Genomic DNA, 71,643 nt, shown 5'->3' on the forward strand with positions numbered 1-71,643 from the left:
CGGGAGCTCGCTTGTGGTTAAGTGGATTTTGATGATAACACATGTCCATAGTGTTAGCTCAGTGCGGGACATTCAAACACTGTAGTGCATTGAAGACCCCACCCAGCACCCCCAAAGTCATTAAATCATTTGAAAGTACTCGTCGATCTTCAGAACAGCAGTTCTCAATCCTGGCTGCACCTCGGAATGACCTAGGGAGCTTAAAATGCCAGTCCCCAGGCCACCCGCAGGTACTGATGCAATTGGTTTGGATGATGCCTGAGCAATAGGAATTGGGAAATGCTCCTCAGGTGATTCTGGAGTGAAACCGGGCCTGAGAAACCCTACTCAGATGGGATGCTCTCTTAATACCCAGCGGACTTTTAAGGATGCATTTCCCCATAGCTGTCCCTCTCTGAGCCCTGTGCCCCAAACTGTCTCTTCCCTACTCTCAACTCCCTGACTTAGAGCTGCGGTCCACATTTTTCTGTCCTCAGCCTCCTTTTCTTCCTTCCAGTTTTTATTGTCAGGCTCTGACTAGCAGCTTGGGATGCCTTTATTTTTTTCCTCCACCGTCCAGATTTTGCCCTTGCAAAGCTGAAAGTTCACCGGGGAAGTGGGATTCGGTTCCAGATTCTCTTTCTCCTCACTGGGGCATCATCACTGGACTTTCCGATGGGACTCATTCTTCTGGTGAGGAGCCCTGGCTAGAAAGAGACATGGCCCATTGTGCTCCTGTGCTTCCTGCCCCTGTCCACACCGGCACCCACCCTGGAATGTTCCCTGGGGGGAGGGAGATGGGGTCCTGGCGCCCCCACCCCACCCCTGCATTAAGAACCGGCATTATTACTCAGTCTGTGTCAGGAGGTTGTGTCCTTTAGCATTTCAATAGAGTAGCCGGTTTTATCTCTATTTTTAGCTTTTTATTATGTTTTTTTCTAAACCGTTCCCTGTGTTCCCATCTTTCCTGGAGATTGCACATGATTAAAATACATTTTCATTATAAACGGGAATAAGAGGGCAGAACGTGTTCTTGATTGCAATCACACATGAGGAAATGATTTCCTGACCCTGGGAACTAGCCAGATGACTCCTCTGGACTACTAATGTTTGCCAAGCTGACACCGTGGACAATCTAGAAATGGCCTGTTTGTCTGGCTTTTCCATTTGAATGCTACTGCAGAAATAGCAATAAAATAAAAAGACAAGGGAAGGAAAGTCAGGACTTTGGGTTCTCCATTTACCCCTTTTAAGCTTCCCAAGACCATAGAGTGGGTGTTACGGTCTCCATTTTACAGAGGAGAAAACTGAGGCTCAGAGAGGGGAGCTGGCTTTTCCCATATCATGAAAATAGTAAGTGGCAGAGCTAGGATTTGACTACTCTTCTTCCCCTGCACAAAAGCCTTCAGAAGGAGCCCGGGGTTTCAGGATGATGACCGCGCTCCTTCCCTGAGCACTGAAGGGCCGGCTCTCCCTACCTGCCCGCACCCTCCCCGGACCTGGCGGCATCTTCCTGAAAGCTCCCTCCCTTGCACGCACAATACTTAGTCACACTTTCTCTGGTCTCCAGATTTTCCCATTGACTGTTCCTTCTAACCAGAAGCCCTGGCTTTCTTCCTGCCCCCTCTTTGCTGCCATTCAGTAGTTCCTACTCATCTTGCTAACGTGCCACTCCCTAACGCCCTCCCTGATTCCCAGCTCCCCTCTCTGAGCCGGGTTCAGGGTTCATCCTCCTGGTGTCACTGGCCTTTGTCACAGTACTCATGGGCCTGAGGGTACGGACGGGGCCGGTCTACCATTGTTCTGTGTTCTGCTCCATCCCCGCCCGCCCAGGTCAAGTGCTTCACTGGCTAAATCCATTCCTGCCTGTCGCATGCCCAACCAGGCCATCTCTTCGTCTTTCCTAGCTTCCTCTGCCCTCTTCCTGAGGTGGCCTCGGAATTTCAGAGATGCACTCCGCCGGCCGCGGCCGGCCGCAGTCGGTTGCCTTGGGACACCTGCGCTCCGCCCGGGGCGGAGCGGGGCTCAGCCGTGCGATCTTGCGGGCAATGCTGCACCCTAGCGGCGCCTCTCAGCGCTGCGGCTCCCTCCCCGCCGGCGCTCGAAAACCGGGGAGCCTGCCTGGCGCTGGCGATGGTCCTGTGAGGCATCAAGCCATGGCATTACTCATCAGCCTACTTGACGTTTATCTGATTATAAAAGAATACAGATGCATTCCAGAAAATCTGAGCTACAGGAAATTGTAAAGAAAATACAGATTACCTGTAAACCCAGGGACAACAACGGTTAACCATTTTGGTATATAGCCTTCTGTTTTTTATACGTATCAGTGCATTTATTAGAAAACAGGGATTATCACACACAGAGGTTTTAAAAATACTATTTATTTTGTCCTGAATTCTGAAGAAGTCTGAAAAGTCAGAAAAGCATAAAGGAGAAAATATAAAAATCACTTAGAATCCCACCATCAGAGATAGCCTTGCTTCTCAACTTAGTTTATTTGTATTTGTGCCAATCAGCTGCTATTAATCCATTTATCTATCTTTCAAGAATCCAAATCAGAATTTTAAGAAGTTCCCAAAGGAAAATGTGTTCTTCTATTTTAGATTACCCCACAATAGAGTATACTTTTTTTTTCTTGCCTAGCAATTTCTCTGGAAACACCCTCCAACCTCCCCCTTCCTCCCCCTTCTGCCCAACACATTGCATCCATATGGCTCCCATGGGAGTAGCCAGGCCTTCCATGAACCCGACTGTGTTCATCTGTGGGATTAATTCTTAGCAGTGGAAATGTTTAAAAGAGGGCATGTGCTTTTGTAAGTTTTGATAGATACTGCCAAACTGTCTCGCAGAACAATCATAGCAACTTGCACACCCACCCGCAGTCATGCACTCACATGTTTCCCAGCAAGATCACCAGCGGAGTGTTGCCAAACTTTCAGCCCCGGGGATCACACATTTGAAGTTTAGCTACAATGTGCTGGGTGAGCGTGCACTGTGCCAGGCACCAGGCTAGATGCTGCCTATTTATTAATACTCCCCGAATCCTCACAAGTACCCAGTGTGGGGACGAGGGTTATTTTCATCCCACAGATGAGGAAGCTCAGGTTGAGATTACAGAGCTGAATTCAACTGAAGCAATCATCCGAACAATCAGCCAGGGCGCAACTTTGGATGGATCAGACTCACTCGGAGGGCTTGCTAAAAGTTGGCTGGGACTTAAGGAAAGGGCCTGAGAACATGCATTTCTAGTTCCCGTGATGCTGCTGCAGCTGGTGGTGGTCCAGGGACCACATTTTAAGAACCATTGCTCCTCACTCTTACTTTAATCCAGGACTCTTACCTGGAAATGACCTCGCTGACCCACAGGTCCCACAAACCTTGTGTGTGGGTACGTATGTGGGAATGTGAGTCATCTTCCATAGTCCTTCTAATGAACCAGGTTAGGTTTGTGGCAAGTGGTTCTACTTCTTCAAGTCTGTTTCCCCACCTTTAAATGGAGGGGTAACCCTTGGGGGAATGACAAGGAGTGAAGTATGCAAAAAAAATGAGGAAGAAGAAGGGGAGGAGGACAAGGAAGAGGAAGAAGAAATTGAAGGAGGAGGAGGAGGAGGGGGAGGAGGAGGAGGAAGGGGAGGAGGAGGAGGAGGAGGAGGAGGGGGAGGAGGAGGGAGAGGAGGGGGAGGGGGAGGAGGGGGAGGAGGGAAGAGGGGGAGGAGGAGGGGGAGGAGGAGGAGGGAGGAGGAGGAGGAGGGGGAGGAGGAGGAGGGAGGAGGAGGAGGAGGGGGAGGAGGAGGAGGGAGGAGGAGGAGGAGGAGGGAGGAGGGGAGGGGAGGAGGGAGGAGGAGGAGGAGGGGGAGGAGGAGGAGGGAGGAGGAGGAGGAGGGGGAGGAGGAGGAGGGAGGAGGGGAGGGGAGGAGGGAGGAGGGGAGGGGGGAGGAGGGAGGAGGGGGAGGAGGGAGGAGGGGGAGGAGGAGGAGGGGGAGGAAGGAGGAGGAGGGAGGAGGAGGAGGGAGGAGGGGAGGAGGGAGGAGGAGGGGGAGGGGGAGGAGGGAGGAGGGGGAGGAGGAGGAGGAGGAGGGAGGAGGAGAGGAAGAAGCTGCTGCCACCGCCCACTTTGGATCCATGAAATGCAGTGGGAAATAGTCGAGTCTGATAGGCCTGGATTGAGACGGTGGTTGGGCCACAGTGTGACACCAGACAAGCTAATGTACTTCCCTGAGCCTCAGATTCCTTCTCTTTTCAGAGGTGGGGATATGACAGGCTTCTTGAGGATTAAATGTGTATCGTTCCAAGTACTCTTTCTGCTCCAGAGACTTTAGGGGCAGTGGTGTCCCCTGTGACAAAGGGGTGCCTCATAACGATGCTTGCAGCTCACTTGCTGCCAGCCATTTCCCCTCTCACTTTCCAGGGACAGTGTTTGTTTCGGGCCCCGTTCCCAGAAAAGCGCACAGTCCCCGTTCTTTCCACATCCTGATGACCTCCTCTTTGTGACACAAAATGGGTTCTTTTCTGCAAGGAAACGGGAGGATGCTTTTTCAGACTCCTGGAAAGGGGCCAGCGTGAACCCAGTGATCACGTGGACCCTTGGCTGGTACCAACTGTTCTAGGTCAGTAGGCGAAACGGACATCCCTGCCCTGGTAAGCCTGATACCGTGTCCCTAAGTGTGTTGGCATCGAGCCTTGATACTTCCTTGGACTCTGGTGAGGGGCAAAACATGCGAATTCATAGAAAACTGGAAGTTGAGCCTGAAAGGGGCTCAATGACGCTCAGATCTCTGGGAACACCCGAGATATGGCTACAGGCAGAGCTCCTCACATTGTGATGAGTACGGGGCTCCTGCTATCCTGCAGGTTCTGGTTCGGTAGGTCTGGGGGTGGGGCCCCAGAACTTGCATTTCTAGCAAATTTGGATGTTCTGGTCTATGGACCATCTATGTTTGAAGTGACACCTTATATTCATCACGACCAAACATACGCTTATTTTTCTTCAGCTTTCAGTGAAATTCTGCATACACAAAGGAAAAACTAATTTCATTCGAGTATTCCAGTTGTTTACATTTTTGGAGAGGGCTGAAGGCCTGGGTGTCAGATCTTGGCTCCCACTGCAGTTTTCAAGTGACCAGGAGTGGCCTTAAGCTTGCACTTCACCACTGGAAGCCCCGGTTTTCTCATCTGCGAGCAGAGACTGTTCCTACCTCTGTCTCATTCAGGCAAAACCTTAGTTGTCGGACATTTTAACAGGATGGATTCAAGTGTCTCTGTCTGAGCATTTTAATCTGTATTTTTAGTTAGGTTGGGGGTTATCTCTGGGGGAGTTGCTGGGGTTCTAAAATCTTACCATGAACAACTGATAAACTGGTATTCTGAATGCACAAGCAGTGTCTCTAGAACAAATAAATACACGCTGGGCAACCATTCACTGAGTTTACCAGGTGCCAGGCAATATGCCAACTGCTGTACAGAGATTGTCTGGCTCATCTTTATAATGATTCTATGAGGTACATTCAGTTATTTTCTCCAAAACCAAAGCAAACAAACAAAGCTGAAAGTTATGGAGAATGTCAGTCGCCTAAACACATATATTTTAAAAGTGGGTACAACCAAGATTCTACCAGCTCTGTCTGACTTCTAGACCCAAGCTCTTGAATATAGTTAACTCATTTTTAAGTGACGAACAGAGTTACGGTAGTAAAACAGATGCAGAGACAGGAACAAGAAGGTTAAAATGCTCAACCCTTTATTAAGTCTGGTCATAAGGCACTCCCCAATCTTGGGTTAATTGAGATTCTTCTCTGTGAACTATGTCAAAGGCTAGTTCCACATTAGAATCTGACAGACAATCTGAGAGCGAATTTACCTCCCCACCATGTGTAATGGTGTTCGTTATCAGCATCTAAAGCAGAATCACACTTCCCCCTGTGCTCATAATAGACATTCCTGGAATTACACTGTGTGGGGCTGGGAGGGGGCGTGTGCTCTGTGCATATGGTATTCACGAAGGTGGCAGCCTGGGAGCCAAGAACAGGAAAGAATTCCCTGCTGAAGGCATAATACAAACTATCATTCATTGGGAGTTACTGATGGTACCCAGATGTCAAGTCGGAATGAAAGGTACCATCAACTGTGACATAAAAACTGCATTGCTTTTTACATACAAATAAAAGAGAGAATTTATTTTCATTCTGAGTTTATTTAACATTTCATCCAGTTGAACTGAAATAATACATTGATTCCAACACTGGCGAGACACTGTGCTAATACTGAAATAAAAACTGCCAGTCAGTAAATACGCACAATCATAATTCTTTATAATGTTAATAGAAATATGAATAACTATTTACCATTATAAGCTCATTGCACTTCATGTGGGCTTTTCTCCAGAAAAGGTATTTCTAAGAAATCAGCAAAATTGCCAATCTTGGTTCATTTGTTCCTTTTTATAAACCACGATTAAACGATACAGTTAATATTTCTATATAAAAGCATCAAGAGTTGGAAGCTTCAATAAATAATGTTTAAAAAGACACATCTCCATGTTCATTATCCCTTCCTGGTGTGTATAAAGTTTAGTTCATCAATCTTCAAGCCAGTTGCTGATTAATTTCTCAGTGAAGGTTAAGATTCTGAGAAGGAGCTACCAGTGAACGGGGGTGGGGAGTGGGGAGGGTGGGGGTCAGAATACTGAGATTAGCTGGGGCAGGTTGTGGGGGGCTTCGGTTTCTCCTTAAAAGCACCCTTAAAAGCACCTCGTGGAGATCTGCCTTGAATTTCAGGCTCTTACCACTTTTTAAAGAGAAGCATCTATGGCAATAAAATACATCCAAGGACAGAATGTAATGGGGAAGCTATTTTGCCTCAAATGGTTTAAGACAGAAAATCTAAATGAGAAAATTCTGGTGGCACAAAGGAAGGCTCAGAGTGGCCCCAAGCTTCAGATCCATTAATCCTTTCAGAGAAAAGAGAAACACGGACACAAGGAACACCATTTTTTCTTTATGAGGAAATTCAGTCTGGTCACATTGTCTGGAAAAATCTGTCAAAACTAGCTTCTACATTTTTTTTTCACTTATAAGTCTCTGAATTACAATTGAACTGAGTGGCCTCACTCAACAGAACAACCACCTAGCATATGCCTTGAACATCTTCAGACTTGAAACATAATCTGCTACATTAAATACATGTGAAGCTACTACAGAGGATGTAAACAGTGGTCCATGGATTCCTTATTGTCAAGCAGGGTGGAATGAAGTATAGAATATTCAAGTACAATTCATTCAGTCACTGATTCACATACACATTATTTCTGTATCTTTCTGAAAGCCAAAGAGGTCTATGAGAATGACAAGAAAAGACATGTAGCTGAGCTGGAACTGTGCTCTCACTTCTAAAAAAAAAATCAAACAAACCAGATTCAACCCAGTCATACAGCATTGGTATTGAATATACTTCCAAAATTTGACATTTGTACATTTCAGTTATTTGATTATTTGATGTAAATAATTGAATATAAAGTCAACAAGTGGAAGGTAAGATTAACTTCATAGGAATGTAAAACAGAATAAATTTAAGAGTCAACTAAAGAAATCCACCAGCAATATGAATGCATACAGTTGTTGACAGCAGGGATGGCTCATCACATGTGTCTATTACTGTGACTTTTGGGAAGTAGACAGAAGAGCTTTTATCCTATAAATCCAAAAGACTCATCATCTACTTTGGGTTGCCCATTGCCCAAAGTGGAAGCAAATGTCCTTAATATTTACGAGTCATTTTTTATAGCTTAGCCTCAGAGCTTTTGTGTTTTCCCCAATCAGTGCTGAGTGATTTGAAACAAGAATGGGATAAAAACTCAATATTTCCAATAGATTTCCTTTTCACTCACTGATAATCAATACATATGTATTGAGCATATACTGAACATCTACTCTATGCCTAGCAGTGCTTTTTAAAACTCTGGGTGAGGGCTGGTATATTGTCTTTGAAAAACAATTACTATAAAAGCTAGAGGAAGGGTATTTCTGTAAATCATATCGTGATTCAAATGTAAGGGAGCCAACAGGTGTCAGGCGCCTGGCCCATACGAGGCGCTGGCTGTAAGTAGCAGCTTGACTCTAAAAGGCTAATGTGGGTCTTTAAAAGGTTTCTGTAACTGGGAGAACCCGGGTCGAACCGGCTTTTCCTCACCGGGTCTGCAGTAGACGGGATAAGCTGTAGAGTTTCTTCTGCTACTTTACAATCCCTTATTAAAGTATACACGTCGTAATTCAGGATGGGTCTCTTGGATCTTGGCTTGCAACTCAGCCTCCAAGCTTGTCACAGACATGGAACTAGGATAAGGGAGAAACGACACGATTATTACATGGGCAGAGTAGGGAACTAGAATCTGGACACACAGCAGAGAAGGGCCGTCCCTTCTCTGGGATGGCTCCCCGAATCATGACTGGTATTGTAAGACAGAGTCCTGTTTGAAAAATGCTTCCTGTGCTTTGAAAATGAATGCCCAGTTCCTTTTGGAAAATTAATTGTTGCTAATAATCAAAGAAATGCACCTTAAGAGCTCAAAAATTATTAAAAGTTTAAGAACTGTTCATGGCTGGGAAGAAGGCAAGCAACAAGACTCTCAGTCCCTGCTGGTATTGGGAAACAGTGTATAATAATGCCACTTCCCGGGGCGCCTGGGTGGCTCAGTTGGTGAAGCGACTGCCTTCAGCTCAGGTCATGATCCTGGAGTCCCGGGATCGAGTCCCGCATCGGGCTCCCTGCTCGGCGGGGAGTCTGCTTCTCCCTCTCCCGCTCCCCCGTCTTGTGCTCTCTCTCTCTCTCAAATAAATAAAGAAAATCTTTAAAAAAAATAATAATAATAATGCCACTTCCCCAAGGAAAACAATATAAATGTTCACCATTAATAAAAAAGACATATGTACTTAGTGGAATTTTTAACATTAAAAACTCACTTGCATTAATATGCTTTTCTCCACTGTATTAAGAATACATGCTTCTTGCAAACGTTTTAGAAAACACTGAACTGTACAAGAAAAAAACCATCACTCACAGTCACACACCACTGAGCGATGACTTGTTAGTCTTTGCTTTATGCGTTTAAAAAAAGTACTTGAATGTATTAAAGCTTGTTTTTTTGTTACAAATGCATACTTACTATATAAAAGTATGAAGAAAAATTGTCCATAATGCTTACTACCAGAAAACCTGGTAATATTTCAATATGTAATCTTTTAAAAAAATTGTTCTATAATATAGTTGAGATATGGGAAAACATGAGATTAAAAAAAAGACAGGGGCGCCTGGGTGGCTCAGTTGGTTAAGCGACTGCCTTCGGCTCAGGTCATGATCCTGGAGTCCCTGGATCGAGTCCCGCATCGAGTCCCGCATCGGGCTCCCTGCTCGGCAGGGAGTCTGCTTCTCCCTCTGACCCTCCCCCCTCTCATGTGCTCTCTCTCATTCTCTCTCTCTCAAATAAATAAATAAAATCTTTAAAAAAAAAAAAGACAGGATATAGATACCTAAACATATGTAAGAAAATAAAAGAAATATTGTGAATATAGGAAAGAAAGTACCTACGTGGTTATGTTCTACACAGTGGGACGTAGGGTAGTCTTAAAATGACGCCATGATAATGATAATGGTTATGACTTATTGATCATTTGTTGGACCAGATATTCTGCTTTTTCATCCTTATAAGAACCCTGAAAGTCAGGTATTATCCTAATTTTACAGATAAGGAAACTGGAGGGATACTTGAGATTCAAAGCCACGCTCCTAACCAACACGCTATACGGTCTCTTGGTCTTGTTTTTCCATTGATCTAGAAGTACTCATAATTACTCTTAATATATTATAAAGGCCAACTCCGATTTTGGAATTAAAGTTATTCAAACCTTCCTGGATGGTGGGGAGACTCTTTTTTTTTAATCTTCTGGAAGAGTTTGTTTAAAACTGGAGTAATCTGTTTCTTGACAGTTGAGTAAACTCCACCTGTAAAACCACCTAGTTCTTGTGTTTATTTTGTATGAAGAAGTTTAAATAAAACTTCAACTTCCTTAATGACGATATGCCAATTCAGACTAATTTTTCAGCATTGTTAATATTTTTCCAGGAATTTGTCCATTTGCCTGTTTTCAAACCTACTGGCATAATGATGTTGATAATACTTGTAGCAATATTTGTAGTTACACCTTCTCTTCATTCATAGTATTATTTGTTCCTTTTGTTGTGATTGACATCATGATGATTTTGTTACTATTTGTTACCATTTTGTTACTATTTTCAAGAACCAACTTTTGACTTCCTGGATCCTCCTCTATTTCTTACATCCTTCCTTTCTCTTTCCTTGCAGTTTATTCTTTTTGTTCCTGTTGGACCTTTAGTGCTTGGTTTTCAGCCATTCTTCCTTTCTAATATATACATTTAAAGCTATAAATTTCTCTCAAAGCAACACTTTTGCTGCTTCCCACAAATTCTGATAAGGAGCATTTTCATTATTTCTCAGGTGTGCAGGAGAATGGATGATTGTGTCATATTTATACAATGGACTATTATACAGCAGTAAACAGTGAATGAATTTAGCTACATGCAATAATGTGGATGACTCTTAGCTACATGATATTGAATAAAAAAGAACGAGTAGCAGAAGACTATATATAGTATGACACCCTTGCCTAAAAAGTTCCCAAAGAGGCAAAACTAAACAACATCGGGAATATATATATATGCACTATATATATATATACACATATATATATAATAAAGATTTTTAAATGTAATTGTATTATAAATATGAAATGCAGCATAATGGTTAAATCTGCAGGAGGGAGGGGTATGGGCTGGGAAGAACCTATAAAAACATATAACTTATTGGTAATATTTTTATTTATGAGTGGGCAGTGGATTCATGGATGTTCATTATATCATTAAAGTAAACAAAATAGGGTCATGCTTGGATCAATGAGCGTAGTGTGTAATGAACCAAGGAATATCAGTAATCCTATTCTATCCAACTGATGAGTAAGAATCAAAAAGAAAAATAAACAAATGTATAAGCAAAAAAACCAGAAATAAGCTTCATTTAAACCAAGGCCTATGTAGGAAGCTCCTTTATGGGTTTTCAAATCCTTTAATCTCAAAATGATAACAGCTACCTTTATTAAGGGCTTATCTTGTTATTAGGTATTCTCCTCAGCATTTCACATACACTATTTCTAAGTCACTGAGTACAAGGTCAACTGCTGGACATTGGAATAAACTTTTCTTATGTTGAGTCCTGAGCTTCTGGGGTTTGAAAAGTAAATAGGTGTAATTACCCCTCTTTGGATTTGAGGAAATGCATCTGTAGTGGGCTTAGAGAATAAATTCTGAAGGTCCTGCCCCCTCCCAGGGGGCATGGCTCTAGGCATCAAGGTGATTTCGAGGCTCCTTTTCCTTGGGATTTAATGCCCGATTTAAGACCAGTAGGAGTCAAAGATGGATGTGAAAGAGCAGATAAAGGTGGAGTGCTTTATCAGGTGGCGTGGACCTGATAAAGTTAGTTCCAGTACCCCTCATTGTCCTTTGAAAGCCTCGGGCATGAAAGACCCTATGTCTGGGGCCTATTGGCGCATGGGGGTATTACAAAGGCAGGAGCCTGGTAACCCTTAGACAAAGGCCAAACAACAAAATGCTGCTCTCTGTGCTTTCACGTCAGATCAGCAAGAGGCTGAAGACCTAGATTTATCCCATGCTGATTTATGCCCATCAATCCAGTTCTTACATCAAAGGCGGGATTTAAGGGTAGCTTGTGATGAAAGTACACAATAAGGATTTTAAGGCAAGGAACTAAATAGGAAGAGGGGCAGCAAATAAACCAACCATCGAGGCAAAGTGCATATAACCGCTGTCCCTGGGGCGGACCTTAAATTCGAACATGTCTGTGTTGTAGCTGCATTGGCCAATGGATTGGATGAGAAGAAGCCGTATCTAAATTTTTTACAAAAGCAAATTTGTACCAGAGTTAACCTGACTCTTACAAACGAATAAAGCATTTTCAAATGTAATGGTAGAGCGGGATAAAGAGAGTTCTGAAATTAAACAGATGTGTGTTTGACTTCTGCCTCTATCTCTTCCTTTTAGAGACTCGGCTTCATTAATCTTTTTGAATCTCAACTTCCCTTCAAGTGAAACAGAATAACAGCACCTGTGTCTTCAACTGGTTTTTAGGATTAAAGCTCGTGATCATTCCGAAGAATAGCAAATACATACCTTTTCTGAGGAAATAGAGCACAACACAGAGGTGTAGCAAATACCAAACTAAAAAAAAAAAAAAAAAAAAAAGACAAATCAGAGCATTTTCAAATGGATGCCTTTCAGATTCTTCTTCTATTTTACTTTTATAACAATCCCCTTTCTTTCGAGCATCGTATTTCCTTATAAAGTATGTCCTGTTTGTATAATTTTATTACCAAGGACTGTCAAGATAATTTCAACAAAAAACATTAGAGAGATATCAGGAGTTTAAAAAAAGAATCATGCAAATAGTCCCAAACATTGTAGGTTTCTCTTTACTTCTATCTAATTTTGGGGACCATAAGTTCCAGATGTTCTGGGATGGTCTCACTTTCAAAACTTGTGTCCCATTCCTTCACCTTTCATATGCTGTGTATTTACCTTTAAAGAAGAAATTAATTATAAAAAATTAATTCCACTCACCAAAAGCCAACTAATCCAACTTGAATAGGTGCGCTCATCCATGGGAACCTCTGTATTGAGAGAGAAATTATTTTGAATACTTTTCATACAGAGACAATTTCTTCTGCTGATTAATAGGGAGGAAATTCTCCAGGTTACAAGATCCGGATTAGTGAAATTTGGGGTAACACTGCAACAAGCATGTTAGTCCTGACTTTCTGTAGCCTCCCTGATCGGTCAATGACTGCACATGCAAAGATCAAGTGGCTTCTCAGTTTTTTCTCTTGCACATATCGTCTGAGAGATGCCTGGCTCTGAACACGTGGAGGAATCATTACCTCCTACGGGGGCAGGTAGTACAGACTGGTGCGCAGGTTGGAAGACAGCCAAACCTGTACTCAACTCTCTGCCCTGCCGCCTGGTTCCCGACTGTGGGGACAGGGCAGGCAGAACCCAACCTCTCCAAGCTTTGGTTTCCTTCGCTGCAAAATGAGGATCGCCAACAGTTGCCTAAAAGTGTGTGGGAGATGTGGCAGGTAACATTCGTAAAGCACCCAGGACGGTGCCCAGAGCGTAGCAGAAACCCAGCAAACATTTCCCTCCTCCCCTGCAGCTTCCCTTTCTTGCTTTTAGTTGCTGTCAATATGGTTAAAACTACTGCTGGCACAGAAAATTTTTGCCTGTCACTTTTTTTTTTTTTTTCATGGAAGTGAATGAGTTGGTTGGTCTTGTGGAGAATAAGCACTGTTAGATTTTTAGTTTTCAAAAAGGAGTGGTACCAAAACATGTGATACAGAGAACGATGGGATAGATGGTTCTAGAAACAAGGCCCCTGAAACAGCGGCAGCTGAGTTGTGAACTGGTTGTTATGAAATCGGCCAACTTAGTGCAGAGTCAACACAGGCTGTTAAAAGATCATGATCCCAAAGAAGCTTGCATGAGAGGCGTACCCTGGTCCCCGAGAAGACTCCTCTGGCGAAAAGGTACGTCACGCAGGTTAACTTGAGGGGAGAGAGGCAAGTACTAGAGAGGAAGGGAGAAATGTCATCAAGAGGGGACAGGCCCACCCCTCAAAGGACAGCAGGAAAAGGACATATTGTATCTTGGGTAACTGGCCCTGTATGATGATATGGATTTTCATAAGGAGATGTACATCCTCGCCCCAGCATTTCCCAGGTGTGACATCTGCACTGGGTGATGGGAAGGCAGACTAAGTACTGAAGGAGATTTTGTGGAGGATGAACTTGAGCCCCTGAGAGTGGCCTTCTGATTTCAAGTGGGCTCTTGTCTGAAGCAAACGGGGCTAACCTGTTATCTCAGGGAACAGCTGCAGGTAATCTCAAAGAAGGCTCTGAGTAATGACAAGGATCCTGGAGAATTCTGACTTAACCCAACCTGGATGTCATCCCAGAGTCTCCCGACTCCTCTCCAGCACACCATTCACTTGATTCACCCCTACTTCTTAAATAGCACTCAGCCTGAGACTCAATTAGTGAGCGGTGGATGTCTGGTCTTCCCCTACATACTCACACATTAAAATCGTGCAAACAGAGGATACTGTAAATAAAAGTTTCAATGAATTAAAGAGAGTAATCGTAAGTGTAAAAAATATATATTTAAGAGGTAAAAGGTCAAAAAGTAATATGACCCTAAAGTCTTCCTTCCCCCAGGACCTTTTTTCTAATAGCTTTGCTGACATACAGTAAACTGCAAGTATTTGCAGTTTTTATACATGTATTCAGCCGTGAAGCCATCCCCATGATCAAGGTCATGAACATATCCGTCACCCGTAATGCTTTCCTTGTTCCTTGTGCCCTTGGCAATTCCTCTCTCTCTCCTAAACCCTGCACCCATTCCCTGGCAACCTCTGATCTCCTTTTTGCCACAATATATCAGTTTATATTTTCTAGAATTTTATGTATGGTATCTATTTTTTGTGTAATTGTTTTGAGATTAATTCGGGTGGTTGCATGTATCAGTAGTCCATTACTCTTCCTTGCTGAGTGAGGTATTCCACTGCATGGATACAGCACAATTTGGTAATCTATCCTCCTGCTGATGAACATTTGGGTTGTTGCCAGTTTTTGGCTATTGCAAATGAAGCTGCTGTGAACCATTCGTCTTTTATGGACATATGCTTTCATTTCTCCTAGGTAAATACCTAGGGGTGGAATGGCTAGATCAGATGGTAAGCATCTATTTCACTTTTTAAGAAACTACCAAACTATTTTCCAAAGTGGTTGTACCATTTTTCATTCCCACCAGCAAGACATGAGAGTTCCAGTTCCTCCGCATCCTCACCAACACATGCTATGGTCAGTCCTTTTGGTTTTAGCCATTCCTGTAGATGTTTAGTGGTGGCTCATGTAGTTTTAATGTGAATTTCCCCAGTAAATAAAGATACCGAGCATCTTTTCATGTGCTTATCTGATACAGATATGTGTTTAGTGAAACGTCCATTCAAACCTTCTGCCCATTTTTAAAATTGGGTTGTTTTCTTAAATGAGTATTGAGTGATTTAGATCTTCTGGATATAACTCTATTATCAGATACAAGCTTTGTATAGATTTTCTTCCAGTCTATTTATCTTTTCATCTTTTATAGTTTTCAAAAAACAGAATTTTACCATTTTGATGAAGTCCAATTTATCACTTTTTCTTTTATGGACTGCCTTTGGTGTTGTGTCTAAGAAATCTTGGCCTAACTCTTGATCTCAAAGATGATCTATTATATTTTTTGGCTAGAAGTTTTACAGTTGTTCATTTTTACATTTAGAGTCTACGAACCATGGGGATTAATTTTTACATATGATATAGTCAATTCCCTATACATGGTCCACATGCCAGGCAACCTGATCATCCACAAGTCTCCCAATAAGCCATGCTGTGTGACCTCTCTGAGCTTCTGCAAAGCATGTACCCTTGAGCTGTCCCTTTCAAGACTCTGCCACCCCCTGTAGTTGAGGGAGACACCTTCTCTATTCCCTCTGTGCTATAACCACCAAGTATTAGAACCACTGCCCTGTGCCTCTTCCCATCACTGTGCTATATGGTCCCTGCGAGCAGGGCTCAAGCCCTGTTTCTATGACTCGAGCACCTAGCACGTTGCTTGGCACGTAACAGGCACTCAGCAAAGGGCAGGTGAGTCAATAAATAAATGAGTGAATGGATAAATAAAGGCAACACTCACATTTAATTAACAGAAAGTCCTGAAAAATCTACAGAGTAGACAGAGCAGTCCACCTTTATTAAAGGGAATATGGAAGAAGTAGAACTTAAGGAATGAGGAACTATTATCTGACCCAAACCATATATTAACTTGACTTATTCCCAATGAAAGTGCCAGCAAGGTAAAGAGACCACAGGAGTTATTCTTCAAGAAAACATTCTTCAAAGGGCCAGATTTTCAGCAGTGAGCTTTCTGGTTTATTGCAAAGATTTCTGGGAGTCACATGCCCACTGCTGACGCTTTTTTTCCAGCACCCCACTTGGGGAAAGATAGGGGGAGGGACGAATCACACTGAATGCTCCCCAAGCTCATAAAAAGCCAAGAAGGTTCAATTTGTTTCATGCTTGCAGAGGAGTTTGGTCATGTCCAAGGCCCAGATAAGTACACCCTTACAGAGGGGCACAGCCAGCCACTGGGGCTGTGGGAACAAGCAGGGGGCCAAGTGAGGCAGACACCACCCATGTGGACGTCATGAGCTGCTGTAGAAATTATCTCAGGAGCCTCTGTAGAAGGGGCATGGTAAAGCCTGCCTTTCCTGATGCATGTGAAAGTGCTCTGAAGATGGAAATATATGGATAGTAATACAAGCCACCTCTGCCTATGTTTTAGCAATAGCTAGACTATCAGTTAAGTCCTACGGAACTCTCTACGTGGGCAAAATGCAGTATTGCAGGGTAAGGCCACGCTGCACTTGGGGAGTGGTATGTGTGTACGAATAGCTCAACAACAGTCCGCCATTCCTTTTTCAAAGCAACATCCTCCACTGAGGTCTGCAGCAGGACAGCTACAACCAGACCCCCTATGGGTGGCGGGACGCTGGGACTGAGTGTCAGCCACTCTGACCACCACTCCCGACCTTGCCATGGGGCTTCTGAGGCCAGTGGCTCTCCCAGCTCCCGGTGAGGCCCTTCACTGTTGGAGAGTGGGGCAGACAGAGGGCTGCTTCATCAAGGACAGGTGAGGTGGCACATCTCCAAGTTATCACTAACGTATACGGTATCAAGCAAAGCTAAAAACCGTATACTGAGGTGGGGGAGGAAAACACAATATGCCTTCATTCATTAATGTGAAAAGCCCACAACAGAGTGACAATGGGGAGCTAACTGCTTGTATCATTTGCTGGGTCCTTCACGTAGAAAATGTTATTAGGCTGTATCTGCAGCAATTTCCATCTGTCAGAGCAAGAAAATGATGCGAGATGCCCAACTGGGTCTTCTGTCCAGTGTCTGTCACTCGGAGATCAGAGTAACTCCGGCAACTTTTCCGACAATGCTGAGACCCCAGGAGCACCAATGGACACCTGCACTAGGAGAAGAATGTACCAACCTCATTTCGTGTTTTCCCCAGTAACCTAACTTTTCAGCATTAATGGAGCTTCAAATGCAGACTTTCTCATAGAATTTCTGGAATCCCCAGCCATGATCAGGACACATGTTAGCAGCCAGAGTATGCCCAATACCCGCAGGCCAGAGCCGGACTGCAGAATAAAGTACCACCCGCAGGGGCAGGTGGCAAGATTCAGAGCCTCCAATCCAGAAACAGGCTGCGGAGACCCTTCTGCTAAAGAGGTGTTGGGTGGCATTCGAGAGGCAGAGAGAAAAGACTGGGTAGGCCTCAGCAATGGGGATGCTGCCACCGAGAGTGGCCTCCCATCTGCTTTCACGGTTACCTGCAGATTCAGGACAATCATAAGCTTGTTGCACTGTTGGTGAATGAGTCACACTTAGTACTCCTCTCTTGCAAAGCTGTCACTTTTATGTCAGACAAACTCACATCAGATGACAATTTCCAAGCCTTGTAACTGACCTAGACATCTGGTCTTGCTTTAAAAGCCCGAATTTTGCTTCAATTCAACCCGGGGGGTGGGGGGTTAGGTTTATTTTGATCCTCCATTGCTCCTGAAGTTGGCATGCCATTACCTTAGGAGCTAACAACCAGGTAAGTCAACAGCTTGCCTGGGTCAATACATGCCCTCGCTGAACTACTAGAATCCTAATCCTAATGGCTTCCCAGATTAAGAGCTGGTAGAGAAGAACGCAGGGCATCAAGTCAATGTCTGCAAAGTTATGGATGTACTGGATGGGCCACTTCCTAGTAGTATCCTGGAGAGTGATACTGACAAACCCCATTTAAATTAACTTAATGCGTTTCTTCCTCCAAAGCCTGAATCACTTCCCATAAGTAAAGCAGGGATGGACAGAGGAAAGAGCACTAATTTTTTTCAGATTACCTGAAAATCACGGAGATGTCAAAGCTGATGAATTTCAAATGTGTATACAATTTGGTAGTTTTAGGATATAGTTAATGTTCCAGTACATAAACTAATCCATTAGCAGCTTTTAAGAGTTAATCCTTTTCTAAGTTTTGCACCAGAAAGAGATCTGGGCAAAACTTTGTCATTAATTCTCAAAAGAAGAGCTTAGTGAAGTAGGTAAAATGTCGGATGAGTCCACGATGACATTTTGGTCTATAGCAATAGCTTTACTGCTTCCATATATATAACTGTTTTGTATTTTGGGAATGTTCAGTAGCTACAGAGCCACGACAACATGACTGCACAAATCACACCGACGTGTAAGATTGCTAGAGGAGGATGCGCAGGGAATAGAATTCTTCCATGTGCCCAAAGCACCCAAGAAAGAATATGAGAGAAGGTGCTGCAGAGAGGGGCCCCTTTCCCTAACATGGGGTTGGGGCACTGACAGGTGACAACCTGGCTACATGGGTCAAACGAAGCACTCAACATTACTGTTTCCTCATAGCAGACTTTTCCGGCTTACTTCTCGAAGAACATTCTTATATTGAAAGTGTTTATGAGGTGTTCGCTTAGTGTTGACTACAGCTTTCCTTCTGGGGCACATGGGGAGTATACGGGTCAGTGAACACACCTGTCGCACATTTAGAATAGTCCTAAGCGATGAAATCATTCAGGAAGTGCTTGGCTTGTGAACTATGTCCTTTTTTAAAGCTTTATCTTGTTCCCTCGATGTTACAGTTCTGTTTCTAAGACCCAAAACAATTCAGCCAGGAGAGCTGTGGTCTTCCCCACAACATACCTGCTCCTCCAGCGAGGAGTGTGGCTCCTTTCTCTTGGCAGATCTAACAATGCCACTTTCCAAACCGCATGAGCCAAGTGAGTCACCCTATTCTACCATATCCCACTTGTGAAAGAACTGGAAAATGAGGGTGACGCATGAACACTATTGCTTTACAGCGGGAAGCTACAAAAAGCAATGTAGAAGCATTGAGAGTCCTTGGTCACAATGTGACCTTGAAGGGAGGTGGCTGATAAAATTAATGAATTACTAGACATGATCAGCAAAGAAAAATACACCGGGCACTATATTCAGGGTCCTACAAAGCTACTACTCCAAACTCTTTTCATTTCTGATAGTATGTGTAGTGACTTATGAACACATCATTCCAAATTCACACTATCTCTTCATTATCACCTAGCTAGGCATCCAAGTGATGACTAAGATAAGCTGTAACTGAGTATAACCTCTCAAGAGGAATGGGCAGCCACCTTCATTTACAACAGCTTTCTCAAATATCTGAGATCAGAAGTAAATCAGTAAGTAGATCAGAAACATCTTTTTATTTAACTTAAGTGCCCAAGTGCCAATGGCCTTCAAATTCTTTACTCACTGGGTAGGAAATATTCGGTATTGTTTGAAGTCTGAAAAGGAACTGAAAGGATTGAGACAAAGATTAACAGAACTGGGGCTTGCTTACCTTTAGGAAGGCTTTCTTCTCCAAAGTGTTCATGATAAATGGAGGGATAGCTACAAGTAAAGATACATCCATTTAAATCTTTCTTTAATATTTATTTTCAGCTCACATCTTTTTTAACGATTTTACAAAAGGCTTATGTCACTTTTAGGCTATTTTCACAATGGCAGAGCGAAATTACTTGCAATAATTCTTTGAAATACTTTAGCATTTAAAAAAATTAAAAACAATGTAATGCTCATTACCAGCCAGAAAATTTTATAATCTGGGAGAGAACTTTACATTTAACTTTAAATATGTAACAGTACAAATATCAGGAACTTTCCCCTTCTGTGCTAATTAAACAAATGCAATCTCCCCCAGGCATCCATCCCACGTGGAGTCCAGTAGAAAGATTCTGCCTCAAGAAAAAGATTCCTGCCTTGAGGAAGAAAAGTTACCTAACTTCTCTGAGCCTCAGTCTTCTGTTTTCCTCATCGATAAAATGGGGAGAATTCTATCAAACTGGCTGTGAGACGGTTGGAGACAATAATGGACATAACTCCTCGGGTAGTGGTAGTTCATTTATTATTTACTCACAGTTTCTATCAGACTGAACTGTCACATCAACCACTTCCATATGGCAATTACCTCTATAGATTCCACTGGGACAGAAAGGTTGTGTTTCTTCTCTGGGGACTAAATAATGTTTAAAATAACCAAGCCTCTAAAAGTAGATCCATTGGGCTGGCTGAGCTCCAAAGGGGAACCTCAGATTTCAAAATGAGAAAGAACAAAACCCAAATCAAAAGCAAATGCAGGGTAGAGGTTGGAGTTGCAAGCCTGCTGTCGGCAGATGTGGAAGTCGGGCGTGGTGGGCGTGTTGGCGCCAGACCCTGGGGACCCCCGTCTGTGTCTGATTGCCACAGTGCACCCACCCCCACAGCGTGCACCGCTGTCTCATGAGGACGCCAAGGGGTTTCTTTGTTCAATCAATTAACGGTGGTTAAATCGGATAATCCGAATAATCTGGGATTATAGCTGACACCACTATAATGTCCCTACTCCTACTTGTGCGCTGATGAGATTCACAATGACAAAAGGAACCTAAAGACAACAAAAGATACTAGCAGGACAACCTGACAACAACTGATTAAGTGTGCTCCTTTTGAGAGCTTGGTTAATAGTCAAGTGCTTTCTGCATTCAGCTTAGATGATGAAATTAATCCTACTAATTTCAAATTTTTTCTGTAATGAGCACTAGACTTCCCGGGCCCTCTGTTTCCTGAGTAAGTCTGAGAATCTTCTCTCGGCCTTTGGTCTGAGGGTGGCTCTAGGAAGCCCTAGGAGTGGGTTACATACAATGCAGATTTTTGACTGTGGGTCATGTCGACTCCAAGCCCTAAGGACAAAACTGAGTAGAAGCTTGGCATACATCCTAATAGCTGCTCTAACCAACCCAACCTGGTTTGTATTCCAAGGGTTTCTAATCGATACAAATAAATCTTCAGTAGAAATTATTCTGATTCAAGAACTTTGAGAAATTTCTTCTCCAGATGTACGAAAATCCAATTCTTTGCCTTCAAGTTCTCATCGCCCATACTGTGGCCGCCCTGGTCCAAACCAGCCCCATCACTGACCTGCTGTAGTGTGCCAGCCTCCTGGCCAGTCTCCAACCATCACTCTTGGCCCTCTTCACTCTGCTCCTGACACGGCCCCCGCTATCATGCTGCTAAAGCCCAAGGATTACACCACTCCCCTGCTTAAGTGGCGCTGTGGCTTCCCGCCCCTCAGACTACAGCCAGGGCTCGGTGACCAAGAGCTACTAACCCATGCCCGGGGCTGCCATGAGAATCCGAGAGACAACTACTTGTGTGATGGCTTGTTTTGCAGCATTGGCCGACTCGCCCAAGCGGTTCCCATTCTCATCTGTGACAGGAATGCCGACTTTGAGTTCCCTGCCGAGCAAAACACAGGCAAAGAAGTTCACAGATACCTTCATGAAACGGCTGGAAACAGCACTGTGCTACGGAAGACCAAGTCCCTACTGAATCCAAATACCCGCTTGAGTGTCAGTTTTGGCACTAACAGGTCTATTTTTATTTTTTAAAGATTTTATTTATTTATTTGAGAGAGAGAGAGAGCAAGCAGTGGGGAGGGGCAGAGGGCGAGAGAGGAGCAGGCTCCCCACTGAGCAGGGAGCCCGACATGGGACCCGATCCCAGGACCTTGGGATCATGACCTGAGCCGAAGGCAGATGGTTAACCGACTGAGCCACCCAGGCGCCCCTAACAGGTCTATTTTTAAATACCACGAACAAGTCTAATCCTTGTGTGGTAGGCACAAAAGTAAAGTAACACGGGGAGCCTCGGCTGAGCATCCGACTCTTGATTTCAGCTCAGGTGGTGATCTCAGGGTTGTGGGATCAAGTGCAGAGTCTGCTGGAGATTCTTTCTCCCTCTCCTTTTGCCCCTCCCCCTGCTCACTCTCAATCTTTCTCTCAAATAAATAAATAAAATCTTTTTTAAAAAAGGAAAATAACACTAGTAAACTCCATGAAAAAAAGTGCTGCATTTTTTAACAATAATATAATTCAAAGGGTGAATATGCTAACTTAAAGATAAGGCTAATTTCTATGCTCACATGCAAATCTGAGCAACTTCCCAAATGAAAGACACATATAATACATGGCATTACTAAGTAAATTAACTATACTGCCCCAGGAATCACTAGTATATGGCACCACTGGATAGTTAACGCCAGTTACTAACACTAAAATTTGATTAACACTTGATCTTAGCCAAAAGGCCGAGAAGCGATTACTAACACTAAAATTAAAGCTCCTATTGTTACCCTGTTTTTTGTTATCCATTCCAAAATGCTTTTTCTTGTTCTTTCTTCTCTTTTAATTTCTGTCAGTTCTATAAAATACTTCCAAAAATGTACATTAATATTTTAAACCCAGTAAGACAGTTCTGGGGTGGTGGGGGTACCTATTTTAGAGAATAAACTTTCTGTGCATAGACCTTCTTTGCCTAGTGCTACAACAACTAAATGTTAGTTTGAGATATATGTTTTAAACTTTTTATTACACAGAAGTAGAAAGAGTATTCTAACCCCCCACATACTCATCAGCCTACTTCAATAATTAGCAACTCATGGCTAAGCTTGTTTCATTAATGGACCCATCCCTGTGCCCACACCAGATTACTCTGAAGCAAACCCAGGTCCCATATAACTCCATCTGTAAATATTAAAATGAACTGTTAAAAGTTTCAATACCACTAATTATTATAAGACTCTACTGTCAAGCACCAGTCCTTTCTAAGACTGCGTATGAATCTTACCTTTGCCTCATTAATGGGATATTAATGCAATTAGCAGCAGCTACAGCAGCAAAGGGAACAAAACGTCCTATGAGTGGTGAGACATGCTGCAGGGAAAAAAAAAAACCCAAAAGCATTATTTTACTTTGCCCGGATGACTGAATGCAAATACTTATTTCTCCTTGAAAACTGCTAAAAACACAGTCTCTTTTGTATGGAAACTCAGGCCGAGGGTACTTTCAAAACTTGTTCCCTGGTGGTGGTTGTCGATTTCCAGCATGGGTGCACTGGGACAAGACATGCTTCCCAGACATCGGCCAGACTGGCCTGGCTGACGGACTGGGGGGCTTTGGAGTCGCGGGGTCTTGAGTTCAGGCGCTGGCGTCTCCACCTCTCGAGAGGTGTGGGCGCGGGCACACTCCTCGGCACACAGCCTCTAGTGGGCAGCCAGGGTCGGGGAGCACTGGCACGTAAGACGCAGTGCCAGGGACAGACCAGGGGCTTGGCAGAGGGTGCTGGTGACAGCCTTTCCGAAACTCACTGGAAGACCCAACTGAGATAGGCAGGCGAAGATAATGATGGTAATTCTTAAGAAAGTCCTAGGACTTGGGGCGCCTGGGTGGCTCAGTCGTTAAGCGTCTGCCTTCGGCTCAGGTCATGATCCCAGGGTCCTGGGATGGAGCCCCGCATCGGGCTCCCTGCTCGGCGGGAAGCCTGCTTCTCCCTCTCCCACTCCCCTGCTTGTGTTCCTGCTCTCACTCTCTCTCTGTCAAATAAATAAATAAAATCTTAAAAAAAAGAGAAAGTCCTAGGACTTGAACTATTTTGAGAAATAATCGAGGGACTTGAGCCAGGTGGATGAGAACAAATTAAGAAGCCTAACTAGGGAAATCAAAATCCGAGCACCTTGGTTAATGCGTTGAGTCCTAGAGCTGTTGCCACGGCACCAGTTGTCGCGGAAACGTAAGCTGTTCCCAGTTCACTGAAAAGGAAGAATAGTGCATGAAAAACAGGTGCACGCCAGGACACTTGGGTTCAACAGTTTTTGAGGAAACGAGGCGACAATGTGAAAGAGCATGATTAAGAAGAGAGAGCCCACAAAACAACACTCACTCTCACTCTACAAACGGCCAAATGCAGACCGGAAGCAAGCAGCCCCGGGCAGAGTGGCCTTCCTCACAGACAAGCCGACCAGCAGCTTCAGCGGCGGCTGTAGGGAGTAGGTACTGGGGGGGTGGGGGTGGGGGGTGGACCGAGGGGCCGTGAGCGTGCAGGGAACAGCCTCTTGGCCTAAGTGTGGGCAGCATGTCTACCTAAATAAAAAGTACTTCTCAAAATATAAACACACATATTGGAAGTAAAACTGCCATACTGCTGTTCTTAAAATTGTAACTTATTGTATCGTAATACGAAAAGTCCCATCTGCAACAGGCAGTCAAGCACAGCTGTTTTATTTTAAATTAAGTTTTAGGGGCATCGGGCTGGCTCAGTCCATTAAGCATCTACCTCTGGATTTTGGCTCAGGTCATGATCTCAGGGTCGTGAAATCGAGCCCCGCGTTGGGCTCTGTGCTGGGTGTGGAGTCTGCTTGAGGTTCTCCATCCCTCTACCTCTGTCTACCTCATACCTCTGCCTTGCATGCTGTCTCTCTAAAGAAATATAATAATAATAAATACAAATAAATTGGGGCGCCTGGGTGGCTCAGTTGGTTAAGCGACTGCCTTCGGCTCAGGTCAGGATCCTGGAGTCCCGGGATCGAGTCCCGCATCGGGCTCCCTGCTCGGCAGGGAGCCTGCTTCTGCCTCTCACCCTCCCCACTCTCATGCTCTCTGTCTCTCATTCTCTCTCTCGCAAATAAATAAAATCTTAAAAAAATAAAAATAAAAATAAAAATAAATAAATAAATACAAATAAATAAAATAAGTTTTAATTCGAAGGGTTGGAAGAAATGAAGGTGTGATAAGCACTGTGGCGGCAAGATTTCTACAGCCTTTGTTCCATATGGTGACAAAAGAACACTATGGACTGTCAGAGGCCATTTAAAGTGACAAAAAAGAAAACACTCTGAAGTGTTCTCCAAGCTGAGCTGAAAGTTTTGGTTCACTAATCACTTTAGCCAGTCCAAACGGTTTTTACAGGAGGCAACATTTTAAACCTGTTCACCTTCTGTCTGGCTCCAGAGATGGCTCCTTTAAAGACAAATCCTAAATAAAAGTCCCCTTGGTTTCTGCAGAGATCACGCTCTTGATGCCACTGCTTTTGATGTTGCTACCTGGCCACGGGCTCAGGGTAGATGGGGGCACAGCCTGTCGTCTGCCACGGCCCGGCCCTCAACTGCCCACCTTGTGTTCTGCACGGGGAGCCTGAGGGCGTGGGAGACAAATCCGCCTACCAGGGTCCCTAACAGCAAGAGTCATGTCTGTGAAGGCAGGCTGGACAAGACGGTCATCTTGATGGGAAGGGAGGAGAAGAAACGCTACTGGAAAATATGCCCCATGATACTCTGACCAATATCAACAGTTTATACACCACCGAATGAAATGCACACTGGGCAGGTGCAGGGAACGATTAACTCTTACAGTCTTACTTTACAGTGAGGGGGGCGTCTCCACTTCTGTTGGTGTAATTGACCACGGCATTGAAGGACTGGTTAATCCACTGCCAGAACAGCACGGCCGGTGTCGTCCTAAAACAGAGCGATCCGTCACACACTGGCCATCGCCTCTGACCTAGCCGCTGTGCGGAACAGAAAATGTGAACACCAGTAACCACAGAGGAGATGGACTGCGGAAGGAGAGCGCTAGGTCAAAGACCCTGCGTTCTGCGTCGAAAGCTTGGGACCTGAGTGGCGGGGCTGAAGTGCATCCTCTGATTCTCAGCATCCTCCTTCTTTGGATATGGGTAAGCCCAAGCTCAAAGGGCTATGGTGAGAATCAAGTCATCCTCCTTAAATTTGATCTTAAATCTGTAGAGAGCCTGGCATACAGTAGGCGCTCAACAAATGTCAGGCCCCTTCTCTTGGGGAAAAAAGCCAGCTGTCTGCAGGCGAAGTAGCCCTGATCCCTCCTTATGGCACGTGCAAGCCTGCGTGTCTGCGTCTACGGCTACATCTACTCTTACATCTGTGACTTAGGAGTGGATGAAAAAGAGAATTTGCTTAGAAACTTTTAAATTTTCTTTCTCCATCTCATTTTCTTTTGGGTGTTACGAGTTAGAGGAAAAATTCAGTCTCCTTTTGAACGACAGAGAGAATACGATTTATTTAGCACCGGGAAAAGTTAAAGCAACCCCCTAGAGTTGTGACATTTATATAAAATGGAACTCAATGTGAAATGACATTTATTTCAATAAAACTATACACAAAAATGTACTTTAAGCTCTGTAATATAAAATGTACTGTTGTTATATTTCCATGACTTACCTATAAAATGTCATCATACAACCTGTGATGGTCATGTTCATTGGAACCTGAGCTGACATTCTTCCTATCAAAATCATCTTTTCACCCGTGTCAGGATGAAAAGCTGAATCATAGATGTACTTTGCTCTCCATAATTCATTTTCTGTAAGACCTGGAGGAATAATTCCTTGCCTAGGGAAATAAGAAATAACAAGGGAACTGTTCATTTCCAATAGCTCACCAGTGCTCTAGAGACATGTAGCTAGAAAGTTTTTAAGTTTACCCTTACCGAAAACAACTGTGCCTGCAGTGAAATTTTAGTAACACAAGAGACAGTAAACACAACGAACATTTCAAACCCATGTATCTCAACTGGTCTGTAATTTTGAAAAACAAAAACTTATCTTGTATCTTGAAGTATTCAACTTTGAAATATTCCTTGTTTTAAATGACATATTTAAAAACGTATTTTGAACTTTGCAAACTCTATAATATTTTCAACCAATTAGACAAAAGCTGTGGCAATCAAGAACATTAATTATTATACCTACAGTTTGAAACCCTAGATTAGAAAGGCTCATTATTTTATCTTGTTATCAAAGAAACACATTTATTGCTAAAAATTTAGAAAATACAGACATTCATTAGTGCAATTAAAATCATTCAAGCCTTTCATTACTCATTTCCACTGATGCTGTTTTGTGAAGACACAGCCACGGTCTTGCAGGACCTGTATATGCCACTTAGGATCTCTATAAACACCATACCTGTTGCTTTATGACCACCTCTTTAAAATGAGTAATACTCTGTGAACGCTTTTCTGTATCTTTAGAACTTCTTCTGTACCACCTGTACTGGGTTGAATAGTGTCCCCCCAAATTCACATCCACCCAGAACCTCAGAATGGGACCTTATTTGGAATCAGGGTCTTTGTGGATATAATAGTTAAAACGAGGTCATGCTGATGAAGGTGAGCCCTAAATCCAATGACCAGTGCCCTTATAAGCCAGCCACGTGCAGACTAAGAAGGTCCTGTGATGTCAGAGGCAGAGACTGGAATAATGTAGCTCCAAGTCAAGGAACATCAAGGAACGCCTCCGGCTACCAGAAGCTGGAAGAGGGGAGGAAAGATTCTCCCCTAGAGCCTTCAGAGGGAGATGGCCCTCCCAACACCGTGGTTTCAGACTTCAGCCTCCAGAACTGCAATAGAACAAATTTCCGTTGTCTGAAGCCACTCAGTTGGTGGTAACTGGTTACAGCCACCTTAGGAAACTAACACATCATCCTTTTAAATGCTCCAGTCTTCCACCGCATGATTGTAAGATAGATTATCCCAATCCCTATTGTTGGGCACTTTAATTGCTTCTAATCTCTTCCGTTTGTAAAGGATGAGGAAGTCAATCTCCTTATAAATAAATCTTTCCCCTGCATCCAAGATTAATCAGAAACAAAGGAGTACATTTGCTGAGACAAAAGTTATGTAAAATACTGAGGCTGTCAATACGCCTTTTGTCCTTTTTCTCTACTTGAGTGTGTCTGTTGATTGTCAGGGTGGCAGCACCCTCACTGTTTAAGCGGATCACTTGTAAACTTGACCCGCTGTGGGCAGATCAGGCTGCTCCCCTGAACGTTACTATCTTGATGTAGTCAGGTAGGAACAAACGAAGTCGCTGACTAGAAAGGCCTGACCCGCTTCAGGGTTATACAAATATTCACCTCTACGTCTTGCACTTTAGTAACAGGTTTTTTGTTATTTTTTTTTTAATTGTCACTGAGGTTTTTAATTTATTTGGGATTTATCTTAAGATAGGAAAATGTGAAACTTGCTTAACTTGACTTTTCCATTGGCTGCTCTGCCACCCTAATACCAAGATTTAAATGCTATAGCCATCATGGGTTGAGATTCTTTGAGTGCTGGGCGTGGCTTTGGGGTTTTCTTTTTTTTTTTCCCCTTTTTAAATTTTTTAAAAAAATTTTATTGTTATGTTAATCACCATACATTACAACACTAGTTTTTGATGTAGTGTTCCATGATTCATTGTTTGTGCATAACACCCAGTGCTCCATGCAGAACGTGCCCTCTTTAATACCCATCACCAGGCTAACTCATCCTCCCACCCCCCTCCCCTCTAGAACCCTCAGTTTGTTTTTCAGAGTCCATCGTGTCTCATGGTTCATCTCCCCCTCCAATTCCCCCCCTTCATTCTTCCCCTCCTGCTATCTTCTTTTTTTTTTTCTTAACATATATTGCATTATTTGTTTCAGAGGTACAGATCTGTGATTCAACAGTCTTGCACAATTCACAGCGCTCACCATAGCACATACCCTCCCCAGTGTCTATCACCCAGCCACCCCATCCCCCCCACCCTCCCCCACTCCAGCAACCCTCAGTTTGTTTCCTGAGATTAAGAATTCCTCATATCAGTGAGGTCATATGATACATGTCTTTCTCTGATTGACTTATTTCATTCAGCATAACACTCTCCAGTTCCATCCACGTCGTTGCAAATGGCAAGATGTCATTCCTTTTGATGGCTGCATATTCCATTGTAAAAAATGCCACATCTTCTTTATCCATTCATCTGTCGATGGACATCTTGGCTCTTTCCACAGTTTGGCTACTGTGGACATTGCTGCTATAAACATCAGGGTGCACGTATCCCTTAGGATCCCTACATTTGTATCTTTGGAGTAAATACCCAGTAGTGCAATTGCTGGATCGTATGGTAGCTCTATTTTCAACTTTTTGAGGAACCTCCATACTGTTTTCCAGAGTGGTTGCACCAGCTTGCATTCCTACCAACAGTGTAGGAGGGATCCCCTTTCTCCGCATCCCCACCAACATCTGTCGTTTCCTGACTTGTTAATTTTAGGCATTCTGACCGGTGTGAGGTGGTATCTCATTGAGGTTTTGATTTGGATTTCCCTGATGCCGAGCGACGTTGAGCACTTTTTCATGTGTCTGTTGGCCATTTGGATGTCTTCTTTGGAAAAATGTCTGTTCATGTCTTCTGCCCATTTCTTGATTGGATCCTGTGTTCTTTGGGTGTTGAGTTTGATAAGTTCTTTATAGATTTTGGATACTAGCCCTTTATCTGATATGTCATTTGCAAATATCGTCTCCCATTCTGTCGGTTATCTTTTGGTTTTGTTGACTGTTTCTTTTGCTGTGCAAAAGCTTTTTATCTTGATGAAGTCCCAATAGTTCATTTTTGCCCTTGCTTCCCTTGCCTTTGCCAATGTTTCTAGGAAGAAGTTGCTGCGGCTGAGGTCGAAGAGGTTGCTGCCTGTGTTCTCCTTTAGGATTTTGATGGATTCCTGTCTCACATTTAGGTCTTTCAACCATTTTGAGTCTATTTTTGTGTGTGGTATAAGGAAATGGTCCCTCTTCATTCTGCATGTAGCTGTCCAATTTTCCCAACACCATTTGTTGAAGAGACTGTCTTTTTTCCATTGGGACATTCTTTCTTGCTTTGTCAAAGATGAGTTGACCATAGAGTTGAGGGTCCATTTCTGGGCTCTCTATTCGCTTTGGGGCTTTCTATGGACTTCCCACCATCTTCACCTTGTGGGGCCGATGCCCACCCTCCAAATGACAGTCCATTCTATGCCTGGTAGAACAGTGGTCTCTCCTCTTTCAAAAGTGCCTGAGTTATGCTCTATTTTTTTGGCAATGCTCAGAATTATTCTGTCAATTTTATAGGTGAGCACAATTGTATTTAGACTGAAACTGTATTGATTTGGAGAGAACTGACACCTCTACCATATTAAGACTTTCTATCCAGGGGCGCCTGGGTGGCTCAGTCATTAAGTGTCTGCCTTCTGCTCAGGTCACGATCCCGGGGTCCTGGGATCGAGCCCCACATCGGGCTCCCTGCTCCGTGGGAAGCCTGCTTCTCCCTCTCCCACTCCCCCTTGCTTGTGTTCCTTCTCTCGCTGTGTCTCTCTCTGTCAAATAAATAAATAAAATCTTAAAAAAAAAAAAAATTTTCTATCTAGACTTACTGCATGTTGCTCCAGTTATCAAAGGCTTCTTTTAATGACCCCCCAAGTGGGCTTGGAACTGCTTCACATTTCCGGGTAAGTGTATTCCTAGATACTTTATATATAGGTATATATATATCTTTTTGGTCTTATGAATGGTATTAAAATAATATTGTCTAATTGATTATTGCTGATGTATAGGAAACTGTTGACTTTTTGTGTAGTCTACTTGTCATATTCTCTTATTTGTTCCACTGGTAGTTGATTGGTGAGAAAATCATCATTTGAAAAAAAAAAAAAGAAGAGAAAGAAATTGTCTCATATTTTTAAGATTTGTACATCTTCTTTCTTTCTTTTTTTTTTTAAGTTTATTTAAGCAATCTCTACACTCAACATGCGGCTCAAATTCAGGACCCCATGCTCCACTGGTAAGTCAGCCAGGCGTCCCTCTTATTTCTTTTTTATGTCTTACTGAATTGGTTAGGGATCCCAGAACAATGTTATACAATAGTGAAGATAAAGGCATCCCTGACTTGCTTCTAACTTTAAAGAGAATGCCTCCTAGAGCAAGATTTTTAGGGGCGTGTTCTTAGATGTTATAAGGTGTTACGGGAAAGAAAAAAGGCCCATGTTCAAGTTTGGGAAAACGGACTAACGGCTTTGTTTACTCTAATACTTCTTGGAATTTTTCAGAAGGCAATGGGATGTGACACCCTTACAAATAGGATGTAGGGGCGCCTGGCTGGCTCAGTCAGTGCAACTCTTGATCTCAGGGTTGTAAGTTCAAGCCCCATGTTGGGTGTGGAGATTACTTAAAAATAAAATCTTAAGGATAAAAAAAGAATGGGCTGTAAACTTTTCCAAATTTGACTATGGAAGCCACTTTCTCTCCTCTTTCTTTCCTCCTCTCCTTCCTCCCTCCTCCCCTCCCTCCCTCCCTCCTTTCCTAGCTTTCTATCTTTCTCTCTCTCTCTCCCTCTCTGGTATTGGGGGAAATATTCCACAGGATTGCTTTTCTGCAGAACTGTCTGGGAAGTTCACTCAGCTCTACTGTTTCATCATTTAGTGTGATGCTGGCTGCTAATGTGGATGTGTATTCTTTACCATATTAAAGAAATACAGTACATTATTCCTAGCTGATTAATAATTTTCTGAGAAACACATGGATAATTTAACCTTCTTTTGGGCATCTATCAAGAGTGATTTCTTGCCTCAATCTGATAAATTATATTGATAGATGTCCTAAAATAAATCAACTTTTTACTCCTGGAATAAATCCTACTTGTTCATACTTTCATGAAAGGCTGGATTTGATGTGCTAGTATTTTATTTTGGATTTTTACGCTGTTAATTTGCAAGATGGGCCACTGTATTCTTGCAGTGTACTTCTGTCATTTAGAGTATCAGTGTTGCAAATGAATTGGGAAGCATCTTCTTTTTCAAAAAATTAAATCAGCTTTACCGAGGTATAATTCAAATGCAATAAAAGTCAACCATTTTAAGAGTACGATTTGATGAGCTTTGGAAAAGGTACAGTGGTGTAGCCACCTCCAGAATCACGGTGTGGAATACTTTCATCTCCCCAAACGTTCCTGCAAGCTCCTCTCCTCTGGAGTCTTTCCCCCATTTCTTGGCAACCCCTAATGCGCTTCCACTTTTACGTCTGTACTGGGAACCGACAAACTATAGCCCATGGCCTGTTTCTGAATGGCTCTTGTGCTAAGAATGGTTTTTACATTTTTAGAGGGCTGTAAATAAAAAAAAAAAAGCAAAAACAACAAGAATATGCAAGAGAGAAGGTATGGCCTGCAAGGCAGAAAATATCTGCCACCTGGCCCTCTGTGGGAAAAGTGCGCCAACATCTGTTCTTCCCCGCTGGAGGAGGGTCTCGGGTTTACTCTCCATGTCTTTGTTTCTCCTTTTCCACGGAGCCAGCTCTGTCATTAGTGCCGCCCACTGCCCCCGTCTTGCTCTTACAGTGTTAGCTTCTTTGCAGTGTTTTTATGTCTTCTTTTCAACTCCTCTCGCTGTCTTTTCCTCTGCACCTCTCCTTTTTATGGCTTTTGTCCCAGATTCATCGAACATTTCCTTTCCTGAATCCCTGACATGCGCTTTGCTCTTCCTCTGCCTGTTCTTCAGTACTTTCGCATAAGGTTCCAAGATGTCCTGTTGCTCGGCTCTCCTCTCCTGATGCGCGGGCCCCTGCTAAGATCTGGCCAGCCTGTGTTTGATGACGAACTTTACAGACTGCCCTTTGCCCTTGGTTCCTTCCCTAACCTCCCACGTGACCGTCAAAGACCACCCCCCCCAACGCGGCTCCAGATCTCAGCCACTGGCTGACTCTCCCCTAGAGCAGGAGGCTGTAAACTAGTGTCTATGGCCTGTCTGCCTCGCTTGCTAAGAGTGGCTTTTCATTTTTTAAAAGGATTGTTTTTAAAAAAATAAAAAATAAAAACCCAAAAACAAAAACAAAAAACTAAGAAAACTACGGGGCAGAAACTTTCCCTCTGTGGCCTACAAAGCCTGAAATATTTCTTTTTTTTTTTTTTTTAAAGATTTTATTTATTTATTTGACAGAGAGAGAGAGAGATAGTGAGAGCAGGAACTCAAGCAGGGGGAGTGGGAGAGGGAGAAGCAGGCTTCCCACGGAGCAGGGAGACCAATGCGGGGCTCGATCCCAGGACCCCAGGATCATGACCTGAGCTGAAGGCAGACGCTTAACGACTGAGCCACCCAGGCACCCCCTGAAATATTTCTTATGTGGTCTTTTATGGAGACGGCTGTGACCACTGCCTTATTAGAGCATCTCTCTTCTGACGTCATGACTGGCTCTTTGAATTGATGAACTGCAGCCCAAACCTACAAACCTGCCACCAGCATCTTTCCAGCTGAGCTCCTACCTGCGAGGTTTGTTCATTGAGGCTTTATTTCAGAAGCAACCAACCTACTCTAATTCTTGACAGCTTGCTTTCCGCACGAGGTTATCTCCATCCGGGGACAGAAAGATGCGTGGGGGGCTATTGACCCAGGGACGTACTGGAGTGGAGGAGGCAGAGCACTGGGAAAGGGGACCTCACAGATCGGTACCTAGGAGTTGGAGGGATGGCTGTCTTATTTTTCAGGTCACTGTGAACCCCGGATATCTGCATTAAGGCTCAGCCTCAGGGGATAAAACACGTCTTCCTATTTCCTCTTTTTTTTGGTAAAGAGGATTCCATTGCAAAAAAAAAAGTTGTAAAATCACTAAGTGAAGGTTTAAAGACAATAGGTTAACATGATGACCTATTACCGTATTAATCAAAAAGTATAATCATTAATGTTACCTGTAATCATGCACTACTTTTCTTGCATTCTCTAGTTGTTCGTTGGTTAACAGGATATTCCTGGGATCTGTTACAGTGAAGAAATGATTGGCTCGCCCAACAAAGGTGCTTTGATCCCATCGAGGTTCCTTGATGTTAATGTTCGGTGGAAGTTCTCCAGACATCGTCCTGGACTCTAGGGGGTCAAAAAGATAAGTCTAGTCAAGACTTACAATGTTGCTACACATTTTAGAAACTCTATAGTCACATTAATTTCCAGCTGAAAATTTATGTACTTTCCTCTTTATAAAAATAACTTTGCTATAAATGGCAGAAAGACAATCTAACTCCAAAGTTACTTTGTCCATAAATCCCAACTGATCTTAACCAAATTTCAATAATTTCCCACATATTTCTCCTGATAGATACATGGTATTTCATCATTCCTTAACTTTTGGAAGCCTAGAAATACTCTAGAAAAAGTAGAAATAGAAAGAGTTAAAAATAACATCAGCAGTAACAGGGTCTGAAGTTTGAAACCCCTTTTCTGGGTGCGACAACCAACGCCAAACTACTACTCCATTCTGGTCTACTAACTGTTATTTCTACCGGTAGAAGTGACTAATTACGTAAAAAGCGTTGGTTACATGCTAAAAATTCCACAATTAGAAAAAGACTCAGATTCAGTCAGCCTTGTTCAACATATAAACCACCAAACAAAAATGCAAACCTATGTTCCTCAATCCAACAGGGACATGGTGGGAAAAACACATTCGGACAAGCCCACAAATACGAGTAACACTATGGCGTATCATTTCCCTCATGTGATACCTATTTTATAGCTAAGAACCATTACTATTTTCCCAAAAATAACTACTTTCTTGCTCTGAGTGATACACACTTATTTTTAGAACTGCACTGTATTATTGTAGAAAATATAGAACAAAAAGCCAAAATCTCTGATAATTTAGCCACACTGAGATAACCATCCTTTATGTTTTGGTAATGCCTTGCAGACATTTTTTATACACATCATATAAATAAAAAATAAAGTTGATATCATACTCTGTATTTTAATTTCCTGATTTTTTTTTGTTTTTTGGCACTTACTTCATGAGCATTCCCCATGGCACTAAATATTCATTTTAGGTATGTAACAACACCTTTCATGTCTAAATCATCTTCAGTTTTTCACCGTGATAAATAATGTATCCTTGTCTATGATCTTTTCCCTCAAAGCTGGTGATCTCCTTAGACTAGATCTCTCTGTGTGACATTAGCAGACTGAAGGACCGAATCACTATGAAGGCTTCAAACCACTGCTTTTTTATTCCTGTTTCCCTTCCCTACATTTCTAATATCAGTTCGAATAGCAGCTTTCTTTTCCAGGTCATTTTTCACGAAGTTATTTTTTAGTGCTTCTCAAGTTCTTAGGTACCTTAAGATGCCAAGTGCAGATGGTAGGCACTCTTGTCATTTATACTTTCTCAAAATCTCAAACTAGTAAGTATCATACCCCCTGGATCAAACTCGGGCACGTTAGGACAAGAGATGTGAGGGATCCAGTGCCTGTGAAAGAGCTGGTCAGTGAGACTGAGAAAGTCAGCCCTGCTACTCATAAAGCCACAGCTGGAATAACAAGCACGGATAAAGCCAGCTGCAAGGTTACTGGGAAACCGTATCGCTCCCAAGGTCACAGCTATAAAGTGTCATAACACTGCCCTTCTTTGGATGACTACTGCTTTCTTATCTCACCAAGACATTGTGTCTTCTATAATCTTTGCTATTTGAATTCAAAACAGAAAGAATGAAACATCCCACTCTGGACAATGAAAAGGAGCCTGGATTTCCAGCACAGGTGTGGAGCTTAAGATTAGGGAGTTTCTGGACACGACATTCCACAATTTTCTTAACTTTGTAATTTCCAAGGAAACAGGGCAATGGGGCCACGTCATAGTCTAGACCTTAACACCCAGCCCTGGTTTAAGCCAATCAAAATATTGCTTCACTAAGCTTCCCTGAAAGTCCACTGTTCTCCAAGATGCTCTAAAAGCTTTATCTCCTCCTTTGTTGGCAAGACACACTCTGTTCCTCTGGTCTGCGGTCTCCCTCGATGCAAGAAGCCAATGAGCATGACTTTGTCGGACTACAGGTTTGTCCCTGCTGGGTTTTGGCTGATTGAGCTGTAGTAAGAGAAACAACTGAATTTCAAATTAGGACACATCAACACCATGGACATCAAGTCCAGGGATACAAGAAATACAATGTACATCAAAGAGCCGTGCCATTGTATGAGAAATGTCTAAATTTTGAATTAGAATACGTCAAATGTGTTATTTATAACATTTGCAAAAAAGCAAAACAAAATCTCCAATTCACATTCCGGACAGCAGTAGTTTTTAGACGTGTCTGTAGAGACCTGGGGCCCTGCTGAGATTCCTTAGTGCCCCCCAGGGAATGGAGTGGATTCAGCAGGTGGGGTTACAGCAAAGGAGGCTGACAAGGAGTGACCAGCCGGAGAAAAAGCAAGGAGAGCATGGTGTCCTGCAAGACAGTCTCTCCGTAGTCCAACTGGCCAAAAGGAAGAACACCTTGGTAGGTGGTGACTCCCATGTTGGGATAGTGAAGAGAGGAGCATACAACCCTGAGGGGCCAGTCTAGGGGTGGGGGACACTGCGGAGATGGTTGTCTTGGCCAGTTCTAAAAATTCTGAGCCATGGTGGTAGCAAGTAGGGAGAGACTGCACACACACATCACACGTCCCTCTGCAAAGACAATTACTATCTCCCGTCTTGAGGTTCAGATTCCGTAGGCCTAGCAAGAGGCGGGGCGTGGGACTGTGCCGGCGCTCTGGCCCGGCCCTCCTGCAGTCTGGGCACCAGGCTGTGGCTGTACGTGCAGCTGGAGCGGCTTCCTTCCTGGCGTTTCTCTGCGCTGCCTATGCCGCCCCTCAGGCCTGAGCAATCACCATGTTCCCCTGTGGGTATCTGATACGGACTGTTCTCATAAAACGGAGTACCGGGCGCCTGGGTGGCTCAGTTGGTTAAGCGACTGCCTTCGGCTCAGGTCATGATCCTGGAGTCCCGGGATCGAGTCCCGCATCGGGCTCCCTGCTCGGCAGGGAGTCTGCTTCTCCCTCTGACCCTCCCCCCTCTCATGTGCTCTCTCTCTCTCATTCTCTCTCTCTCAAATAAATAAAATCTTAAAAAAAAAAAAAAACAACGGAGTACCAAGTAATCTTTCTTGCCTTCAAGTACAACCCTCACCATCACTGCTTGTCCTTTACACCTAACATACATCATCCCCCAAATTAACACGTTGCATTCACAGAATCCTAGTTCTTCATAACAAACCATCTCCAATTTGTGAAATAGAAAGCAACATTTAGGTCAAGTTGCCACAAACAGGATCTGGGTTTAAAACCTGGTTACTTTATAAACGTCCTAATTGCGTAAGAGCTGGATGGGGTCTTTAAAAAGACCTACCACTTTTAACTGCACCATACAGATGAGGAAACAGAGGCCCGGCGGGGGGGCAGAGAACCGCCCAGGTGGTGTGACTGGTGCCGGGGGCAGAAGAAAAGCAACAGGACCACAGCAGGGCTGCACTCCGGGGCACTGGTCTGCCAGTTCCCTCTTTCTCCTCTACCACTTTCTGTTAGCTATGCTCCCCTCAAAGTATACCAACTAATGCCCGCACAGAACTGGTCTCTTTGAGGCCCTCTTTTTCCCTCTAATGCAAACGTTTCTACTGACACTGTGAAGTCCTGCACTACAAGGAGCCTGTGGCGACTCTGAGCACGTGAGCAAGAGGGCTGTGGAGGCCTCACAAGGTCTTTCTTTAACAGGCAAAGAGAAAGGAGAGAAATGGGGGAGAGGAACCTCAACATGTTTGGAGTTTGTACTGCAGGCAAGGAACTGGGCCAGATGCTTGCCTAAGAGTGCAAGCCCCTACTATGTGCCCGTAGCAGAACATTCTATCTCAGTTCTCACGATAGTGGGCTCTATGAATACTATACCATTTTTATGGAAGACGAAAGTAAGAATCTGAGATGTTGCTCCCAACTAACCCTTATCTACCCAGCAAGAGAAGGAGGAGGCTGATCTTCAGACTCCAGGCCAAGCCCACCCAAACCTCAACACTGAAAACATACATCGATGGGCCCTGTATGGACCTCTGGTAGGCTGAATAATGCCTCTTCCCCAAGATGTGCACATCCTATCCCCACACACTGGGAATATGTCACCTTCTGTGGCAAAGGGACTTTGTTGGTGTGATTAAGTTAAGGATCTTGAGACTGGGAAACTACCCTGGCTTATTCAGGTGGGCCTGATGTAATCACAAGAGCCCCTACAAGAGAAAGAGGAGGGCAGGAGAGGCAGAGTCTGAAGAACAGATGTGGGACAAGCAGAGACTGCGGCGATGTGGGGCAGTGAGCCAAGGAGTGTGGGCAGCCTCTGGAAGCTGGAAAAGGCAAAGAGCCTCCAAAAGTAACACAGACTCATTTTAGACTTCTGACCTCCAGAACTATAGGTTAATGTACTATTTTACAACTACTAACTTTGTGGTTATTTGTTATAGCAGCAATAGGAAACTAATACAGCACTATTTTCCCTACTTAGTAAGGATTTCAAATAACACTATATACTGGTATACGAAATACCAACTAGCCTTGATAATCTGTCTCTGCCTCTACGAATTTCAAAAACATAAAGCCTACTCAGAAACGTCATATTAACATTCTTACAAAGATAGCTGATCTCAAGCCAGGTAAAATTTTAATTATTAACTGTGACTCCCATGTTTCAATTAGACAAGCCTTTTCATGCATGAACCTTCAAGCACACTTCACTTTCTCAACTTTAAATAAATCAACCAGTTTCTATAATCAGGAGTCCTACTTTCATTTTTTCTTTTTCTTTTTAAAAATTTGTGTCCTATTCCACATTAAATAGTGGGACCATGAGTGGTCCCACCAAGGCCCTGGGGTACTTGTCTCCCTCCTGTCCATCCCCAGGCCTGGGTGCTCTGATTGCGGAATAAGCAGCAGCTCTTTGTGCATTGAGTCAGGGTGCTGGAGGAGGGGGCACTGAGGTGCTGCTGGGGACCCCTCTCATCAGCATCTCAGGCATGCTGCATTTTGTACCTGGAGCTGGCTGAGGGAGGAGGCTGAAGCTCAGATGGGCCTCTGACCCTGCAGCCACCTACAGGGCGAATGTGCCCACATGGCCTTTGCCACCATGTGGGGGATCCCTGGGGCATGCCCCCTTTCCACCTGCTGGCTGGGCCACGGCAGGGCCTGACTGCTTGGTCAAATCACTGTGTCCTGGGCGCCCACTGGCTAGTGGGCAGCATTGGTTCCTGCATACTTGGGGGCAGCTATGTGGGTCAGAGGGTTGGGGGTGCCAGAGCCACTTCAGGCACCTTTGTGAGGAGGAAGGCAAGTCCCCAGGGGTGGGAGAGGAAGGAACTCGTTTGGTTTCATCACAGTCTGGTTCAGCCATAAAGTGTGCAGCTGTCTGGAGGTTTGCGGTTCCTGGGCTCGCTCCCTCACCCTGCCCAGGGTGAACCTGGTCAAAGATCAGACACCTTTATAGAGAGTTGTTCTCAAACACAGCTGAGCACATAGTTCTGGCAGTTTTATAACAGGTACTCATCAACTAGGAATTTCTGCAGAGAACACTGGATGAAGTCATTATGTTGTACAACTTTATGATGATACTGGGGACAGCAGGAATTATCAAGAAGCCAAAATGGTTCAAAAGAAAGTTTCAGAGAGGGGTGCCTGCGTGGCTCAGTCGGTTAAGCACCCAACTCTTGATTTCGGCTCAGGTCATGATCTCAGGGAGGTGAGATCGAGCCCCAGGCTCTGTGCTGGGCGTGGAGTCCGCTTAAGATTCTCTCTTTCCCTCTCCCTCTGCCCCTCCCCTTGCTCATGCTCTCTTCCTCTCTCTCTCTCAAAAAAAAAAAAAGTTTCAGAGAACAACATATATATCTTTGGATCGCAGAGGTAGCATGGATAAGGAAAAATGCCATACCTTAAAGGGACAGACTACACAGGAGACCAAAGACTGTGTTCAAGAATGTGTGAGTTGCCCGGCTTTATCACACCGGAAGCGAGTGAAAGATGCCGTGTCGAGAATCACAAGACTTCAGTGGGAGGCTATTCCCTTTGCACGTCTACCTGAGGCTTTGACAGTTGTGCGCAACTGCTGAAACATCTTCTGAAATTCGGAGAGGCCATGAAGAGAGACAGGAGGGGTGGAGCATCACAGCCACAGGGGGACTAAGTGAAGAGCTTCCCCAGCAGGAACTTACGAGCCAGTTACCAGCTGGTTTGATAACTGCAGATGGTCAACAGCAAAATGTTAAGGTTTATACCACATCATCTTGGCACATTTCTGATGTTCAAGAGATTCAGCTTTCATGATCTGAACTGATGGAACAGGGGGTGCTAAAGAGGGACAGAGGCTGTTAAGAGTCCAGAACAGAGACATGACAGGGAAATGGCTGGTAAAGTGACCTGCTTGTATACTTAAATAGCTGTAAGGAGCTTCCTGAAGTTTCACCAGTTGAGGTGTTAATTCTGACTTAAGAATCTTTTCCATGAGTAATTTTATAGAAAAATTTGTATTTTAAAGGTATTAAAATATTTTTTGTAGGAGAAAAAAAAAAGTGAGATTTTAAAAAGTTTTCTGTGGTTGACTGACATCACTTTGCTATCAGAAGATAGTCAAGGCTTTATCACTTAAAGACAAAATCACTTACAATGAACTCAGGATGTGGCTATCTGGGATCATTAATTATTAGAGAATCAGATTGCATTTAAATGAGTCATTTCTAGGGGCGCCTGGGTGGCTCAGTTGTTAAGCATCTGCCTTTGGCTCCGGTCATGATCCCGGGGTCCTGGGATCGAGCCCCGCATCGGGCTCCTTGCTCAGCAGGGAGCCTGCTTCTCCTGCTCCCTCTGCCTGCCGCTCCCCCTGCTTGTGCGCTCTCTCTCTGACAAATGAATAAATAAAATCTTAAAAAAAAAAGAGTGATTTCTAAAGAGATTATTTTACATATTATATATGTTGATTCATTAATTGACCCCTGAAAGGGGACAGAAATAATCTCTTAGGAGGAAAACAACTTAAAATTCAATCTCTAGGCTAAGGTCTTATATATAGTCTCAGAGAGCCTCATCAAAATAAATTTCTCCAAGTCTTTTTATTCATTCATTCACAAATAAAATTACTTTATGCATTCAATATCCACTGAAGGCCTCTCTTGTCTAACACTGGCTTGATCCTGGGTTTGGAAAGACCCAAAACACAGTAAACAGTAAGTTGAAAAACAATCATATTTTAATGAATACAACCTAAATTTTCCCCAAAAAACTTGTAGACATGCTTCACACATAGAGCTTACTGTGTATGGACATCACTTAACTCTGATTAAGATAAAGTCTTCAACTGAGTTATCAGATCACTAATCTTGCTGAATGACTCTGGTATCCAAATCCACGCACTTTTCAAAATAACCATTATTTCAATGGAGTAAGCCTGCTCTGAAATCCATAATAACCAAGTCGCAGAGTTTATAAGCTTTTTTTTTTTTTAAGATTTATTTTTAGGGGCACCTGGGTGGCTCAGTTGGTTGAGCAACTGCTTTTGGCTCGGGTCCTGGGATCAAGCCCTGGGTCAGGCTCCCTGCTCACTGGGGAGTCTACTTCTCCCTGCTGCTCCCCCTGCTCATTCTCTCTCTCAAATAAATAAAATCTTTTTTAAAAAAAAGATTTATTTTTAGAGAGAGACACATAGCAGGCATGTGGGGGGAAGGGCAAAGGGAGAGAGACTCCTAAGCAGACTCCACGCTGAGTGCAGAGCTGAACTCAGGGCTTGATCTCACGTCCCTGAGATCAAGACCTGAGCTGAAACCATGAAGTGGCCGCTCAATCGACTGTACCACCCATGTACTTACTCCAAGTTTATAAACTTTTAAAGCCCAAATGAGTGCCATGACAAAGATCTTCTACTCATAACGCAGTAATACATTATAGGTTTACTGGCAATATTAATGAACTCCATCTTTCCCCAAGTCATTATTTAAACTACATCACAATCTTCATGAACAATTCTGGGAGGGCACTTCTGCCTTCCTTGTAGGTTAGATGTCCCACAGTCAGTGCACAGCTATGCAAGGGTAAAGACCACCCCCTTGTTCCTAGGCCCAGGACCACCTCCCACCACATAAAAGCCTCATGGCTGGTGAAGTCTGCACTGATCAGGCAATGGTGATCAGTTTCCTTTCCAAATAAGTTCACTGAAAGAGTTGGTGAGCTGAGCTTGAATTCCTGGCTCCAAGCTGTACCTTCCCAACTGTTCTGTATCTGGGGATCCCTGGATGGAGGGAAGGAAGGAAGTGGTGTGTACTGCTCAGGCGACTGTGTTTGTGGAGACAGCAGATCTGAGCTCACATCCCAGCTCCACCAATGACGCTGTGACCTTGTATACATTACCCCACTGCTCCAAGTTCCTGGATCGTTATCAACAAAATTAGGATACTACTTCATAATAACCACTAATTTAATAACCTTATATTCTAAGAGCTTTTCTTGTATGATTATCTCATCTAACCCTCACAACAGTTCAGTTTCCAAGGGTGGGTAGGAAACTTGATCAAGTAAGCAGGGGTGGCAGAATGTGAACCTAAGTTGTCCAGCTCCAGAACCTGGCTTGCTGGAGAAGCAGTTGTGACCAGGAAAGTATTTTCCTGGAGATTCTGATTCAGTAGAGCTCTGGTGGGGCCTAGGAATTAGATTTTTAAGAAGTACACCAGGGGTATCCTATGATTAGGTAAGTTTGGGAGAATTATGCTGGAAAGAACATAAAAATAATAAATAAGTAATGACCCAATCCCCTGCCAGTTGCGGGATGATGCAGGGCCAGTACGGATATTTAGATGACTCCCTGGCTGTTAATGCTGGTTGCTCGGCCTGTTCTTTCTGGCAGGTTCCTGTTGAGGCTAGCTCCCTGCCCTGTGGCCTGGTCCTGTGAGCACCTACCCTGACAACCTTTGGAATCAGAACTGGACTAGACCAAACGCAGTGTGGACTGGACTCCTGATTCTGTCACTTCCTTTCTAGGCATGTCACCAGGTGAGTCACTTCACATCTCTGAGCCTCAATATTTTTATCTCTAAGATAGAGGAAAGAGTTGGCTCACAGAGTTGGTAAGATTAGTAAGCTGAGGTGTACAAGACAGCTTTTAAACCTTTATTAATTGTAAAATGCTAAACAAAGGTAGGGCACATGTCTAACGAGCCAGTTCCCCATGAGTGGGAGCTCCTGTCCTCACTGGCTGAAGTCCTGCCCATAAATGCAGTTGCTGGTGGTGGTGGTGGTGATGGGGTTGGGGAAGAAATGGACTGGAGCTTGGCTGCCTGAAGAAGATGATCAGAAATGTCTAACAAAAATCACTTTTCTTTCCAACTTTTAGCTACATGCCAAGAAAATGCTTAAATTGGCAAAAAATTTTTCTTCCAAAATTTTGCAGGTAACAAGTTAGCAGAGAATGTGCTTTTCATCACGGACTTATTAACAAAGACCTTTAACCCTGAATAAAAATTAACAATGGAAATTAAATTATTAAACTGGAAATTTGCTAGTAATTAAAACAACTTTGAAAGAGGTTTGAAAGAGGTAAGAAAGCCAGGTCGCCCTGTTTGTTTACTTAGGGCCAAGCAGGTGTGAAACACCCCGCCAACGTCACTGTCTGGGGGACATGACTGAGTGCCCATTATGTGCCAGACACTAGGCTTTCCAGGCATTATGAGATGCTAAATCCTCATTTCAGTCCTCCAAGAAAATGTCCCTTATTTGTAGAGCTGCTCAGAAAAATCAAGCATCACCCGAAAGATGGCAGAGCCCGGAAGCGCTGCTTCTGTCTGACTTTCCGCCACACTTCTGACCCTTGGGAGGCCAGGGATGATGTGGCTGCCAAGGGCAATCACCCTAACTAGAGGAGCCTAAATAGCACATTTACTAATTTGTTTAGCTTTGGGCTGCTTGTCCACACACCCTATTCCTTTCTCATGGGCATGGCCACACAGGAGATCAAATTACAGACCAGAAAGCTGAATCCTGGGCAAAGACCTAGACTCCTTCAAAGTGAATTTCCACTCATCAATGGCTTTCTGTTGCATATTCTTCTCTATTCTAGGGGTCTTTTCTAGAATCAAGAAGACATGGAGAATTATTGCCTTCTGCCTGTCTCCCTGCCGGCATCCTCCTCACCCCCTATCTCCCACCCCACAAGGCAGACCTCACTCTTGGATTTAACTTGAGAACATCCCAGTGACAATGCAAACATCGGCCGTATTTCAGTCCTTAAGATCAACTTTGGGCTTGGGTTTCTTAATCACTTTCTTAGGATGGGTGAAGTTCTCATCCATTATTTTTTAATTGGTTTTTACTTGAGATGGTGGCATCAGCCCATAAAAATGTTAAAATACTACCAAACTGTAGTATTTTGGATGAATTCAGTTGAGTATTTATTGAGTATTTATTTTACTACCCACTTTAAAGAGTCAAATCAGGTTATGTATAATGTCTCTGAAAGCATTTGACAAAGTAATAGTTAACTAAAAACTTAGTAACTTTGAACTTTGTATAATTATGTGTAGGTTTGATATGTGTTCTAACTTAATAATTTTTCACATTCTAGATAAGTCATTTGACAAAGTAATAGTTAACTAAAAACTTAGTAACTTTGAACTTTGTATAATTATGTGTAGGTTTGATATGTGTTCTAACTTAATAATTTTTCACATTTTAGATAAGTCTAGATAAGTCAAATCAGGTTACGTATAATGTCTCTGAAAACATTTGACAAAGTAATAGTTAACTAAAAACTTAGTAACTTTGAACTTTGTATAATTATGTGTAGGTTTGATATGTGTTCTAACTTAATTTTTCACATTCTAGATAAGTCTAGATAAGTCAAATCAGGTTACGTATAATGTCTCTGAAAACATTTGACAAAGTAATAGTTAACTAAAAACTTAGTAACTTTGAACTTTGTATAATTATGTGTAGGTTTGATATGTGTTCTAACTTAATAATTTTTCACATTCTAGATAAGTCAGCCTTTTTTTTTTATGACTTATTGCTACTGATTTCTCACCTTTAACCTCACACAAAAGGTCAGTTCCACCCATGATTATATTCCAACTAAATATATCTGACCACTGCTTGCACAGTAGGATGAATGTAGATACCATATTTTATTCTAAGGTACTGGAGAGCAAAAAGTTTGGATGATGGACAGGCTTTTAAGATCACTGCTGCCCTGGATGTCCTCTAAGTTTTCTCCCCAGGAAGTAAAGGGGGGGGGAATGCTTCCTCTCAGTTGGCACCTCTCTATACCCATCCACATGAGATTTCATAAACATTCTACAGAGTATTAAGAGCATTCTAAATATCTGACTGACCCTGAAGTATAGCCAGCCTTTCCTATACAGGTTCCTCTCTGACAGCTACAACCACAGATACTGTCCCTTTCCAGAAGGCCCATGGGCTTAAAAACCTGCACACTCAATCTAACACTTGAATGTATACTTGGAGCAATTATACACAGGGCTAGGCGAGATAGGAACAGATAGATCTTTCCTTCCAAACTGTCATTTTTGCAAGCTAGACACCTGCAGTCCTAAAGGGAGAAAGGACCTGCTTGAGGTCCCAGAACTTCTTGGTAGAGTTTCCACTCATCCTCCCAAAGAGTTCTGCTCTCATCTTATATAACTTGTATGTCAAGTCTGAGTCCAGCACCATAAGAGCTGCAAAGGCTCCTTATTTACCTGCATACCCACTTCCCACCTATTACAATGCCTGGAAACTGGGGATGGACAATGGAAGAGAAAATCAAGAGGTGCCCAAGTCAAAAACTAGAGGACAAGGTAGAAGAAGTAATTATGAGTTTGAGAAAAGTACAAACAAAAAAATGCAGTGGGGGTTCAGAAGGCAGGTGTCCGTGAAGTGGTTGAATGCCTGAGCTCTGAAGTCACTCAGAAGTAGGCTTTTTCATTCAGGCACTCAACAAATATTCACTGAGGGTCTACCTGGTACAGGCAATTGATGGACAGGTGAGCAAGACAAAAATAGGCCCTGGTCGCAAGATGAGGAAAAAACGAGCAAGGAAACACAATTTCAACTGATGACAAATGGTATGAAAGAAAAATCACAGGGGTAGTCTAACAAAGAATGCGTGCATGAGGGGGCAATTTTAGACAACACAGTCAAGGAAAAGCGTCTTTGAGCCAGTAACATTTAAGCTGACACTTGGCCTTGCTCTACAGACGGCCAACTGTGTGACCTTGCGCGTGTCACTCAACCTCTCTGAGTACCAGCTTTCGCATCGGGATTATGGAAGCATAACCAAGAACCTCACAGGGCTGGAAGAATGTAAAAGTCAATGAACCTAAGTCACCTGCATGCACTTAGTGGATGCCTTGGTTGTCATTCTGGGAAGGTTAGAGACCTGTGACATGTGGGAAAGATCAAGAGAGGATGGAGATGCAAGGTCGGTCCAGGACCACTCTCTCACCTCTCTCTTTCCTCCAAGATTGCGGGTTCCAGGGCAGGGGCCAGGTGGTCTCCTCTCTGACCCCGGAGCCCCGCTCTGCGCCAGGGGGAGAAGCCAAGAGCTAGGAATGTGGGGGCACGGGGGTCGGTAACACCCGGTCGCCAGGCAATCACTCGCGCCCGTAGCGCGGTGGCCTGTCCCCGCGGCAGCCATTTTGGGTGTCCTCACCGCGGGGAGTTTCGTCACGCGGCCGCCGGGCACAGCGTGGCAGGGCGCGTGCCGGCGTGGATGGGTGAGCCCCTTCCCATCCGGGGCGAGAAGCACTCCACCACCCGGGCTCAGGGGGACCTCAGGGGCAGGTCAGCCTGCTGCAGGCGGGGAAGCTGCCAGGCAGCGGGAGGGTAGGGGTCCCCAAGATGCGCGGACCCCCCACCCCCACCCCGGCCCCGGCATCCCCGGCAGGGCGCGGGGGCTCCTGACATCCCGCCCGGGGGGGGGATCTCCGCGCCGCCGCCCCGCGAGCGCGCGCCCCCGCCCCGGCCCTCGCCTCTCCGCGCTCTCGCCACCCAGCCCGGCCCGGCCCGCCGCCCGCGACTCACCGCTCCCCGCCGCCCGCGCCGCTCGCAGGACCCGCTCCGCGCCGCCTGCGCCGCCACCGGAAGCGCTTCTCCCGCCAGAGCGGCCCCGCGCGCCGCCGCCGCCCGGTGCGCGCCCTCGGAGCGCGTCCCCGTGCGGAGCGAGGCGGCCGCGTGGAGCCCCGGACCCGCCCCGGAGTCGCGGAGCTCTCCGCCCAGCCTCGCGCCGCGCCCCGCGCGCTCCCCCGTGCCCGCGCTTTCGCGGCTGGCTCCTCCCCGCTCTCGGTCACCATGGTGAACTCCCAACTTCTTCCTCGCCGCTTGCGAGGCCCTCTCCGCTCAGGCCAATGCCATTGCTCTCCATTTGGGTTTCCCCGAGGGGACCACCCCTTCCTCGATCATTTCTTTATTGCCAGGGTCTTGCAAAGAGTCCGCAGCCCCCATTCACTCACTCATTTGTTCATTTAAAGCCGTGTTTCCTGGGGCACCTGGGTGGCTCAGATGGTTGAGCGTCTACCTTTGGCTCGGGTCATGATCCCAGGGTCCTGGGATCGAGCCCCACATCGGGCTCCTGGCTCAGTGGGGAGCCTGCATCTCCTTCTCCCTCTGCCTCTCCCGCTGCTCATGCTCTCTCTCTCTGTCTCAAATGAATAAAAAATATTTAAAAAAATAAATAAATAAAGCCATGTTTCCCAAAGTGTGGAGTTTGGCACCGGTGGTGCCACATGGCAATTTTAGGCGACACAAAGGCCACGAACTGACTTATGTCTTTTAAAGAACGGCTCTGGCTACTGTGTGGAAAACAGGCCATAGGGGAGGTGATGCGGAGGCAGAAAGACGCCAGGAGGGAGGCTACCGGGTTGGCTTGGATCCGGTTGATAACAGATGAGGTGGTGAGAATTATTGGGTTCTTGGGTATATCTTGGGGGCAGATGAAATCTAATATATGGTGAATTACATCGTGTTCATGGAGAAGACCTCAAATAACCTATAAATACAATGCAATTCCAAACAAAATTCTGACAAATCTAGTGTAGGAGTGTGTATGTACAACTTGATGACTATAAAGTGTATATGGAAAAATAAAGAACCAGAAATAGCCAAAACAATTTTGAAGAAAAAGAGTAAGGTGGAGTGACTCATCCTATAAACACAGGGTGGTAGTGTGTTCGTGCAGAGATCAACAAATAGCTTAGTGCAGCCACATAGGGATACCTGACATGGACCCTGCTCATATAGAGATGTGCTCTGACCTGGCAACCCAAGAGAGGGGGCAAAGATAAAGATTCACTAAATAATACTGGGACAATTGACTCTCTACCTTATATCGCATACGACTCAGCTCCAGATGGATTAAAGACCCGGGTATGAGAAACAAACTCCCAAGTTTTTAGCAGACAATGTAGGAGGGTATGTTTATGACCGTGGGATAAGGAGACATTCTCAAATAAATACAAAAAGTACAAAATATAAAGGAAAGATTGAAAAGTTAAGCCTTAGAAAAACTCAAAAATTGAGTTTAGTTTAATAGCTCACCAACGATAGCATAAGAGAAGTGAGAAGTTCACGGACTGGGAGGGAATATTTTCAATGCATGGATGTGGTAAAGAATACCTATGCAGAAGGGCGCCTGGGTGGCTCAGTCGTTAAGCGTCTGCCTTCGGCTCAGGTCATGGTCCCAGGGTCCTGGGATCGAGTCCCATATCAGGCTCTCTCCTCTGCGGAAAGCCTGCTTCTCCCTCTCCCACTCCCCCTGCTTGTGTTCCCTCTCTCACTGTGTCTCTCTCTGTCAAATAAATAAATAAAATCTTAAAAAAAAAAAAAAAAAGAATACCTATGCAGAAAATATTACAAAAAACCCTTTACAAACTAGTAAGAAGAAATAACCCAATGGAAAGACATACAAAAATCAGGAAAAACAAATGGCCCCCATACATAAGTATAGATATTCAAACTGGCCAGTGATTTGGGCACTCAGCATGGGCTTCACAAATAGTTTTTTGGTGGCATTCCTTATCCTCAGAATTCCTCTGAATGTAGGACCAGTTTCTGTTTGGCTCAAAAAGATTTAAAAAAAAAAAAAAAATCCCTCCCTCACAGAACTTATTGGCAAGGATATAGACATGTAAACAAATAATTACAAGAAATGATTACAATTCAATATAAAAATTGCAAAAGTATAATGTGGGCTGTTTGACTAAGGGCTATGAGGACGTGGAGGAGGGACTGCCTAGCTTGCCTGCAGAATGGGGTTGCAAGAGACAGAGAGCAGAGGCAGAGTGTATCAGTTATCTGTTGCTGCAGTAATGTTACAGCAGAACCATAAAACCTCAAGAGTATATACAACAAGGAACATTGATTTTTGTTCCCCAGTCTATGCTGACTGGCTGTTGTGCTGATGGAAGCTGGGCTCAGCAAGGCTTACCCATGTGTCTGGTCAGCTGTGGGCTATCGGTGGCTTTGTGGATCTTAGCAGGACTCTCTCACTCTCTGGGGCCTCAGCTGGGACAAGTGGACCGACAAGGGAGTGGAGGAAGGAGAGAGGGAGGGAGAGAGAGATAAAGGAAGGAAACTCAAGGCCTCTTAAGGCCAACGCTTGGGACTGACATGCCTTCACTTTCACTCATCCTACGGGTCAAACCAAATTACAAGCCCGGCCCAGATTCAGGGGAAAATAGATTTTATCTCTTGATGGGAGGAGCTGTAAAATGACATTGCAGATAGGTGGAGATATACAGGCAGGTGGAGAACTGGGGACATCCTTTATCAAAAATTCCATCATTTGTGTTTCTTTGCCTTCTCAGCATCCTGATTTATTTTGGGGGAGCTCCCCTGTCTCACTTCATTTGATCCTGGTCAGATTGTCAATCATTTATCTTCTCACACCTGCCACAGTCCTGGGTACAAGACCCAAGCTGGACCAAACAGAATCCTGTTCTGAATTTATATGTGGACTCATCTCGTGCCCCTCCCCTGACCCTACTGGGGTTATGGAGCTGGGAGAATGTGGATCAGGGGCTGTCTGTCGGGGTGGCTTTCTGCCACTCTGAAGAAGAGAAACTAAGTTGAAAGATGCAAAAGAGACAGAGTTCAGATGACATCATTTCAGAACCTGGCTTAACCAACCTGGGCTCCTGGGCTTCCAGTTATGGGAGCCAATAAAGCCACCCGCATACCCCTCCTTTTTTTTTTTAATCACAAAGCTCTTTCCAGTTAGATTTCTATTCCTGATTGACTTGGGGTGAGGTTCACAGAGATGGTGACATCTGAGCTGAGTGCAACTAAATTTTAAAAAGTAGGAGGCAGACGGAGGAAGTAGAAATGAGCTGAGGATGTAAGAATGAAAAGTAAGTGTCCACATGTGTTCCTCCTACCATTGTTTCAAATAAACAGCCTTTGGAAACTAAGATAGTACGGAAGCTAAGATAGTATTTGTTGATGAGGAGGTGGAGTGCTGGGGAATTCTTGCTAGGCTTGCATCAACAAAGGTTGCAAAACCCTTGCGTTTTAATATGGACTTTGAACCGTTCAGGGCATGGCAAAAATAAAACAATGCTTAAGTCAGCAAAGAAGGGGATACATTTTTGAGCATACTAAAAGTTCAGTGAGCTGAAGAAAGATCTTGCTGAGTATATCACAAGATGAAGTTTTTCTCACAATAGAACAGGGAATTTGGTGAGAATCAATTTTTTTATATTAGCATTCTAGTGAAAACTTTAAGTTCCAGATTTTATTAGGCAGGTATTTATGATGACAAAATAAATACACAATCGTATGAATTTGAAAAGAATGGGAAAGTTCATGCACACACTCCATGCTCTTCCTCAGCACTGTCCCTGATAGATTTTTTTTAAGTTAAGTTTTCTTTTTCTTTTTTTAAAGATTATATTCATTTATTTGACAGAGAGATACACAGCGAGAGAGGGAACACAAGCAGGGGGAGTGGGAGAGGGAGAAGCAGGCTTCCCTCCGAGCAGGGAGCCTGATGCGGGGCTCGATCCCAGGACCCTGGGACCATGACCTGAGCTGAAGGCAGACGCTTAACGACTGAGCCACCCAGGCGCCCCGACATTAAGTTTTCTTCTAGCATTTTCTTTTCTGACCCATCAAATTTCTGTTCATCCTGGGCTTGAGTTTCCACTCTCTGTACAAATGATGGAAGCACTCGGCCCAGTGCTAAGAACACAGGCTCTGGACGCAGACCAACTTGGCTTCTCTGCCCAAGAGTCCATCTCTGCCCTGATTGGTTATGAGACCCTAAACTGATAAGCTCCTTAACTTCACTGTGCCTTGGCTTCTCTGTTTCTAAAGCCACTATGGTGTGAGATGATCTGAGATGAGGTATGTGCAGAGCTTATCAGGGTGCCTGGCCACAGGAAGGCTCAACACTGGAGGCTCAATGCTTGAGAGCTGTTGTCACCAGGGTCCCAGCTTCATGGCTCCGTCAGCACTCTTGTGTGGGCACTGAACTCACAGCCTTCCACCATGGTCTTAATATCCTGTCTTCTCTCTAGACCATGAGCCCCTTTAAAATTAAAAAAAAAAAAAAAGATCTTACTCAAAGTTCTATCTCCAGTTCTAGCACAATGAAGGGCATGCGGTGGATTTAGTACGCATTTGCTGAACATGTGGTTAGATCGTGATGTGCGTATTTTATGATCTGCTGTCTTCATTTAAAGTTAGAGTTCAGGGCAACCCTCTCCGGTTCCCTCCCTCTTTGGGAGCTTTGTACTATTGCTCAATAAACTTTGCTTTACTATCATTCAATAAAAATAAAATAAAAAGTTGGAGTTCATAAACATTTTTCTCGGATTACGTTATAATCTTCATTATTCATTCATTCCTGCTTTAATTCAATCGATGCTTATTGAATACCAATTATATATCAGTAATTGTTCCAGGGACTGGGGATTCTACATTGAAAGGAATAAATTTAACCCCTGCCCTCAGGCAACTGACATTCTAGAAGGAGGAGACAAACAGTAAACCCAGTGAATGAGTACAGCATAGAATGGTGGGAAGTGCTAGGATAAATAAAGCAGGGAGAGGTGGCAGGGAGTGTCCTCAGGGCAGACCTCTGGGGAAAGGGTCCTCAGTTACTTGAATGACTGTGGAACATCCCACTGAGCGGATGTATCATCATCCACTCAAGCTGGTGAGGGGACTCTTTTATACACTATCCACTCAGGTGCATTTGATTTTGTGGGGATTTTTTCCTCAGGAGAGGGAAGGCCCTGGAGATTCTGTATCCAGCAGCTCAGTGGAACCTTATAGAAAGGCAGTAGGGCAATAACAGTATTCGTGTGCCCGCTGTGAGTGGGGCGCGGAGAAGTCCTTTTCACAATTCTCTGCTCTAGTCGGCACAGGAACCCTGAGGGGTGAACTACTTGTATCAGTTAGGGTTCACGGGAGAATTAGAACCAATAGGATGTATCTCTACTTCTATCTTCTACTGAGAAATTTCTGGTAAGGAATTAGCTCACGTGATGAGGGGGTGAGGTTGGCAAGTGTGACATTTGTGGGACAGAAGAGCAGCCTAGAGTCCCAGACAGGAATCGATGCTACAGTCTTGAGAGGCTGAACTTCTCTGGGAAAATCAGTTTTTGCTCGCAAGGCCTTCCAACTGATTGGATGAGGCACACCCTCATTAAGGAGGGTAGTCTTCTCTATGTAAAGTCAACTGGTCATAGGTGTGAATCACATCTACAAAGTACCTTTGCAGCAGTACCCAGGTAGGTGTTTCATGGAGTAACTGGGTCTGTAGCCTAGCTCGGGTGACACAAAAACTAAACATCATGCTCCACTTCACCTGATTTTCCATCTCCACTTCCACTCTTACCTCTAATAATCCATTTCCTGATCTTCTCAGATCATGTCATCTCCTGTTTTAAAATCCTCAGTATCTCCCAATTTTGCTGGCAATAAAATCTGTTTTATGTGTTTTACTGACAATAAAACTCCTTACCATGGCCTATGGACCCTCATTCTCCGTCTTGTCCTATGTCTTCAGTTTGACCACATGCCACTCTCCCCCTTGTTCATATTAATATCGCCAAACTTTCTGAATCCTGAACGGACCAACTTATTCCTACCTCAGGGCATTTGCATATGCTATCAGGTCAAACGTCACCTCCTCAGAGAAGCCTTCCCTGACAGCCTGTCTGAATAGCTTCTCCCACTCACATTGGAGATCATCATTCTTTTACTTCTTTTACTGCATTGTCACTATCCAAAATGACTTGTTTATTTATCTGTTGACTTGTTTCTTCTCTGTGTCTTCAGCTAGAATGTCCTACTAAAGGCAAGGATTCTATCTGCTGTATCCTCCGATGTATTCTCAGCTCCTTGAACAGTGCCTGCCACAGTTCCCCACCCTGCCCAAATCATGCCACCACACCACTGTGGTGAGGACCCTGTGGCCTCCACCCCGACCACTGGACACTGAAGGTTGCACAAGAGTAACTTCTGCTCTGGGAACTGCTTGCTGCAGCCATCACTGGAAGGGATGCTCCACTGGCTGGGCAGGTGCATCTGATCGGCTGAGCTGAGGTCATGTGCCAGCAGAACATGAAGCCTTTCCTATAAAGGCCAATGCTCACTTCCCCCACTCTCACATATCGTGCGGAATTGAATCACTCCAGAAAGTTCCCTCATGCCCTTTCTCAGTCAGTGCACTCCCACTCCGGATGTAACACTGTCCTGCTATCTATTACCTGCTCTCTCTGATTTCTATCACTCGTTTCTAATTAGGTTTGTCTGTTCTGAAACTTCATCTAAATGGAATTGTACAGTATATGCTTTTGTGTGTGTGTGTGTGTGTGTCTGACTTCTTTCACTGAGTATGTGTGTGTTTTTTTTTTTTAAAGACTGTATTTATTTGTCAGAGAGAGGGAGGGAGAGAGAGAGCGCGCACACAAGTAGGGGGAGTGGCAGGCAAAGGGAGAAGCAGGCTCCCTGCTGAGCGGGGAGCCCTATGCAGGACTCGATCCCAGGACCCTGGGCAGATGCTTAACCGACTGAGCCACCCAGGCGTCCCTCACTCAGTACGTTTTTGAGATTTATCTTTGTTGTTGGTTTTAGTTGTGGTTTGTTTTTTCTCACTGTGTAGAGCTCTGTTTTGTAAGAATTTACCACAACTTTTGGGTAATGGACATTTACAGTGTTTCCAGTTTAGGGTTATAAATAAAGTTGCTATGAACATTCATATACAAACTTCTTACAGATATGAAAGCATATTTTTTTTTTTTTTTGCATTTAGTTCTCAATGTTTGGTGGATGTGCTTTGACCCATAAGCTCTGCCTCCAGAGTGATCTTTCCAAGATATGAAGCTCATGTGAATCTGCAACTGGAAGCCTGTTTTTGCCCTCCAGATAAAGTCCAACCTCCTTGGTACGGCATTCTAGGCTTTTTGATACTGACCTCAAACTCTAATAAGTTTCACCTCCTGCCTTACACTCCTACAGGTACATCTACCAGTTCACTGTTTCTAGAAGCCACCAGGCTGTTTTCTTCCTCCTGTTTTTGCACACATTTTGCATGGAATGCCTTTCTCCCAGAGAGTCTCGATTCTTGGACAAACTGATACACATCCTTCAAAGGCCAGCTCAAAAGACACCTCCTCTAGGAAGCTGCCCTTCAATTTGCCAGGTGCTTTCTGTACTTTCCATTGGGTGCTTTGGTGTGAATCTTTGGAATTAATCATGCCTTGGTATTAATATTGTTGAAGTACTTATTTTGTCGCATATATTTCTGTGATCATGGTCTGTCTCCTCTTTTCATTGGTGAGCTGCTGGAAGGCATAGAAGGGGCTCAGAGCTGTGAAGTCACCTACCTAATGCCACACGGCTGGTGTGACTCTACATTAGGTCCTGTTAACTCTATGGCACACGGTGGAGAACATGCCAATAGCCATGCACCAGGTTGATGGAGATCAAGGGCTCGAGCTCAAAGGCCCTCGAGGGTCAACTGGGTGGTCATGAGAGCAGCAGAGAGCATGGAGCTGAGCCAAGGGAGCAGGGCACACCCACCAGGTGGGGCAGAGTCCGCCCAGCCCCACAAATTGTTGCCCTGGGAATTTGGACTCTGTGGGGCCTCCTTTTCTGAGGAGCCCCAAATCTGTAAAATCTGTAGAATTTCCTAACTTTTGAATGTTGACAACTAAGTTACGATTTTAAACACCAGGTAAGATAATCAAAAGACATCTGTGGGCTGGATCAAGGCCACTGTTCACTAATTTGCTCCTTGCACACAAAGCTGTATTGTACTAAGTCTGCATCCTGATAATTCTAACCTTTAGAAGGTTAAAAATAAAAATGACAAATTACCGCTTGTGGCCCCAACACAGATTCACCTGTAAGCCAAGCCAAATCTCCCAGTTCTCCCCGATGCCCCATTTGCTTAGTGGTTTACTCGCCATGCTCTCTGATGCTGCTGCATTGGGTTAGGGCCCAGGAGGGCACTCTGGGCACCGAGGCGAGTTAGACATGGTCTTACTGGTGAGACGCTCAGGGTCCAGTGAGGCAGTGAGCAGACACAGGCAGGGGCCAGGTGGTCTAAGTAGCAGACACGGAGTCCAGAGGGAGGAGCAACTGACCCTTTCTGGGTACTTGTCAGGAAAGGGCTCCTGGCAGAGGGGATAGATGAACCAGGGTTCTAAGGATGAATAAGAGAAAGTGAGGTGAAGAGGTTCGGAAGAACATTCTTTGCAGAAGGAAGAGTATGTACCATAGGATAAAGGCCCAACCATTTGGGTGTGGGTGGGAGACCTGTGGCTCATGCAGGGAATGCGGTGCATGGGGTGGGCCTGATGGTAGATCTCAAAGGGCAGGGTTGAGTGAAGAAGGGGCAGGGCTAACCCTCTCCCACCCAGAGAGGGGATGTGTAGCCAGGTGACATGCCGGAATTCTGCCTGGGACCAGGGTTGAGGTCAAAGCTGGAGGGAGTATCCTCATGAGGTTCCTTCACTGAAGAGGGAAGAGAATGGGGTCAGGGCCAGAGGTCAAGGACCAAGAGGGGCCGGCAAATCAGAGAGGCCCGAGGAGCAGAGTGGACGAATGGGAAACCAAGGGTATTTCTCCAGGCAAAGTACTGGCGGCAGTGAGATTTCATGCTGTTTTGCCCAAGTCCTAGGAGGGATCTTTTAAAACAATGACTCAACCCTGGTACTGGCTTAGAAGCACCTGGGAGCTTTTGAAAATTCCCATTTTTTCCCCCCTATTCCCCAAACAAATTAAATCAGAATCTTAAAAGGTTGGGACCTGCAATCTGGATTTTTAAAGCTTCAGTGTGCAGCCAGGGATGGAAACTGCTTCTGTAACCGGATGGACCAGACACCAAAGAAGCAACAAAATCATCCTTCAATTGATTCCAAGTAGCCCGTCCATTCTTGAGACACAGGGGGTTTGCCTCAGGATCTAAGTGCTAACTGCAGAGTTGACCTGCCATCTGCTTATTTGAAGGGCTGGATGGTAGTCAACACGTAGACAGGCCTTAGACTTTCCTTCCTCAAATATGCAGACAATAATCCTGAAAGCATTCCTGTTTGGGGGTGAAAGCCCAGCATGTCTCACACACAAAGCATCTGAAAAACACATCATGAATTGGCTCTTTGTTTAAAAATAAAGCAACACTAAATATCACTTGGAAGCCAATTATGTCTTTAAATAGGTCCTGGAGGCTAAACACAATGTTGATTATTCTGAGAAAGCTGACTCACTCCGTTATGCGTTTTAAGGAACTGGTTCATTAGTCAAATTAATCTTAACATAATAGGGCAAAAATTAGGGAAAATAATACTTCACATTTCTTTTTGCTCTGGTTAAGTACTCGCTGTTCCGTTTTTTTCTAACTCTTCTGAGAAGAATTCCATATCCTGCTTGCTCTTTAGATCCAATCCATTCGTTCATCCACCTCATATTTCCCGAGCACCTCCTCTGTGCCTGCACTAGACAGGCACCAGTGAGGCTGAGTCCCTCCCTTTGTGGAGCTTATGTTCCAGTGGGGGAGATGGCATTGAACCAAGACATATGGGATTTCAGGGAGTGAAAAGTGGAATGAAGAAAGCTGGTTAAGAGAACAGAGCAAGGTGAGGATGGGGGTAGTAATTCAGAAGGGGTATTCAGGGAAGGCTTCTCTTTGGAGGTGACAGTTAGAGCAGAGACCTGAATGAAGGGAGGGAAGGAGCCATGCAGAGATCAGGCGAAGAGCATGCCAGGCAGAGGTAAGGGCAAGTGAAATAGCCTCAGGACTAAACCGAAAGCAGGGCCTGCAAAGAAACCTTTGAGTTGATATGGGAATTTCTGAGAAGAATATTGATGAGACAGAATCGGGGCTCCAGCTGACACACACAGTGTCTTTGTGGTCACCCTCTCTGGCAAATGAGTTACACTCCTATCTGTGACTGAAGCCACCCCAAGTCGTCTGGCTCCTAAGCAGAGCCCGTGCTGGATTCTAGCTCCTCCTCATTCCCTTGGCTGGGGGCATAATTGTGCCAATGTCAATGGAATCAAATCCATCACCTTGTTGCCTTATGTTTTGAGCTTTTGAGGTCTTGATTTAGAAAGTCTCCCCAAATGCTAAATCATAAAGATATTCTCCCATATTTAATTCTTTAGTTGTGCAGTTTTATGCTTCACCTTTAGATTTTGAATCCATCTAGAATCTACTTTTGTATATAGTGTGAGGTAGGGATTCAACTTTATTTTTCTCCAAAGAGTAAGCCAGTTTTTACTATACTATCTACTAAACTGTGGGTTGGGATATTTAAGGAATGTAGGGATTTACTCCTTCCCAAGACTGGGAATGATTTCTTCAGGCTAAAAGTGGAGGAAAGAAGAGGGAGAACATTGAAAATCCAGATATTAATAAGTTCCAGGGAGAGGGAACCTGTCTCCTGCTTCCCTGGCAGACCCTATAATGAATATAGGGAGATGGAATCTTAGCTTCATAGACATTGTCAGGTTCTTAAGGATGAGTGGTGGAAACAGCTCTTGCAGACCTGACGAGTCCTGGAAGATAGGAATGAGGGATATATAAATGTTGACATTTGCATTATCATATAAATGTGTAAATAGTGGCCTCTTTGAAATAATGAAGGCTCAATGGGCCCACCCTCTCAATGGGCCTTGGAACTTAGATGCAGCCCCAAGAAAATGGAAGGTGGATAAAACTTTAATGGAGATAAACTTTCAACCACCTCACTGGAATGGGAGCTCAAAAGAGAGATTTAATTCAATTATGGAAGTTGCTCACATTCTTGGTTGAGTGATGTTCCAAACATATATCTTAATTATTTCACTTTTGTTTTACCATATCAACTAATATGTCGAACTAAACCTGTTGATTAATTGCAATCATAAGCTGGCTAAGAATACAAGGGTTTGGCAAAAAACAATGAAGCATCTTGTAAAAATCAGCTGCCTCTATGAAACTTATAAAAATATTATATAATTTATTATCATTTATAAATTTTGTTCTATACATCCTTTGTATCAGTATATTTATAATGAACCTATTCCATATACATATTATATTTCATTCGTGTGTGTGTGTGTGTGTGTGTGTGTGTGTGTGTGTATATAACACTTGAATCTGATCACTTCATCTCACTGCTTGGAATCCTTCAGTGGCTTCCTATCACACATGGAATGAAATCCAGCCTTCTCACTTGGCTCTCGAGTTCCCTATGCTCAAGCCCAGACATCTCTCCAGCTTCATCTCTCACTACTCTTGTTCACTCCAGACACCCAGGTCTTGTTTCCTCAAATGTACCAAGTTCTTTCTTACCTTAAGGCATGTGCATTGGCTGTTTTGTCCTTTCTGGAAAGTTCTCCTCTCCTGCTATTTACCTAGCAGGATCCTTCATTCAGGTCTCAGCTCATATGTTACTTCCTCAAAGGACTCTTCACTGACCAACCCTCAATTAAGAAGGTACATAAGTCAGGGTAGGTTTGTTATGCTGTGCTAACAAATGACCCCCAGATCTCAGTGGCTTACAGCAACAGCATGTCCATCAAGGGTCGGCTTGATCCACAAAGGCTTCACTCTGGGATAGACCAATGGATAGCCTCTACCTGGGACATTGTGGACTTAGGGCAGAGAGAAGAGAGATGGTAACCTGTGAGCTGGTTTTAAGGTATCTGCCTGACAAAAATGCACATCGCTTCCAGCTACATTCTATTGGTCAAAATAGGTCACATGGACACTCCTTAGTGCAACACGGTGTGGATGCTTAATGCTCCTATATGGAGGGCACCATGAGTCCTATGGCCAAACCTGAAGTCAATGAGCTGGGGAAGTATAATATTTCCCCAAGGAAGGACAGCAAATATTTTGAATGATAATATAATCTACCAAAAAGGTCATCCCTAGTCTATATTATTTCCTCTTTTTTCTTTCTTTCATAACAAGTTATAGTAATAAATTTTAAATAAATCCACATTTATTTAAAAACTGTGTGTGTGTGATGGAGGCCTGACCCAGCGTAAGTTTTTGATAAATCCCCATGGAATGAATGAACACATAAATGTGAAGAAGCTGGAAAGAGCCCAATCTTTTCAATCAGATAGAATCAGGCCTGAAGCCCAGACCTATCTCTCATTAGTATGTGATGTCAGAGAAATTGACAAATATTACTGCGCTTGTTCCTTCCTATTTAAAATAAGGACAATAAAACTTCCACCAGAGCTGGCCCATAGATGGCGCTAAAGACATCAGTTTCTTGCCTACTCCGTTGCTTTAGCGGCTGTGATTCTTCTGTGTTTCATTTCAGCACCCGGGAGCATCAGCACAACCCTTACTGTATTGCAGCAAATACAAGATGACATTTTTATACTGCTTTGATTCAGAAACCTCATCGATTTGGCATTGACTGTGCTTTGCAATAATTTGACCCTGGATCTTAGAGAGCTAAGCTCTGCCCCTGTGTCTCATATTCTCCAGTTAACCTGCTAACTCTGCTTTTAAAAAAGTGACATCTGGCAAAGAAAAATGCAGTTTATAAACCTTCTAGCAATGATAGATGATAATTTGAGTAGTGTTCCCTGTGATGGCCCATCATTATGAAAGGCCTTGTGTGAAGAAAGGTACATTACACTGGGAAGACCCTGAGCCCAGGCATCTCCAGAGATTTTATAGATACTTGAGGTCCTTTGTGTGTTTATTTTTTTTAAAGATTTTATTTTTTTTATTTATTTGAGAGAGAGAGAATGAGAGACAGAGAGCATGAGAGGGAGGAGGGTCAGAGGGAGAAGCAGACTCCCCGCCGAGCAGGGAGCCCGATGCGGGACTCGATCCCGGGACTCCAGGATCATGACCTGAGCCGAAGGCAGTCGCTTAACCAACTGAGCCACCCAGGCGCCCCCCTTTGTGTGTTTATTAAACAGAAAACTGAGTTAGATTCTTGTAAATATTTCCTGCCTTTAACTATATTTAAACTTGTTTCCCAAAAAGGCTGTCTTGTTTAGGGTTTTTTCCCCTGAGTACAGCTGTGCCAGCTTTTTGTTGTTGTTGTTGTTGTTGTTCCTTTACCTTTAATTAGGAGGGATTACTTTGCAAGACTGCAGATAAAATTCCTTTTACTAGAATTAAATCCAACAGGGTGATGCCTAAAGAAACATAAGACCTAATAAAAGAATTTGTAAGGAAGTAATAGATTTTTTTTTAAAGGGACAAATGGTGAATAATATTTGCTACCATATCTGGTAGCCTCAGGTAGCAACGTGGAGGGGTCAGTGAACGATTCTGCTCATCTCTGCTAATCCCACTTCACAAGTGTCTCTGATGATTAAATTATAGAACCCATGACCTTACAACTGGTGTCCTGGGCACATGCTGGGATGATGATTAAGAGGCTGGCTGTGGTAACCAAGGGAAAGATGTTGAGACCAGATTAGAAGAGTAGTTATACAAGTAGAGAAAAGGGGGCAGATGTCTCCATGAATCCAAGAAGAAGAATGGGTGGGAGTGTATGACTTTGAACATGGAGGGAGGTGGGCAAAGACATCAGGTAATGCATAGGCTTCTGCTGTGGTGCTTGGGAGAGTCGAGGTATCTTCCATCAAGAGAGGAATCACAAGAAGAACAGCAAATTTTGAAGGAAGATGATGAATCTAACAAAGAACACAACTGGATGACCTGGTGGAGATGTTGAGTAGACAGTTGGTGATACAAGGGTTTCAGAGAGGTGGGTGGCTGAAGACCAGGGCTGCACAACTTATGGGTGGTATGGAAAAGAAACCTGCTTTTGAGGCCCCCAGGATTCTGTCTGTAAGGTTGCTGGCCATCCTCTCAGTCCTCAAAGTTCTCCATGTCTTCCAAACTAGGACCACTGAAACATATGGGAGCTTCAGCTCTAGCTTCTCTGCCTCATGAACACAAGACCTATTGGATATGTTGAGACCCCCATAAGCCTCTGAGTAAAAACACACTGACCTTAAAAATGCTTTGGCTTTCCAAAGCAGGGCTGGGCCCTCTTAACGTGTCTTGCAATCTTCCAGCCTCATCTGTCATTTCTCCACTCTTCTCCGACACCATCACTTCCTCTAAGTCTTTGCATTATTGTTTCCTCTGCCAAACATACCTTTCCTTCCTTCTTCATCTGGATAATTCCTACCTTTATTTTACAATGAGATTGGGGGTTGTCTTCTCCGGGAAGCCTCCCTTGGTCCCAATCCAGCCTCCAAAAGCTGGGATGGATGCTTCTACTCTTTGGAGAAGCAATCAGATAAATTCTAGTGTCCAAAGTGTGGGGATTCAGTGCATGTTAGTTCCAAGGGTTCCAGGTGCGGGTGGTAGGGGCAACTCTAAGGATCACTGGAAGCAGGTAAATATACTATGTGTTCACTTAATCATTTGATTGTGTTTGTTATAGGGAATGATGGCTTTAAATGAAATAAATCATTGGGAAGACCTACTGCTACACAGAATATATAGGCTCTTCTGTTAATTAGGAAAACTCTGGCATGTCCTATGTCTAATATTCCTCCTTGCTGGCGAAGCAAGTAAAACTGGTGGCTCTAGTTGATTTAAATCCAAACAAAACATGAAATATGGGTTTTTTTGGTTTTTTGCTTTTTGTTTTGCTCATCAGATAGAGCTCTCTGGTTGTAAGCAACAGAAATTCACTATGGCTAACCTAAATGAAAGGAAATTCCCTAGAAAGGTAACACTGAACAGAAGGGAGGATGCAGGACAGGCCGGGGAGTGGATGGGGAGCGAAGTGCTCTCTGGGAGCAAGAGTTACATGAAATCTCACAGCAGAAACAGTCCAGTCAGGGCCAGTGGGATGAATGACCGCCAAATGTTTTCAGCTTCTCTGTCTTTCTGCTTAAGATTCAAATCTTAGGAAGAAAGCATCCTCAGGTCATTGTCCATCCACTTAGCTACAGAGGGGCAGGCTACCGTATCATGCCAGCAGAATGCAGTCAATAAAGAACAGACAATTCCTTCTTAAAAATTTGGGATGTTTTTACCAGAGAAGGTGAAACGGATGCTGAGTTGGCAAAACTCAACAAATGACACTTGAAAAACAGCTTTTGCTAAGACAGAATGTAAAGTGAGGGAACATTTCCTAATCTCCGCCTACGAACCTGATATTTTGTAGCTGGGGTCTCATTTAATCTCAACAAACTTGGAAGGTAAATAGTAGTATTTGCATTTTCAGGGGGGTGAAAAAGGAGGCCAGAAAGGTGAAGAAACTTGAGCAAGGCCCCACAGCTAGATATTACTGGAGCCAAGATTCAGAGCCAGGCCTGTCTGACTCATCACTCCTTCTACCATAACCCATGCTGTCTTCTCACAGAGGTGGGGCACCTCAAGCTGGGGGTGGTGGTGGTGGGTAAGACTGGCTGGTGATTATGTGGTGAGGAGGGGAAGTAACTTACCCAATGGCAGAAGTAGGCTGGGAGAAGGGCCTCAGCTAATGAATTCTGTTGTGAAGGATTCTCTGAGGCTCTCCACTCATACATGGTCTCATGGACCCAACAGACAAATCAGCCATTCCTCTGCAAAGCATATCCCCTGGGCTTCATGTTTTCTGTAAATGGCCTAAAGAAGACTCTTTAAGGGCTTAAATAGATTCTATATTTACTCAGTATAAACAATTTTCTTAAATTAGCCTGTCTTTCATCTTAGCTTAGTTTATGATTTTGCTAGTAAGAGCATGAATTTTTTTTTCAACAAAATTGAAACTCATAGCAAGTTTATATTGTGTTGTGTGAAATGTATCTATCATTTATCATCGAAATATAAACTCTGTGAGGCCAAGGATGTTTGTTTTGTTTGCTGTTGCATGCCCAGCACCTAGAAAAGTACTTGGCCAATAATAGACACTCAATAAATATTTATGGAACACAAGATGGCGTTTGTAAGCACTCTAACTTTTCTCAGAGTTGACTCTGTCCACAGCCCTAGAAGGCCATGTGGGGCCAAACTGATTCCATATATCTCTCAAGACTGAGGGATTTAGGTGAGGGAAAGGGAAAATTCTGGAGCCATAATAACACATGGGCCAGAGCTAGATCTAGTGCTTGTGGCAGCCCAGAGCCATGGGTCAGTAGCAGTTTTGGGGTGCAAAAAAAAGAAAAAGAAGAAAATCAGTATTGTTTAATAAGTCTCCACTTCCTTTTTTTTTTAAAGAGGGTTTTTCTTTTTTAATTTATTTTATTATTATTTATTTATTTATTTGAGAGAGAGAATGAGAGAGAGAGAGAGAGCACATGAGAGGGGGGAGGGTCAGAGGGAGAAACAGACTCCCCGCTGAGCAGGGAGCCCAATGCGGGACTCGATCCTGGGACTCCAGGATCATGACCTGAGTTGAAGGCAGTCGCTTAACCAAGTGAGCCACCCAGGGACCCAACAAGTCTCCACTTCCAATCCCAATCTCCCTTGCCTGCTTACATTCCTTTGTTTTTTTGGATTTGAAATCCAAAGTGTCAATACTTCTATTTCCAAACAAGATGGAGTAACAAGGCCTGGATTGATCCTCCCATCTGGAACAAGTAATAAAATGGGTAGAACACACAAAACAATGGTTTTCAAGATACCAGACATCAGGCAACAAAGGACAGTGATCCTGGAGAGATGGGGAGACTAATGAGGGGAGCCTTACAACCACCTTAGCTTACTGACTCAAGAGAATTTCCAGGCCAGGGTGCAGGGAAGGGGAACAGAGGTGGAATCTGGTGGACTCCTTGAGTTGAAGCGACAGAATTGCAAGTCTAGGGACACCAAGGCATCTAGAGGTTGCAGAACAGACTACTGGAGAATAGAGACCTGCAGAGAAAGAGAGAGAGAGAGAGAGGACTCCAGATACCTTCAGAGTCCTTTTGACTATTCAGCAGAGAGCCAGTTGGTGCATGATATGAGGAAATGGGAGTGTGCAGATTATGGGGAACAGTATCTGGAACTCATAAGGGCCAGGAACAGTTCTTGTTGCCACCAGCCAGACTGGAAAACCTCAAAATTCACAAGATATTTGGTAGAGTACACAAAGGAATCTTGCCTCAGTCATGGAAAATAATTAGCCTCAGACTAAACTCTGCTTTGGTTCTACCTAACAAGCCTTAAAAGCAAGATCTGAAAGGATCAAACTGTTTTTAAGTATAAATGTGTTCTAGAGCAAAGCTCAAGAATCTTGGTAGGAATATTAAAAGATCTAGCTAGCACCCAACAAGATAAAATTCACAGTATGTGGCATCCAATCAAGAATTACCAAGCATGAAAATAATTTAAAAAATACAACCTATAATAAGGAAAAACAGCAGTTAATTGAACTGACATAGAGGTTAGAATTAGCAAAGAGGGACATGAAAACAGTTATAAGTATATTTCATAGAGTCTGAAAGTGAAGTAGGGGCATAGGAGATGTAAAAAAAAGATGCAAAATGAACTAATAGAAATGAAAACTACAAAGTGTGAGATGAAAAATACACTGGATGAGATTAACAACAGACTAGACATTGAAGAAAAAAAAATAGTGAACTTAAAGATACAGCAATAGAAACTACCCGAGATGAAACACTGAGGAAAAAGAATAAATGAAACAGAAGGGCATCAGTGAGGTGTACACCAGCCTCAAGCAGTCAAATATATATGTAACTGAAGAACCTGAAAAAGAGAAGAGGAGAAGACAGAAAAAAAATACTTGCAGGGATAATAGCACCCAAATTTCCAAATTAGACAAAAACTATAAACCCACAGAACTGAAAAACTGAACAGAATCTCCAGATCAAGAGTTTGAAGAAAACTACATGAAGGTACATCTTGATTAAATTGATCAAAACCAGCGATAGAGAAAAAAACATCTTGAAAGCACCAGGGATAAAAAGACGGGTTAGATAGAGACGGACCTGGGTAAAGGTAACAGCAGATTTCTCATTGGAAACAATACGAGTGAGAAGACAGTGGGCCAACCTCTTAGAGCACTAAGAGGAAAGATCTGTTGATCTAGAATTCTAACCTGAACAAAAGTAACTCTCAAAAACAAAGGGAAAGTAAAGACTTTTCAGAGATACAAAAGCTGAAAGAATCAATCACCAGCAGACCTGCACCACCAGACAAGTCAGAGGTCGTCCTGCAAGCAGAAAGATGATACCAGATGGAAGTAGGAATCTACACAAAAGAATGAAGAGCATCAGAAATGGTACAGGGATGGGGTGCCTGGGTGGCTCAGTCGGTTAAGTGTCTGCCTTTGGCTCAGGTCATGATCCCAGGGTCCTGGGATGGAGCCCTGCATCGGGCTCCTGGCTCAGCGGGGAGCCTGCTTCTCCCTCTGCCTCTGCCTGCCATTCCCTCTGCTTGTGCTTGCTCTCTTTCTGTCTCTGTCAAATAAATAAATAGTCTTAAAAAAAAAAAAGGAATGGTACAGCGGTAAGTAATATATTTTTTCTTATTATTTAAATCTATGAGATAATTAGCTGTTTAAAGAAAACTTATAACAGTGTATTAATAGGGTTTATCTCATATAGAAATAAAATGTATGACAACAACAGCATAAAGAAAGACTGGCAGGGGAGACATGGAAGAATATTATTGTAAGATTCTTAACTGTACATGAAATGATATACTATCACTTGAAGATAGGCTTTGGAAAAGATACAATATAAGATATATATATATATATCCTATACTGATACATAATACAGATTATATATACTCATATATAATGCATGCATCTTATATAGATCTGTAATATATATTCTATAAATTATATCATAAAAATTTTATATAGGATGTAAACTCTAAAGCAACTATGAAAATAACAAAGAATTATAGAACATAAGGCAATACCAGGAGATAAAATAAAAACTATTCAGTTAAGCTTAACGAAGGTAGAAAAAGAGGGAGAGGAAAAAGGGAACCACGAACATATGAACATATGCAACAATAGAAAGCTCATGATGTGTGCCGAACTATATCTCAATCACTACACCAAGTAATGTTTGTTGATTTCAAAATTTTTAATCATGTTGATTTTTGAATTGTATAGTAACTATAGGAAAAGAAAATATGACATGGGATTAGGAATTTCAGAGATGCTATATTTATGGTAGAAAACAAGCATTCTAGTTACTTAGTCAAGGTCAGTCAAGCTTTATTCTTTTTTTTCATTGACATTATAAACAATCATTTTTGGTATAAAAATCAGCTTTAATAATCCCAAAGCCTCCAAAATGTATCTTTGTTATACCTGACAGTTCAGTTGTTTTATTTATTCTTTTATGAGATTAAGATAGCCCTGTGATAACGTGCCTTTTGTATTGATTTACTTTTACAAACTCTAAATAAAAATTTGTTGAAAAGCATCATTTTAACTTCCTCCTTCCTGCAGTGCATAAATCACAGCGGTGCTTAAAAGACATGCCAATTTAGGAAATAAAGGTGCTTTTGTGTTTGGGTTTACATTCCCAGCATGATCTAATGCTAATACCTGCTTGCATTTATATTCCTGTTCTTGATGTTTGTGGGGGAGATTTTTATAGAACAAAACGGAAGCCTTTGTTTCACCTTGGCTTCAAGAGAGAAAAAAATGGGAAAAAGCCGAAATCTCTAGCCAAATTGTAAGCTCCTCTGAAATTCACACTCTGCAAAGTGAAAAAAAAAAAAATCATGGGATTTAAGCTACATTTTACTCTTTCCTGTTCCCTCGGCAATCATGTTCAAAAATCAGTGAACTAAGTCTGCTAGAACAAGACCTCAGGTGTTTGTCTTGGAATCACGAGAAATTGTTCAACTCTCCTGGTTTCCTGCTGACAGGAAACAAAAATCACCCCCTTGGGTATTCAGTTTCTTCCCTCCTTCTCTAGCTGGGTTCCTGAGCCTTTTTTGTGCATTACGGGTAAGGAGGACATTTGATGTTCTAACATTGAAAATGGCAGACATTGACTTGTGGATGAGAAATACCTCTCGACCACTACAGAAGTGATGTATGTTGATTTGATCACCTAGACCTGTCGGGGGAATGAGTTGAGAGAAAATGACTAAGGTCAGCGTAGACTAGTTTGGAAAGAATTTAGGGGATTTTTCAAGCAAAGAAAGAGAGTTTTGTTTGTTTGTTTGTTTGTTTGTTTGTTTTTGGAGGAGCTGCCTAGCTTGAGAGGATGGGAAGAGGTATGTCATGAACGTCATTTGTTTCCAACAAGCTTTTGGGTAATAGTTAAATTTCATATCAAGTATTTTTTTGGCCAATGGACTGGTATATCATTAAATGTGATGCCATCCGGAACCTGACCAGTCACCACTGGGCTTTATATAGATGAGACTCTGGGGGTCTGGGTATTCCGCTTGTAGTTGTCATCCTTGTTTTAACTTAAAGAGCAGTGGGCTTTGCCAGGGTTATTGGCTCTGCGAGGACTTGGGCATTGGGGGCACTTCTCAATTGGCCTTATCCTGACCTCCAGCATCTGTTACCTCGATCTTGGTAGTGTGTTCTTTTGGGGTTTTCTTCCCGTGGAAAATGCAGGGAAGTCGTCCCTCCTCTAGTCTAATCCCATCTGCCCTTTATCCTGGAAAAAAGACCTCACTTTTTTCCTGTTTTCCAGGGTTAATGCTGAATTTCTCCTACATGTGTATTTCCAGGTGGAATGCACTGGAAACATTTCAGGATGGGGTGGGTAGAATGTGGGGAGTTAAATGTTCAAGCCCACATGACCATCTTGAATCAGAAGCATACGTTTAATTTGTACTTATTCGTAAAAGGGAAAGAAAGATGAAGTCAAGAAGCTTAGGGGAATGCCTGCTTTAAGGAAAATGATCTGGAAGTATGTTAAGCATGGCTTACGGCTCTATAAGAATGTGGTTCTTTGGGCACGTGTGTGGCAAAATTGTCTGTGATTTTGACTCATGACTCATGGTATTGCTGGGTGTGATGGTGAGGCTGAGGGTGGGCGCACAGAGCTGGGGGCAGAGACACAGGATGGTCTGCCCCCGGAAAGACAGTCCTTTCCTTTAAAACCAAGGTGCAGGTTGTACTGGTTAATTTAATGGAATTATTACTCAGGTTCTGGGTTTTTACAGAGAAAACTGTAGCTTCCAATGTGGTGCCGGGTTCTCAAGGAGCCAAGGCTATTGGTTTTCTAATGAGCCCCCAGGGATTTCTGCCCATGGGGGGGCTCAATATCTAGGCTCATTTCCAAGTCCTCTGTAAACATCATCTCATTTAATACTTAGAAAAATCCTGCTACGCCATCACCGTTTTACAGAGGAAGAAACCAAGCCCAGGGAAAAGAGAGCCCACACAGCCAGCAGGGCAGGGTAAGGGCGGGAAGCCAGGCAGCCTGACATGGACGCCCCTTGCACAGCAAGGCACGGCGATGGTGCCGCTTAATGTACAAATTCGTTCGAAGACTGACTTGTGAGGCCTTGTCCAGGGCAGCTGGGAAGAAGCCGGGGAGATCCTTCTCCACTAGGCCCTCTTGCCTCCATTTTGCCCTGTGCTCTATTTTGGATCTGTGGGTGATTACTTATTTAGTTTGTTGGCGCCGACACTAGAGCCGGAGCTCCCAGCAGGCAGTGACACGTAAGTGAAAAGAACACGCAGGCGGAGTCAGGCAGCAAACACCTGCATTAGCTCTGTAACTTTGAACACCTTTCTGAATCTCATTTTACACTTGGGCAAAGTGGAGATGACCAGGCCTATGAGAAGGGATTGTTTTAAGGGGTGAACAACGTTAAGGTGTGTGCCCGGGACACGGAGGTCGCTCAGTAAATGCCAGTTCTGTCTGGTCTTTTTGAGAGTAAAGCTTGCATCTTGCTCACCCTATCGCCCTTGCTCTTGGCACGTAATGAGTGCTCAGGAAAATATACCGATTCAATGAATGCAGAGCCAGCAAAAGGAATTTTTCATTCTTGTCATTTTTTAGCAGAATGAGTCCTAAATGAGGAATACTGCGCATCCCCCTTTCCAGGTTTTGGCAGTCATGGTCGGGGAAGTGCCGGTCCGGGCGCGGGTCCCGCGTGAACCCGGGAGCGGGTGCGGGTGAGGTCTGTACCTGTGAGGGCGCAGCGGGGCCGTGGGAAGCCGCCGCCGCCGGCAGAGGGCGCCCCGGGCCTGCCGAGCTCGTGGTGCTGGGGTTGGGGCGCTCTCCGGGCGCCGAGCACGGGCTGCAGTCCGGCGTTGACCGCAGCCCGCGACGCGCCGGCTGTCCCGGCGGAGCGGGAAGTGAGCGGCCTCCCGGCACAGCGGAGCGCACCTGCCAGGCGCGCCGCAGCGCCGAATCCTCTCCGAGAGCGGTGGGTACGGGCGCCGGCGGGGCACGCCTCACCCTAGTTGGGGGACACTTGGAGACAGCGCAGGTCGGACGCCCGCCGATCCAGGGCTTGGTGTGCGTGGGTGAGTGGGCAGGGTCCCTGCTTGCTTCGGTCTTTGGGAAGGGCGTGGGGTCGACCCCAGTGAATGTCGGTCGGCCGAGCTTCGCTTTCAGGCGACTCGGGCTTACTCGAGGTACTAACGTCTGGCGGGCCCTGTCGCGTGCTGTCCAGGGGTCCGAGGGTCCGCGGGTTAGCCGGTACCCCAGGGCGTGCGAGCGCTCATCTGGGAGGCCCCCGCCCCCCGTTTCGCCCGCGGCACCATCCAAGGGACCACGTGCGGCTGTCGCCCGCAACCCTGCCTGTCAAGCGAAGCCCGCCCCCGGGCAGGGCAGGGGAGGGGACGCAGGGGCGGGGTGGGCTGTGCCCCGCGGGAACCCGGCTGGCCCGTGCGCCCTCCGCTGCCAGCTCGGCGCTCTCTGCCTGGCGTTCCCACGGGCTCCCGGGAGCTAGCGGACAGTGCGGCGGAGAGGCGCAGAGCCCTGCCCCGAGGGGCCAGAGGCCACCCGAGGGGCGCCCGGGCGCTCGGTTCTGGGAAGAAGGCAGCGAAGGAAAGAAGCTCTCCAAGTGACTAGTCCTGGAGGTGCCCTCTATCAAGGAAGTGACGAGCGCCCGGGAGCCCTTTTCCCGGGTGTCCCCGGCTTTAGACAAGCATTAGCCTTTGGAGGCAGTAGGGCAGCGCCGGCCCCGGGGGACCTGGCCTGGGATCATTTCCCAAACCTGCCCTGCGATTTTTGCGCATCAGGAGCCAGATCCCGGCTGCGCGCGCCGGGCAGGAGTCGGGCGCACCTCCTGGGCGTTGCGGAGCTGCGGCGCCTAGCGAAGCCCGCTGTCCGAGCTCCAGGGGCTTTGAGAGAGACAACCTCAAGGCAAGGTAGGTGGCTCGGACAGTCGAAGTGGGTTTGATACGGGTAAAGCTGCGATCGGCTCAAGTCCTGGCGAGCAACCTTTGCTTTCTTTTTGCTTTTTAAGGGCGTTTGGAGAGCTGCGGTGTAGCCAAGGGGCTTGGAGGAGTGAGGCATGTATTTTCGGCTGCAACTTCAAAAGGGGAGAATTCCGTCACCACCAGAGAGGCAACAGCCCCAGTATATGACTGCAATTGCCTAGATCCGCAGAGGCCTGGGAGTCTCTGGATGGATAGCTTAGAATATGCTAAAAAGCCAATGCCTTCTATGGAGAATTGAAGGGCCAGCTGGTCAACAGGACAGTGACCTGGAGCAAGGGAGTCAGAAGACAGCCGTAGCAAGCAAGAGGGACCTTCCAAGGGGCTGACTTGGGTTGCCAAGGGCAGGCTCCTGCCACGCAATTGTTGCAGCCCTCTGATGGAATGCTGGTGAGGTCCTCCACCCAGGGGAGCCGGAGGGGCTGTGCCAGGGGCTGCCTGGTGAGTGAGAACTCCTGCAGGTTGGACTGACCCTTCATCCCTGCTTAGGAACTGGAGGGTGTCAGAGCCCCCTATGTGCTCTCCGTCCGCAAGATGAGGACTCTGAACACCTCTACTATGGATGGGGCTGGGCTGGTGGTACAGAGAGACTTCTCCTTCCGCATCCTTACAGCCTGCTTCCTGTCTCTGCTCATCCTGTCCACACTGCTGGGGAACACACTGGTCTGTGCCGCGGTCATCAGGTTCCGACACCTGCGGTCCAAGGTGACCAACTTCTTTGTCATCTCCCTGGCCGTATCGGATCTCTTGGTGGCTGTCTTGGTCATGCCCTGGAAAGCGGTAGCGGAGATTGCTGGCTTCTGGCCCTTTGGGTCCTTCTGTAACATCTGGGTGGCCTTTGACATCATGTGCTCGACCGCATCCATCCTCAACCTCTGTGTGATCAGCGTGGACAGGTATTGGGCCATCTCCAGCCCCTTCCGGTATGAGAGGAAGATGACCCCCAAGGCAGCCTTCATCCTGATCAGCGTGGCGTGGACCTTGTCTGTACTCATCTCTTTCATTCCAGTACAGCTCAGCTGGCACAAGGCAAAACCCACGAGCTCCTCCGACGGCAATGCCACTTCCCTGGGTGACACCCTGGACAACTGTGATTCCAGCTTAAGCAGGACATATGCCATTTCATCCTCTCTGATAAGCTTTT

General features: G+C 44.4%; 2 protein-coding genes and 1 pseudogene across 3 annotated transcripts in view; 2 read left to right on the forward strand and 1 right to left on the reverse strand.

The window, feature by feature from the left end:
- Nucleotides 1-6,669: 6,669 nt before the first annotated feature.
- SFXN1 (sideroflexin 1) lies at nucleotides 6,670-46,910 on the reverse strand. Of its 2 annotated transcripts, XM_045900937.3 has the most exons (12): nucleotides 46,777-46,910; nucleotides 33,633-33,807; nucleotides 26,347-26,517; nucleotides 25,513-25,611; nucleotides 23,832-23,907; nucleotides 22,947-23,032; nucleotides 21,430-21,557; nucleotides 19,624-19,673; nucleotides 13,611-13,683; nucleotides 12,682-12,731; nucleotides 12,235-12,282; nucleotides 6,670-8,309 (listed from the first exon to the last, which is right to left on the reverse strand). In XM_045900937.3, exons 2-12 carry the CDS (start codon nucleotides 33,794-33,796, stop codon nucleotides 8,280-8,282), a joined length of 975 nt encoding a protein of 324 aa, XP_045756893.1. In that variant the 5' UTR covers nucleotides 33,797-33,807; nucleotides 46,777-46,910; the 3' UTR covers nucleotides 6,670-8,279. The 2 variants fall into 2 exon arrangements, with proteins under 2 accessions (XP_045756893.1, XP_045756900.1); XM_045900944.3 differs by lacking the exon at nucleotides 13,611-13,683.
- On the forward strand, nucleotides 39,547-40,041 carry LOC123861644 (nuclear transcription factor Y subunit beta-like; annotated as a pseudogene).
- Nucleotides 46,911-70,558: 23,648 nt separating the features above from the next.
- Nucleotides 70,559-71,643, forward strand: part of DRD1 (dopamine receptor D1) — a 3,458-nt gene continuing 2,373 nt past the window's right edge. Inside the window, exon 1 of the mRNA XM_045887323.3 lies at nucleotides 70,559-71,643. This exon is cut by the window's right edge and continues 2,373 nt beyond it. Within this exon, the coding sequence (XP_045743279.1) occupies nucleotides 71,034-71,643 (610 nt within the window). The 5' untranslated portion in view covers nucleotides 70,559-71,033.

Source organism: Mirounga angustirostris, unplaced genomic scaffold (assembly GCF_029215605.1).
Source record: "Mirounga angustirostris isolate CCGP_5_RB_7025 unplaced genomic scaffold, mMirAng1.0.hap1 SCAF_7, whole genome shotgun sequence".
NCBI classification, from domain to species: Eukaryota; Metazoa; Chordata; class Mammalia; order Carnivora; family Phocidae; genus Mirounga; species Mirounga angustirostris.

Bases quoted from the DNA above. Each gene is read 5' to 3' on its own strand.
- SFXN1 (XM_045900937.3), bottom strand. From the start codon at position 33,796: ATGTCTGGAGAACTTCCACCGAACATTAACATCAAGGAACCTCGATGG. The intron at 21,558-22,946 runs GTAAGATTCATA...TTTGCTCGGCAG, and splicing joins ATCCCATTAATGAGGCAAAG to GGAACTCAAAGTCGGCATTC. The intron at 12,283-12,681 runs GTGAGTGGAATT...TTTTTTTTTTAG, and splicing joins GTTGGATTAGTTGGCTTTTG to TTTGGTATTTGCTACACCTC.